Source organism: Lactuca serriola, chromosome 4, assembly GCF_051521515.1.
Source record: "Lactuca serriola cultivar US96UC23 chromosome 4, Lser_US96UC23_V15, whole genome shotgun sequence".
NCBI classification, from domain to species: domain Eukaryota; kingdom Viridiplantae; phylum Streptophyta; class Magnoliopsida; order Asterales; family Asteraceae; genus Lactuca; species Lactuca serriola.
This window is the reverse complement of record NC_136411.1, coordinates 50,332,770-50,401,631: the sequence shown is the minus strand read 5'-3', so window position 1 is coordinate 50,401,631 and position 68,862 is coordinate 50,332,770. Positions and strand designations below refer to the sequence as shown.

General features: G+C 36.6%; 2 protein-coding genes and 1 pseudogene across 2 annotated transcripts; 1 reads left to right on the top strand and 2 right to left on the bottom strand.

Moving 5' to 3' along the window:
• Window positions 1-26,054: 26,054 nt before the first annotated feature.
• Window positions 26,055-26,783, top strand: LOC145098350 (uncharacterized; annotated as a pseudogene).
• Window positions 26,784-27,244: 461 nt separating this feature from the next.
• Window positions 27,245-37,388, bottom strand: LOC145098349 (ent-kaurene synthase 1, chloroplastic-like). Its single transcript, XM_079035986.1, has 14 exons — window positions 37,274-37,388; window positions 37,047-37,084; window positions 36,646-36,931; window positions 36,390-36,570; window positions 29,854-30,065; window positions 29,657-29,777; window positions 29,376-29,473; window positions 29,080-29,279; window positions 28,887-28,999; window positions 28,702-28,800; window positions 28,404-28,619; window positions 28,178-28,319; window positions 27,812-28,057; window positions 27,245-27,556 (listed from the first exon to the last, which is right to left on the bottom strand). Exons 1-14 carry the CDS (start codon window positions 37,386-37,388, stop codon window positions 27,245-27,247), a joined length of 2,379 nt encoding a protein of 792 aa, XP_078892112.1.
• Window positions 37,389-39,066: 1,678 nt separating this feature from the next.
• LOC145101544 (ent-kaurene synthase 1, chloroplastic-like) lies at window positions 39,067-43,110 on the bottom strand. Its single transcript, XM_079038752.1, has 15 exons — window positions 42,952-43,110; window positions 42,696-42,839; window positions 42,427-42,464; window positions 42,059-42,344; window positions 41,789-41,969; window positions 41,506-41,714; window positions 41,301-41,421; window positions 41,112-41,209; window positions 40,835-41,028; window positions 40,643-40,755; window positions 40,451-40,549; window positions 40,121-40,336; window positions 39,898-40,039; window positions 39,576-39,821; window positions 39,067-39,499 (listed from the first exon to the last, which is right to left on the bottom strand). The coding sequence occupies exons 2-15, from the start codon at window positions 42,811-42,813 to the stop codon at window positions 39,194-39,196; spliced, it is 2,367 nt and encodes a 788-aa protein (XP_078894878.1). The 5' UTR covers window positions 42,814-42,839; window positions 42,952-43,110; the 3' UTR covers window positions 39,067-39,193.
• Window positions 43,111-68,862: the final 25,752 nt, after the last annotated feature.

The window sequence follows — 68,862 nt, the reverse complement described above, 5'->3', positions numbered from 1 at the left end:
GTCCTGACCTGTCCGACTCACCGAGTCTCCACTCGACTCACTGATTCGAGTCTCAACTCGAAGGGTTTGGGGTTTCGCGACCTGACTCGCCGAGTCCAAGAATCTAACTCGACGAGCTGTTCATCCCGCTCGTCGAGTTGCTCCTAATCTTCATGCTACTCGCCGAGTCCACTCAAAGGACTCGCCAAGTCCATTCAGATCCTCAAACATGTAGAGGGCTTTTGAGTCATGCATTGAATCCAAACTGTAGATCTGCCCTTCCCAAGCCTATTCCTCACGTAAAGTTGCAAACTTTACGTGTAGAGAAGGAGATCTAGGCTAAACACACCATAAACTAGGGTTTAAGGCAAGGAGGCTCTATAATCAACTCAAGGACAGTTACTTTATGCTTCACAAGGCCAAAATATGCTTAGATCTGAAGTAGAAACTTCAGATCTGGCTTCCAACTCAAATGGATAACTAATCATGGCTAAAAAAACCCAAAACTCCCAACTGGAATAGATCTACATGAAGGAGACAACCTAGTACCTTCAATAACTCAGAAAGGTTCCACAAACTCCAGATCTAAGGCCAATCCTTGAAGCTTCAATGATTCCCCTCTTCCTTCTTCCTTCAAAACACCCAAAAATGGCTTGGAAGCTTGAATGAGCAACAATGGGGCTTAGGGTTCGGTGTTCTGGGTGAAAGAGGCAGTAAAGGAACCCTAAGGGAGAGAATGAGACGTTTAAATAGGCTCCAAGTCCCGGATTTAGGGTTTTCCTCGTTCAGACCAGACTCGCCGAGTCTCCTTGGCCGACTCGCCGAGTCGGTCACTTACTCCTTGACCCGGATCCCGCTCGGACTCGCCGAGCTCCTCCTTGGACTCGACGAGTCGTCCCTTAAACTTAGGGTTTCCTTTCCTTTCTTGGCCTTCCTGACTTTGGGTGTTACAATATATATATATATATATATATATATATATATATATATATATATATATATATATATATAGAGAGAGAGAGAGAGAGAGAGTTAGGTTCAAATGTTTTCACTATCTATTGTGTGCATGTATGATTGATTCTGGACCAATCATTTTAGTTATTTTAAGAAAGTAATTAATGCATATTAAATGTTGAAGATATAATTAATATGTATTATATCTTTAATATGTAATATGCATTAATTACTTTCTTAAAATAACTAAAATGATTGGTCCAGAATCAATCATACATGCACACAATAGATAATGAAAACAAAATAACTTAACCCTATATATATATATATATATATATATATATATATATATATATATATATATATATATATATATATATGGGTGGGTGGGTGTAAATATGTATATGAAAAATACCCCACCATCTAAGATCTTTTTGCCACATGTCATATTCTCATTTATTTTTACCAAATGTAATTTTGTGGTTATTTTAAATTTATTTTTATTCCACATGTCATTTTATGGTTTTTTCATTTTATTAAATTCCATATAGTATTTAAATACAAGAATAAATGGATATTAATTTTATTAATGAACTTTTCTTTGAATTTAAAATTAAAGATTCATTAATTTTATTTATTTATTCATCTAAATTATTTGTTTAAATTTAAAATAAAAAAATATTTTGATTTTTATAATTCAATATTTTCTTATTTTTCTTATAAATTCAACTTTTCAAATGTTTAGAATTTTGTATTTAGTTTTTTCTTTTAAATAAATTCATGTAATACATGGGTCTCACACCTAGTGTGTGTGTGTATATATATATATATATATATATATATATATATATATATATATATAGGGTTAGGTTATTTTGTTTTTACTAACTATTATGTGCCAAAATGCACAGATTTGGACCACCGGATGGAATAGAATCAAAGGTCATGATCTGAGGGTCTATGATATTAAAATAGGATAACATGTACCATATAAGCATACAAATTTCAGCATAAGGGCATTTTAGTTAATTAACCTATATTAAAAAAAAGGAAATTTTCGGATTTTTAGGGATAATTAATTCCTTTATTTTTAAAAATCTGAATATTTTAAATTAATTCAAATTTAAAAATCTGATTTTATTCTGTCAGAATGATAGAATGCTGACCATAAACTAGTAAATATATTTTTCGATTTTATTCTGTCAGAATGATAGAATGCCAAGCATAAACTAGTAAATACATTATGAAAGAATACACAAAATCGATTCTTGAACTAATAATATACCTAATAATTACATTTTATGAATGTGATTCATTGAATAATAATAACATTCTGAAAGAATAACAAGTGTAATTCTTAAAAAAATAACAACATTCTTAAACAGTGAGTGTGATCATTGTTTAATTCATTCTTCAAGCCTTTCCCATCCGGTATTCAAGCCATTTCTATCACAAATTCGTTGCCAAATATTTTGTAGTGATACATTTGTAACAACTGCACATTAAATATATAAATAATTAACTACAATTCTATCAGAATACAACAATAATATTCTTACAGAATAAACTATTCTTGCAGAATGGTTTTGAATATTATTAAAGAATTTGTATTATCAAGAATATACCCAATGAACAAAAACATTTGAAATATAAATGCAAGAAAAGATCATGTTAACACAAAAGGTGACTAAGAAAAAAAACAATTAAAATATGTAAATGGAGAAGAGACCTCTATATATGATGCAGCAGCCTCAGAATGTTTCTCATTTGTCCTTGCGATAAATATATCCCAAAAGATAGACCACCATTCCAAAAGAAAACCACCAGGAGCATCAATAGCTGAAAACACAAATAGACTCAACTTCACATTGCATGCATCGTGTGTATAACATGTATATATGTGTTGGTGTGCTGTCATGCATAAGAATGATTTTTTAAAATCATTCTATGTTTTCATTACCCTTTGAAGCTCGAAACATCAATATAAGAAACAGAAATAAACCAATTAGTGAATTATCAAAATCCTTATCAAAATGTAAATCTATAAAAGATGCCCAGATTGTACACATGGGGACAACTCAACAACAAGCCTACAAGATATGTAGCCACCTTTCCTTCTGCAATTACATTACATTATGCTTATTATACCAAAAAATGAAAAATAACTTTGTTTATATTTCTTTTTTTTTGTGTATCACATATACAAAATCCAAAAATATAAACAGATATAATATGTTTTGCTTCTATCCGGCAGCAATAGGAAAGCCACATCAAAACACAAAAACATTGTTTTAAGCTAATTGGTGTAAAAATCAAATCAAAAAATTGAAAAAATATATATTCGTCAAACAACATATTCAAAGTCTAATTTTTTTTAGACTTATGTGTAGGATCAAAAATCAAATCAAAGAAATTAAAAGAAAAGTCAAATCAATAAAAGTGGAGATGCAATTCTTGATTTAACTCACCCTTGTTCTACGAGATGCAATTCTTGATTTAACTTCATCTTAGCATTCTGTTGTGGTAATTACTCTACCACTAATGAGTAAAGCTCTCTCCTGGCAAGGAAATCGTAGATCTAAAGAGAGAAAACCGGTGTTCTTAGAGTTAGGAGGGAGGCTATTGTTGGAGGAGTTGAAAGGGACTTCAAGGAGGCGAACGTTAGAGGTGGTGAAGGATACGATGGATTTTGATAAAGGGGTCGGTGGGTGGTTTTATAGGGTTTATAAATTGATTTTCCTTTTCATGATTTAAAGGTTATTAAAGATTCCAATCAATTACCATAATTAATCATAGCAAGATTACAAATATACCCTTATTTGTAACGCCCCGTTCTAAAGAGCTTTTATTTACGGATTCCCGAGACCAAGGGTAAGGGCATTTCGGACTTTTATGGGCATTGGGTTCATTCTAGAAGGTTTCAGACCGGGGGTGTTGCTGGAAGCGTAGGGCTTCTCGTCACCTTGTCGTGGATATAAAGTTCGTCGGAAATGGACTTAGGATGAAGGAGTTAGGTCACTTTGAAGATAGTGACAATAATGGTCCCTAAAGGAAATATTTGGAAAAAATGGTCCTAGGCATGCATGGAATGCATGCGTGTGCATAGCTGGGTACGCCCAGCATAAGCTGGGTTATGCCCAACGTAGATGGGTTAAATTAACGCGGGTGTTAGAGGTGTACGCCCAACGTACATCCAGTGTCTAGAAAACCCTATTTTTAAGGCCAACCACTATATAAGAAACATAATGGTTCCCACCCTAGGCTCCATATCCACCCTCTTACCCTCAAAAACCCTAAGTAGCCGTTCTTCCTCCATTGTTGTGGGTATTTGACCTTGGAGAGCTTGGTTTGGTATATGAGGGCTTGGAAGAAGAAAGAAGAAGTTGGCAAAGAAGGAGTTGGGTGGCTGGAGCTCGTAGATTTGAGATAGAATCACCTTTTGGAACCTTTTTAAGGTAAAAACCTCACAACTTTATCTATGGATGATTAGATCTTGTGTGTTGGGTTATGAAATAGTTTTTGGTCCAAGGTGGAAGCTTTATAGCCTAAATCCGATTTCCAGGCCAAGGGTTGCCACCCTTGGTGCTAAATGACCTCCTAGAACAGAAAGTTGATACCTTGACGGTCTTAATGGAGCCATGCAAGAGTTAGGACCATTTTCATGAAAGTAGATGATCATTTTAGAGTTTGAGTTGTTTGGGGCCAAGTAAAGTCACCAAGTCAGTGACTTTATGGAATAAGGCTTGAAAAAGGACCTGGATCTGAGTTTGGAGCCCCTGAAATGGAGTAATAAGCACTTAATGAAGGACTTAACAGGGGCATTACACTGAGCATACGTGCAGGTACGCCCAGCGTACTCATCATTTTTTCCGTACGCTTAGCGTACATGGGGGAACGCCCCGCGTACTCTGTCTGTATGGATCATGAGTTTTTGGGCCGTGGTTTGGGGCATGTTTGGGTACTTGGGCCATCAGAAATCATATTATATGGACCAAGGAATATATTTTGGGCTTAGGGTGAGGCCCATTAGGGGATTGGGCCCAATGTAGCAAATTGGGCCATTAGTGGGTCACTAGTGGGATTGAGAAGCTTACCTAGTGTTAGGCCTTTCATATTTTGGTTTTGGGCCTTAGTCATGGACCAGATTGGGTTAAGGTTAAATTGGTAAATTTACCCTTAGAAGGATATTGTATTTTGGACTAAGTATTATTGTGGCATTGATAGTTCGGGGAGCTAGAGGAGCAGCAGTGCGGGGATTTTCAGATAGCAGCCAGAAGGGTACCAACAGGGTTTCAACAGTTCAAGGTGAGTTATCCTCACTATACTAAGGGTCTAAGGCACCAAGGCCGACCCTTTGAATTTTTATTTGAGTAATTGCTGTTGTGATATGTTAGTATGATATTCTGCTAGAATGGATGATTATATGCTAGTATGGTTGGTTAGATTGGCATCCTGGTAGACTGGATGTGGTTATGCTTAGTGCCCTGTAGCTGGTCGGACTGTCTGCGTGCTGGTAAGAGATTACATGTGATATGAGTGCATGTTTGAATAGTTTTAGAGGGTATTCCATCCCGGTAGGATGATAGGGCCCTAGTATATTGTTTCAGTAGACTGTTATGTAATTATTTGATAAATGCACATGTTTGCTAGTATGTGGGCATTCCAACCCGATGGTTGTGGGCCAGGAGTATTCCATCCCGGTAGGATGATTGGACTTGTAGTATGATGGCATTCCAACCCGATGGTTGATGGCCTGGGGTATTCCATCCCGAGGGATGATTGGACCCATAGCAGTTATTGTATGTATAGGTGTGTGGGCATTCCAACCCGATGGTTGTGGGCCGAGAGTATTCCATCCCGAGGATGATTGGAGTCATAGTATGTTGGCATTCCAACCCGATGGTTGAGGGCCTGGGGTATTCCAACCCGGTGGTTGATTGAACCCATAGTATGTTGTTTATTGATGTTTGTATATGGTTATGTGTGTATGGGTGTTTTGCGGGAACTCACTAAGCTTTCGAGCTTACGGTTTCAGTTTATTGTTTCAGGTACTTCAGGTGATCGTGGCAAGGCAAAGGCGTGATCGTACCGCTCCTCATATTTCATGATTTTGTGATGTGGTTCTGGGGATGCTCTGATGTTTCAAACTGTTTTGAAACAAGTCGTATTAACTTAATGATTTTTGGAAAGTATTAAAATGTTTTAAATTGGTTGAAAATTTTTGGTCGTTACAAGTTGGTATCAGATCCTTGGTTTGAGTGAATTGGAGGAACATTCGTGTGAATCCAGTCCCAAATCAAGGAAGAATTTTAAAATGATTTTTTTTTTCTAAATGGTTTTCAAAATGAGTAAAGGAGGATGCAGAAGGTATGATCAGCCGGAGCCAGTAAGGAGACCCCAAAATACCGTACAAGTTATTTGATTATGTAATATGATTAGAACAGCATGCTAGTACTAGGCTAGGGATCTTCAGGAATTGCATGATAGAATTGCCTGATTACATGATGTCTGCTAGCCTAGGGTTTCCTTTGTATGAAATTGACATCATTGTTTTAGATATTTAGTGTATGCATTGCGGTTGTACATAATTAAGATGTTATAGCCTGAGAATGTTTGGTTCAACCTTTTTGTTATGTTCTTGTTTGATTGGGGGCTTAGGGTAGAGTCAGATATTCAAAAGTCTATAGGGTCCAACATTATGTATGGCCAGCATACACTAGTGCTGCAGGAGTTGGTAGAAGTTTCATGGATGGGTGGGTTGTGAGAGGCCGAGAGGCCAATTATGTGACCTTTAGCATTCCTCTAGGAGTGAGGATTGAGCACTTGTTATGTGTGTATATGTTTAGGGCGTTGTGGTGATACTTGAGACAAATATGGGTAGGTGTACAAGGTAGTATGGGCCCGTACTACTGAAAGCACAGGACCCATACGCGTATCAAGGAAGTCACAACCCCTGGGCTGTTGGTTAGAAGTTGGTTCCTAGGCTGTTATGAGGAGTATCTGACGATCTTTTGGTATATTGCAGTATGGTGATTACGAGACGCTTAGGGGCAAGATCCGGTTCAGGATCGGGATTAGGAGAGGGTGATCGGGATGGATCTGTACCAACCAAGGTCATTGTTCAGATGAGGACTGATGAGTTGGATGCTAGGATTCATGATATCTTGCATGATGAGGTTGCTACTATGTTCCAAGCTGAGTTGCCAGAGTTGTTTGGGTCGATCAAGACCTCCATGGTTGAGTACTTCGATGAGCGCTATGCAGCTCTTGCAGAGACGGTTTCCGCAACAGCCCTAGCGGCTGTAGCAGCGGCAGGAAGAGGAGCCGGTCGGGGATTTCAGTATCGGGACTTCGATAATATGAAGCCCCCTACCTTCGATGGGATTCAGGATCCGATTGTTGCTATGAGATGGTTGTCGGATGTGGAAGGATGTTTCTTCACGTGTTCATGCCCTGCTGATCAAAGGGTGAGGTGTGCTCTGAACTTGCTGAGGCTCAGGGAAAAGGATTGGTGGAGGTTGACTACGGGATCATATTCTAATGCGCAATGAGCTGCGGTTACTTGCGATCAGTTCTGAGAGATGTCCAGTACTCGTTATGTTCCGCGAGTGGAGCCAGAGAGATTGGCTCAGGAGTTTTTGGAATTGAAGCAGGATTCTGAGTCGGTGACGGAGATCACCAGGATGTTTACGGAGAGGGCGATGTTTTGCCCTGAGTTTGCTTCAAAGAAGGCTCAGATAACTCGGTATCTGAGCATGCTTAAGACAGATATTTGACAGTTTGTGTCTACGCAGAGATGTGATACCTTGTTGGAGTTGCAGGAGGCCACTAGGCGGTGCGAGTTAGAGATCGAGCTTTAGATGAGAGAGCAGAGGCAGGCCCCAGTGCAGTCGCAGCCTGCGCCGAAACGGATGATGGCCGCTGATTATCGACAGGTAGGTCAGAGGAGTCGCACTTGTGGAAAGTGCGGCAAGGTACATGAAGGAAGTTGTCATTCTTCTTCTGGGTGCCACAAGTGTGGCAAGGAGGGCCACATAGCCAGGGATTGCAGGCTGCAAGATCCACCTGCCGGAGTTTGACTTTGTTATCATTGCGATTAGGTTGGCCATATGAAGGCCCAGTGTCCTCTACTGGCTGACAGGCCAGTGCAGGACCCAACACCAGCCACTTTGAGACTTACCGACGGGGGTCAGGGTAGAGCAAAGCCTCCAAAGGCTCCAGGGCGTGCCTATCAGCTTGTGGCAGAAGAGATCGGGACAGCGCCAGAGGTGACAGCCAGTATGTCTTTTTCCTATCTTTTGTTGGCATTATGAGTTCTATTTATTTTCTTTCATGAGTTGTTAAGGCATAGGAGATGCTAGTGAGAATCGATTGTTAAGGGATCTTAGATGGATATAATCCGATGGTGCATTTGAGAGAAAGACCAGGATGAGTAGTCGTGATTCAAGGTTTTGGAGATCATCGGCAGGAACCTAGATTCTTTTGAGGTCTGCTACCTTGTATTGGGACGTTTGAGCCGCGTATCAGTTTTTCCACCGGTAGATAGTAGTTAGTGCTCTAAGTGGGGGAGAATTAGGAATTCTCAAATGAGGCGTTTGCTTTGGAAAAGCTTCCTCATGCAGTTGGATGATGATTTCTCGAGTGGAGCAATGAGACGGCCCAGTTAAGTTAAAGACTCTGTATGAGTGGTAGATCTATGAGCGAGTATGAAGTATGCTGCTATGCCAATAACAATCGGGGGGTCTGTCTCCAAGAGATGAACATGTCAAGGAAGTGTGATGAGGATCCTGTATAGGTTTATCAGGTGGGTGTTCAGATTCCGAGTATATGAGTTATGAAATGTCATTGTGATCTATCAGTGGATAGTGTAAGGAGGAGTGTTGATGCTGTGGCAATGGTTGATGCTGCAAGGTTGTGGGAGTAGAGATCGTGATAATTATGTTCCCTGCGGTAGCAAGTTTTAGATAGACGTATTGAGGAGATGTTGATGAGTGGTACTCGGTTGTGTCGAATCAGAGGAATTTAAAGGGGATGCGAGGGGAGATCCTTGGATTTTCTAGCAGGGGGTGTGACCCTGGGGTATGTGTGTAGTGGTATTCCAATCTAGGGTATTCCATCATGAGGATGACCGGACCCTATGATTGATTGGACCTATTGTGTTTGGTATTCCAACCCGAGGGTTGATTGGGCCAAACATGTGTAGGGATGCGAGGGTATTCCATCCTAGGGATGAGCGGACCCATCGTAGGCATGCCTGGTATTCCAACCCGAGGCTGATTGGGCCAGGTGTGAGTGATGGTTCTGTGAGGGGGGTTGTTGTATGTACATTTGGTTATGAGTTAAAAGAGAGCAAGTGCTGTCAGCAGCAGATTATGACCCGTGGTTATATTTTCGGGCTGGAACCTCGGGTTCCCAGGGTTGAGTAGTCCATTCGATAGTGATGGAAGAGAACAGGTAATGGTTAGTTTGGGCGGCCTGTCAGGGAGACAGATCCAATCTAACTTCCTAAGTAGAGGGTACTTCGGGGAAGTAGGCATTTGATGACGCATGAGAATGTGCGCGTATTTTCTTCGAGTTGGAGTTTAAAGTTAACTTAGCTCCTTGGAGATCGTCACACTTTAGGGTGGTGAATGTGCCTTTCGGGATTTTGGGTAATTGGTAGTTAGCGATTTCGAGGACGAAATCAGATTTAAGTGGGGGAGAATTGTAACACCCCATTCTAAAAAGCGTTTATTTACGGATTCCTGAGACCAAGGGTAAAGGAATTTCGGTCTTTTATGGGTATTGGGTTCATTGGAGAATGTTTCAGACTGGGGGTGTTGCTGGAAGCGTTGGACTTCTCGCCACCTTGTCGTGGATATAAAGTTCGTCGGAAATGGACTTAGGATGAAGGAGTTAGGTCACTTTAAAGATAGTGACAATAATGGTCCCTAAAGGAAATATTTGGAAAAAAGGGTCCTAGGCATGCATGGAATGCATGCGTGTGCATAGATGGGTACGCCCAACGTAAGCTAGTTTACGCCCAACATAGATGGGTTAAATGAACGCGGGTGTTAGAGGCGTACGCCCAACGTACAGGATGTACGCCCAGCATACATCCAGTGTCTAGAAAACCCTATTTTTAGGGCCAACCACTATATAAGGAACATAATGGTTCCCACCCTAGCCTCCATATCTGCCCTCTTACCCTCAGAAACCCTAAGTAGCCATTCTTCCTCCATTGTTGTGGGTATTTGACCTTGGAGAGCTTGGTTTGGTATAGGAGGGCTTGGAAGAAGAAAGAAGAAGTTGGCAAAGAAGGAGTTGGGTGGCTGGAGCTCGTAGATCTGAGATAGCATCACCTTTTGGAACCTTTTTGAGGTAAAAAGCTCACAACTTTATCTATAGATGATTAGATCTTGTGTGTTAGGTTATGAAATAGTTTTTGGTCCAAGGTGGAAGCTTTATAGCCTAAATCCGATTTCCAGGCCAAGGGTTGCCACCCTTGGTGCTAAATGACCACATAGAACAGAATGTTGATACCTTGACGGTCTTAATGGAGCCTGATGGGTTTTGAGCATTCTAACACCCTATGGTGTACATGCAACCCTAGAAACCTTGGATCTATGTTTTCTCTAATACACATGCAAATTTGATTTTTCCAAGGTTTAGTTCCTAACTAGCATGGCATGGGGAACATGTAATATAAAACTAGTAGAAGTACATAACTTTGTTGTTGCTTGGATTCCTTGAAGACTTTGTGAGCCTAGCACCCCAAATGTTGTGCCTCAAATGCTTTACACAACACCACAAGACTTGGAATAACTTGAGAGAATACACTTTCACTCAAAATTGGTTATGCCCTCTTAGAACTCACTAGTGGTCTGATTTTGCTAGCTATAGGGCTCCTTTTATAGTGTTGTCATAATTAGGGTTTACACATGAATGCCCTTAATTGTCATGACTCTTCATTTCTAATGATCCATGGGTTTGTAACTCCTATGAACTATCCATGGAGCTCCAAATGGTTATAACCCAAATCCATAAACCATGGATCATAAATCCACCATAAAAGATTAGATGATTGTCATAATCAACCCTATATATTTAATTAGTCTCATTTTGATCACCAAATTAATTCTAAATTAATATTTGATCGACACTAATTAAATAATACTATTATTAATATATTAGAACTTATAATATGTTAATAATCACAAGTGTCCTTTCTCTTATTTAGTTTATCCAAGTATTGCAATGCTATGCAACCCAAATGGACCATGCTGGGTCGGGTCAAGTACATACCAAATAAAGTTATGGACTTAGACACTATATCCAACAGTCTCCCACTTGGATAAGTCTAATAACTATATTTACAGATATGAATTCAGGATCTGACTAGCAATCGCAGCTCTTTCAAAGTCTCTTGAAACTGAGATGATAATGATACGCCATTTATGATAAGTGATCATATAATTCTCTGCTCTTAAGATATCAGTCGGACAAACACATGAAACATGGTCTTACTTATTGTCCAGCATTTGTTTCTTGATCTCTGAATTGTTTTGACATAAAACTAAATTGAACACATCAATTAGGTTTTGACCGGGCCCGGTACATAGGTCAAAACCAAATCATCGAGGGGCCCAAATATCGCTTCTATTTCTAGAAGGAACAGATAAACTTTGACTCATATGCTTGTACTGACTACTTGTTGAATTATGCACAAAAGCATGTTTTATAACATCGAGTTACCAATGCGTTTTCGTACAATCAATGGATAACTAACTCATAGTCAATAACTCATATCTCTAGGTTTGAAGATTTATATGATATTACCGTCTCACGATCACTCGAGATAAATTTCATGAAGTGATGCAAGTGAGCGTGGGTTGAATCCAATACTCAGGACTTATGAGCACTCATGAATGTTGTAGCAACCATTGCTATGTCTAATGCACCTTAGACAAATCTTACAAGCCAAATTCATGACAGTCTTGATTCATATCTACTTTCGACATATGACCGACTGTGGAGAGTTTGAATAAAATAATTATTCTGGAAGTCAAAACATGCAAAATTGAAACCATAGTAAATGATTAACATAACATAGTAACACTTTACTTATAAATAAATAACAACTTTTATTTAATCATCAAAATGTCATTTACATTTTACAAGTTTCAGAAATCTAATTATTGAAACTAATATCATCCTTCAGCCCGATGCGCCTCGCATGCTGTAAATGCTTAACCCTACTCAATCCCTCCGTGAGGAGATCTACTGGGTTCTCATCCGATGATACCCTCTTTGCCACGAGGAGTCCTTCTTCTATTCGATGTCTGATGAAATGGTATTTTCTGTCAACGTGCCTAGATCTCCCGTGATCTTTTGGTTCCTTAGCCAAAGCAACCGCACTTTCGCTGTCACAGAAAATTTCCATTGGCTCCTTTATAGCTGGTACAACTCCAAGGTCTCCGATGAAGTTCTTTAGCCATATCGCCTCTTTTGCTGATTCACTCATTGCTATGTACTCTGATTCACAAGTAGAATCAGCTACTGTCTCCTGCTTGGAACTTTTCCAAGTAATTACTCCTCCATTTAGGATAAAAACCCATCCTGACTGAGAGCGGAAATTATCCCTATCAGTCTGAAAGCTAGCATCACTATATCCTTCCACTATCAAGTCATCACTGCCACCGAGGGTAAGGACCCAGTCCTTAGTCCTCCGCAGATACTTGAGAATGTTCTTTACCACAGTCCAGTGAGCCTTGCCAGGGTTCCCTTGATATCTACTGACCATGCTCAAAGCAAAGGCCACATCAGGGCGAGTACAAGTCATATCATACATGATAGAGCCCACAACGAAGCATATGGTATATGACTCATCTCTGCTAGACTCTGAGTCTTACTCAGCTTGGCATTACTTTGGATAGGTAATTCCCCTTTCTTGGATTCTTCCATGCAGAAACTCTTCAACACCTTATCCAAGTAGGTACTATGACTAAGTCCAATTAGTCTCTTACTCTTGTCTCTCATTATCCTTATCCCTAGGATATAGGCAACTTCTCCAAGATCCTTCATAGAGAAACACTTCCCAAGCCAGGACTTAACCTACTGCAGGGTTGGGATTTCATTTCCTATGAGCAGTATGTCATCCACATACAACACCAGAAAGCTGACTATGCTCCCACTATCCCTAACATATACACAGGACTCATCTTCGCTCCTCGAAAAGCCAAACTCTTTGACTTTCTCATCGAAGCAAAGATTCCATCTACGAGATGCTTGTTTCAATCCATAAATGGATTTCTCAAGCTTACACACCCTATTAGGGTACTTTTCATCGACAAAACCCTCTGGATGAGCCATGTAAACATCCTCAGCCAACTTTCCATTAAGGAAAGCGGTTTTGACATCCATTTGCCATATTTCATAATCATGAAATGTAGCTATGGCCAGCAAAACTCTAATAGACTTAATCTTTGCTACAGGTGAGAATGTCTCATCATAGTCAACTCCTGGAGTTTGAGTAAAGCCCTTTGCCACCAGTCTTGCTTTGTAGGTGTGTACCTTCCCATCCATGTCGGTGTTCTTTTTGAATATCCATTTGCACCCAACTGTCTTACGACCTGGTACATTGTCAACCAAGTTCCACACTTGATTTTCATACATGGACTGAATCTCTCTGTCCATAGCCTCCTTCCATTTAGCAGACTTGAGGCCTGCCATGGCTTCCCTGTAATTATTAGGTTCATCTAAATCTATTAGTGTACCATCACTAATAAATGTATCACCTTCAGTGGTGATGTGATTACCATAATAAAATTCAAGTGTGTTCCTAACTCTAGTGGAACGCCTCAGAGGTACGGACTCATCTATCAGCTCAACAGGAGTTTCCTCCTCAGGTTTGTTGATAGTGTTTGAGGTTCCTTCACTACTTGAATCTTGAAGCTCTTGAAGGTCAATTTTCCTCCCACTGTCCCCTTGGCTTATAAATTCTCTCTCACGAAAGACTCTTATTCTTGCTACAAAGACCACATTATCATTGGGTCTGTAGAAGAGGTAACCAAAGGATCTTTGTGGATAGCCAATGAAAATACACCTCTCACTTCGAGGTTCAAGCTTGTCATGAGACTCGCGCCTCATAAAAGCTTCGCAACCCCAAATCTTGATGTGGTCTAGATTGGGAACTTTCCCAGTCCACATCTCGTGAGGTGTTTTGGCAACCTTTTTTAGTAGAGACTAGATTAAGGATATGAGCGACAGTCTCTAAGGCATACCCCTAGAATGAGACTGGTAACGAAGCTCGACTCATCATGGAACGAACCATGTCCAACAAGGTTCGATTACGCCTCTCAGACACACCATTCAACTGTGGTGTCCTGGGAGGTGTCAATTGTGAGATGATCCCACATTCCTTGAGATAGTCGAGGAACTCTGCACTAAGATACTCACCACCACGATCGGATCGAAGCATCTTAATGTTCCTGCCCAATTGATTCCCGACTTCCTGTTTAAAATCTTTAAACTTTTCAAAGATTTCTGACTTATGCTTGATTAAGTAGATATATTCATATCTGCTGTAATCATTAGTGAAAGTCACATAGTACCGATTAGCATCCCTTTTGGCTGATTTGAAGGGTCCACAAACATCTGTGTGTATGAGGTCCAACAAACCCTCACCCCTCTCACAAGAACCAATGAAGGGTGACTTTGTCATTTTTCCAAGTAAACAAGACTCGCAACTATCATCCGACTTTAGGTCAAATGATTCCAAAACTCCAGCCTTCTGGAGTTGGCCTATGCGTATCTTGTTAACATGTCCAAGCCGACAATGCCACAAGGATGCTTTATCTAAGCTCATCGAAGAATCAATATGATATACATTATTTCCTAAGTTGTCTACAATCGACACAGTTTCTTATACACCATCACAAGGTAATGCTTTAAAATAAAACACATCATTACAAAAAGCATCAATAGCACCAATTTTATTATCAAACAAAAAGGTGAAACCTTGTTTGTACAAACTATGAAGAGAAACAATATTTCTCGCCATTTCAGGCGAGTAACAACATTTATTCAAATCTAACATTAACCCATTATTAAGCAATAAAGAATAAACTCCTATCTTGGTGATAGGTGATGCTTTCCTGTTGCCCATGACTAAGTTTATTTTCCCGTGCTCCACTTGCTCACTTCTTCTTAGGCCCTGCAAATCAGTACAAATGTGAATACCACAACCTGTATCAAGCACCCAAGAATTAGCATTAGACGAGTTATTAGACAATATTGTATAAATACCTGCATGGGTGGGTTTAACTTTCCCATCCTTCACATCTTGCAGGTACTTGGGGCAGCTTCGCTTCTAGTGCCCCTTTTCGTGGCAGTAGAAGCATTAGGCTTCCTTTGGGTTTGAGGAAGGAGGAATGAGACCTTTCTTGGTCCTATTTGAAGAGGATCCATCAAGGGACTTTCCCTTGGTACCCTTCGAAGGGGTCTTCCTCTTCTTCCCCTTTCCCTGCCCAATTGCCAGAACAGGGGCTGCTGTAGGAGTAGGAGTAGAAGTAACAACCGACTTACCTTTAAAGCTACTTTCAGCAGTCCTTAAAAGTCCTTGAAGTTTGCTAAGTGTGACTTCCTCCTTGTTCATATGATAAGTCATACGAAACTGATCATAACTTGGAGGTAAGGAATGGAGAAGGATATCAATCGCCAAGTCCTCAGGGAAGTTCACATTCAGCTTCAGCAACCGGTCCACGAACCTTTGCATTTTCTGCAAGTGACCGGTGATGGGTTCACCATCCTTCATCCTGGCCGTTATCATGGAGGAGATGATTTCATACCTCTCTTGACGCGCACTCTGATGGTACCTATCCATCAGATCGAGGTGCATCTCATAGGGGTAGAAATCTTCATAGGATTTCTAGAGTTTGGGAGTCATGGTAGCCAACATGATGCAGGACACTTTGGTAGCATCCCTCTCATGTGCAGTGTACTTCGCAACCTCCTCAGGAGTAGCAATGGACTCATTGATGACCCTAAGCTCCTTATCAAGGACAAATTCCTTGTTCTCATAGCGGGTAGTCATCCTGATGTTTCTAATCCATTCATTGAAGTTAGACCCATCAAAAGTGACTTTCCCACACAAGTTCATGAGGGAAAAGGAGCCTGTAGGGTTTGAGCCAGTAGTAGTGTTGGAAGACATCTGAAAGAAAGAAGGATGAGTGTAATTAGATGAAGAGTCCTTAATAAGTCACCCAAATGAAATATTAAGGCTAGGACCCCACAAACTATTTCATAACTTGGAAGAGGGATGCCGTAATCTAAGCTATGAAACATTTGAAGGTAGGTAAATGACGATTTACCAATTTCCACCATTATAAATGAAATAAATTATTAAGTTTTAATTGGATTTGAAACTCCTAGATCTTTTGGGATACATTGAACTTTCAATGGCATGTTTGAATCTCAATTGTGCCCTCTCAAGTTTGTGACTGGGATGCCGAGGATCACAAACAAGGTGTGAATAACCATGCAAATTGACTTGGTACCCTTAATTTTAACATCTAATCGATGTGCCGGTTAACCACACGCGCTCCACCGATCTATGATAAAACTTAAGTCACCCTTTGCCACTCTTACTAGTCATCGTTAGTGTGTCGTTTAACCACACACGCTCCACTAACGACTTGGCAAGGTGCAAAGTGTAATTTCATGGGTTAGCACTTATTTCACATTTTCTTAAAGTAACTAAGATTGGGAATTAATAAAGGTTTAGTTACTTTATAATTTCATTATACTTTTAATGAGGATTAAGGTCCTATCCTACCCGTTCGGCTAACGACCCTCCACCAGTCAAGGAAGCAGTGGGTGAGAGTGGACACCCATTAAGCTGCCATTTTATAGGCAACAACCTTATCCCCCCTTATAGACCAGCTTCGTGAATGAGGCCTACTTGCGGTAAGACTGACTTATTCTTATACATATATATAATGATTAAACTTTTAATATTAAGAAGTATAAGGGTTGAATTTTAAACTATTATTATTCCAAGGATCTATTTTGGAATTAAATTATTAATGTGTGAGACTTTACAAATTCCAAACTTGAGGGCAAGATTTGAAACTATTTCAAGACTCTTCAACTTGTAACTTATTAGTTTAATGGTCCATAAAAATGAAGACTCTTCATTTTATGTAACCTCTTATTCATTAATGACACTTTTAAAGAAGTGACTTTTGGCTATCCATAACTTGAGGACAAGTTATAGATTCCATCATTAGCCATTAAGATCAAGAATTACACTACAAGAAAATAACACATAATTCCTATGATCTTCTAAAACTCATAAGAACATGAACATTCACATCAAAATTACAAGAATCATATTAACACATATAAATCATGGAATTTTGATATTAGACATTGTAAATGGATTAGCATAAACATTACACCATCTAAAATAAGTTTTAAAACACCAAAACAGTTTAGGGTAATGTTTCTAGTCCATTTCCAGCAGCAAAAGTCGAAAAGTTTCATTTTCGGGCTCCTACTCGTCGAGTGTAAGAACCTAATCGACGAGTAGGATGAGTTTGGTCATGGACTCGTCGATTCCTCCATGGACTCGACGAGTTAATGTGTCAGAGTGCATTCTAACACTCTTATGGTACCACTGATCGATTTTCTTTGATACCATTGATGGGTTTTGAGCATTCTAACACTCCTATGGTGTACATGCAACCCTAGAAACCTTGAATCTATGTTTTCTCTAATACACATGAAAATTTGATTTTTCCAAGGTTTACTTCCTAACTAGCATGACATGGGGAACATGTAATATAAAACTAGTAGAAGTACATACCTTTGTTATTGCTTGGATTCCTTGAAGACTTTGAATAACTTGAGAGAATACACTTGCAATCAAAATCGGTTATGCCCTCTTAGAAATCACTAGTGGTCTGATTTTGCTAGCTATAGGGCTCCTTTTATAGTGTTGTCACAATTAGGGTTTACACATGAATGCCCTTAATTGTCATGACTCTTCATTTGTAATGATCCATGGGTTTGTAACTCCCATGAACTATACATGGAGCTCCAAATGGTTATAACCCAACTCCATAAACCATGGATCATAAATCCACCATAAAAGATTAGATGATTGTCATAATCAACCCTATATATTTAATTAGTCTCATTTTGATCACCAAATTAATTCTAAATTAATACTTGATCGACACTAATTAAATAATACTATTATTAATATATTAGAACTTATAATATATTAATAATCACAAGTGTCCTTTCTCTCATTTAGTTTATCAAAGTATTGCAATGCCATGCAACTAAAATGGACCTTGTCGGGTCGGGTCAAGTACATACCAAATAAAGTTATGGACTTAGACACTATATCCAACAGAGCCATGCAAGTGATAGGAACATTTTCATGAAAGTAGATGATCATTTTTGGAGTTTGAGTTGTTTGGGGCCAAGTAAAGTCACCAAGTCAGTGACTTTATGGAATAAGGCATGAAAGAGGACCTGGATCTGAGTTTGGAGCCCCTGAAATGGAGTAATAAGCACTTAATGGAAAAAGGACTTAACAGGGGCATTATGCTGAGCGTACGTGCAGGTACGCCCAGCATACTCATCATTTTGCCCATACGCTTAGCGTACATCGGGGAACGCCTCGCGTACTCTGTCTGTATGGATCATGAGTTTTTGGGCCGTGGTTTGGGGCATGTTTGGGTACTTGGGCCTTAGTGGGCCATCAGAAATCATATCATATGGACCAAGGAATATATTTTGGGCTTAGGGTGAGGCCCATTAGGGGATTGGGCCCAATGTAGCAAATTGGGCCATTAGTGGGTCACTAGTGGGATTGAGAAGCTTACCTAGTGTTGGGCCTTTCATATTTTGGTTTTGGGCCTTAGTCATGGACCAGATTGGGTTAAGGGTAAATTGGTAAATTTACCCTTAGAAGGATATTGTATTTTGGGCTAAGTATTATTGTGGCATTGATAGTTCGGGGAGCTAGAGGAGCAGTAGTACGGGGATTTTTAGATACCACCAAGGGTCTAAGGCACCAAGGCCGGCCCTTTGAATTTTTATTTGAGTAATTGCGTTGTGATATGTTAGTATGGTATTCTGCTAAAATGGATGACTATATGCTAGTATGGTTGGTTAGATTGGCATCCTGGTAGACTGGATGTGGTTATGCTTAGTGCCCTGTAGCTGGTCGGACTGTCTGTGTGCTGGTAAGAGATTACATGTGATATGAGTGCATGTTTGAATAGTTGTAGAGGGTATTCCATCCCGGTAGGATGATAGGGCCCTAGTATATTGTTTCAGTAGACTGTTATGTAATTATTTGATAAATGCACATGTTTGCTAGTATGTGGGCATTCCAACCCGATGGTTATGGGCCTGGGGTATTCCATCCCGAGGGATGATTGGAACCATAGTAGTTATTGTATGTATAGGTGTGTGGGCATTCCAACCCGATGGTTGATGGCCTGGGGTATTCCAACCCGGTGGTTGATTGGACCCATAGTATGCTGTTTATTGATGTATGTGTATGGTTATGTGTGTATGGGTATTTTAGGGGAACTCACTAAGCTTTCAAGCTTACGGTTTTGGTTTATTGTTTTAGGTACTCTAGGTGATCGTGGCAAGGCAAAGGTGTGATCGTACCGCTCCTCATATTTCATGATTTTGTGATGTGGTTCTGGGGATACTCTGACGTTTAAAACTGTTTTGAAAACAAGTTGTATTAACTTAATGATTTTTGGAATGGATTAAAATGTTTTAAATTGGTTGGAAATTTTTGGTCGTTACGTTATTAATTTAATTATTCCCTAAATTCCTATCGGTGCATTCATGCACACAATAGTTGCTAGAAACATTTGAACATATATATATGGGAAAAGTGAATATACCCTTAAGGGTATATAAGCTTAGGTACCCAAACTCACTATACTACATCGTTTTGTATCATATATAGACATTGTAATTGTCTAATGTTCCTATAATTCAACTTCTAACTTGAATTACTTCAAAGATTTTTATAAATTTCATATTTATCTTCCTCTTACATAATTGTCATTTTCAACAATAATATATATAGCCTATTAAGTGTTCGACAAAAAGATGTGGTGTAAGAGGAAGATAGTAGTGAAAATTTAAAAATATTGAATATAAATCAAGTTAAGGATTGAAGTTTAACAATATTATAATGAATATATCAAACAAAACGACGTATTATTATGAGTTTGGGTACCTAAGCTTATATACCCTTAAGGGTATATTCACTTTTCCCTATATATATATATATATATATATATATATATATATATATATATATATATATATATATATATATATATATATATATAGTAACCCAATCAAATTCTAAAACATCTGATAAAATTTATCATCATCAATTTTGTAGATCTTTATCTTTACCCCAATCAAATTCTAAAACATCTGATAAAATGTGGTGGCAGGAATCCAATCAAAATCGATCATGTAGATCTTTATCTTTACCCCAATCAAATTCTCTCTCTCTCTCTCTCTCTATATATATATATATATATATATATATATATATATATATATATATATATAGAGTAACCCAATCAAATTCTAAAACATCTGATAAAATGTGGTGGCAGGAATCCAATCAAAATCGATCATGTAGATCTTTATCTTTACCCCAATCAAATTCTAAAACATCTGATAAAATTTATCATCATCAATTTTGTTATCAATCATCACATAGAGTAACCCATAAGTGATTTTGGATGAGTATTGGCAATGAAAGAAATGGACGGAGGCAATGTTTTGTTGTTGAATCATTTTATGGATCGATAGAGTTTGTGAACAGAGAGGTTAGGATTTTTGGGTTCAAGTCGACGAGGAGTATTATGGTTTTTGTGACATCTCATTTTTACGGCCAGGAAATACTGATTTGTTTATGTTTATTAAATCAGAGTATTCCTTTAGAAAAGATTGATTATGCGGAATTGGTCCCAAAATCATGATAATAATTTATTAAAACATTTTCGAAGAAATGTGTTTTATTTATAAAAACTTGGGATGTTATCGTCAATATAGAAACATAAGCATAAACGAGCCTTGAATTATCTTAGACTAACAGACTACATCTCCTTGAATCTCTCATCATGCATGCAACTTTATACTGCTACCTGTGATACAAAGAAGTTGAGTGGGTCGGGTTGAGTAACCTGGTGAGTCATTGGATTTTCAAACCACAATAATATAGTTAATGTGTTTAATCATCAAAAAAACAATTAACCCAATTACCCATCTTTGTTTTCTTATTTATTATTCTTTAACGGATTATCCTAAGGGTCATCACCTACATCATTTTACCTATCATTTCCTACATTACATTTCCTTATATGCTTATTGCTAAGGATTTTTCCTAAGGATCATCGCCTACATCGCATCGACAATACTATTTCGGAAAAACTCCCCCAATACGTGTCCAATAAGGGTTAGAGTATCATCACATGAATACGTATTTGCTACATCGCCTGAACTCGTAATTCATCACCTACAGAGCATGCCAGTGTTTCCACATTACTTGTTTAATTAGATTAGTCAACGGCCGTCATCTATACTCTGGTAGATGACTACATCGCAACATCGCAATTCAAGGTCGGTGCATCTCCAAGTCATCTCCTATTTATCATCACCTACTTATATTTACCTATCTACCATCACTTATCTATCATCTCCTATCTACCATCCCTTATCACTACCCAACACATATTTATAAGTATATAATACTTATATGATTAAATCAATTTAAATGTCATCTTATATTATTTTATCTAACACATAACATTTTCAGCACAAATAATAAGCACATAAAGCATGAAATTATCTTGATACTTCATATCTATGTGTAAGATGAAAGTAACTATGCACTCAGTAGATAACAATGATGCCTGGAGATTAGGGAAGCTCTTCGACTCAACACCTTTTCAAAAGACCTGGATGTACATAATGCTAAATCTTAGTCTATTTTCATGATCCTGGAGACTATAATAATTATACTCTAGATTTTGCAATAATCCCAATGTCTGCTGATCTATAGTTGATAAGGGATAACCAGGTAGGATCATATCGGAGGTAGGGTTTGTTTTGTATATAGACTATATTGTTTGGAAATCTCACTTTAAACACCTCATTAAATCTAGCCTAGAAATCATCCCTGTAAGTAGATCAATCAGTATAACAACATGGAATTACTGATAAATCTTATTTATAGGTTCATACTAACGAATTATGAATTTAAATATAAGTTGCATGTAAAGAGATAGAGTGTAGCTTAACTTACAAAGATTTTCCTAACAAAAGTTAGGAATGCATTGGCAGAGCTTCTACTTGTTAGCTACTACTATTTCACGAATCGCAGGGTTTTTCCAAAGGCTAAAACTAAGGGAAAATGGGTCAAAATCGAGAGAAACTCAAGAAGAATGAATGGAAGAGGTGTGAGGAATGAAATGGGTCATTACAACATATTTATAGACATTTTTGGGGTGCACGGCGTGCAAAAGGGGTGCACGTCGCACATTTTAAGGCTACGTCTCACAGCCACTTTGTGCTACGTGTCGGACTCTTTATGGTCTGCGTTTTTACCTTCTAGAAGTGCGAGTCGCGCACCCGGTGCGCACCTGGCGTGTTACGCGGGGCACAAATCGTAGATTTTGTAAATTCCATAACTTCTTCATACGGACTTCATTTTTTACGTTCTTTTTTTCCACATGTAGCTATCGATGAGATCTAGAACATTCCTTTAGACTCCATCAACTAATTCTGAATTTATTTTTCGTCCCTATTTTTATAAGTTTTAACGATTTTGCAAAAATCATAATTTTCTCGTACATACTCCGATTTTAGTGTTCATTTGACCAAAATTCATAACTTAAAGAGTACTACGACTTTCATTTTGGTGACTTTATCCAAAATTCAACCATTATCTTCGTACCTTTTAACATCATACATTCTTTGTATTTTTCCTTAATACGAAACTTGTATTATATAGTCTGCAGTGCACACGACTATAGATTATCCGAATCAAGGATTTAATTTTAATAATTATTACTTATTATATGTAGCCTAAATTTACGACATTATAGTTTTGGTCATTGGTGGTGTGAGCATCAGTGAGGAAATTAATGGAGGGAGGTAGTGGTTTAAGTGTGGTGTTGGTGGTAGAAGCGAATGAGGTCGATGGTGAATGAGAGAAAACATTACACGTAATGGAGGAGGTGGAGGTTACAGGTTGTGGGTGATGTCGACGAGATATGAAAGATATAATAGGGTTGATGTGAGTGGTGTGGGGTAGAGGTAAGGGATAAGGGTGGTTGGATCCACATTCTTTATTCTTTTTTGTTGTTAATAAACAAAAAAGTTTAAAAAAATGTATAAGAAAGGGCAAAGTAGTCTTTTTATATGGATAGTCTTTTTATAAGAAAGGGCAAAGTAGTCTTTTTATATGGATAAAAGGACATAAACTGTAATTTTTTAAAACAACATGGGTGCTGTAACACCCTGTTTCGAATCGTTTCATAATCTGGGGTCGTGATGCGAAGACCAGTTATCATAAGGCTTTGTGCCTTGGGGAAAAGAGATATTTAGACCACTTTGGATGTGGGTATGGTAGATTAGGTGACCCGAGAGTTCGTTTGGTGCTTTGGAGCCCAAGGGTATAATTGTTAAGTGATAGTTCGAGCCTTTTATGAATTTTGGATTTAAGTTCGGTAAGTTTTAAGGAAAATGAGAGTTGATAGGGTTGTAGAGCTTCTCAACACCTTTCCATGGATATAAAGATAATTGAAATCGTAGTTGAAACGAAGAAGTTATGACTGTTTGATGTTAGGGCGGTTTTGGGTTGAGCTGCGTACGTTGGGCGTACTAGCACATCCCTAGTATGTTGGGCGTAAATTGATTATGTTGGGCATATACGATCAGTACCCAAACCCTATTTTCTTGATTTGAGCCTTATTTAAACTCCTTAACTCCCTTATACCCATTTCATTCTTAGCCTCCACCTCTCCAACACCCTCTCTTGAAACCCTAACCTTAGTTTGAGCCTTGTGATTAAAAAGAAGGTGTTTTTAAGTGCTTTGGAGTGTTCTTGGTGCACCTTGGAATAGAAGGAACTCATTGTAGAAGTGTTGGTTGTATTGGAGCTTGTAGATCCAGACTTTGTCACCATGATTTTTCTTCTAGAGATTGAGAGAATTTGCGAGTCAGCAGCTCGAGTGTGATTTGATACCTTCAGTCTCAGGTGAGTTTCCTTCATTGTATCTATGGGTCGAAGACACCAATGTCGACCCACTAGTTTATGATGTACTATGATGATTATATTCGTGAGAATTGTCAGTTATGTTTGTATTTGTTTGATGACTCTGTGATTCTTTTATTATGATATTATGTGGTAGTGGTAGGGGTGAAATAGACCGGATATTGGTTGAAATAGACTGAAGGGGATTGCAAGTAGGGGTGTTCGTTTGGATGGATCGGTTTGATCTGATCCAATCAAGTGAATCCAAATTGATTTCGGTTTTCAAAACATGGATCCGAATAGTCCAAACTATATTCAAATCCGATCCGATCCGATCCGATTACAATTCGGTTGGATCAGTTTTTATGATTCGGTTTTCAAAACCAAAATATTTTAAAACGACATATAATTATAATATTATCCAACTTTACACAATAAACGAAAATAAATTATTTAGTTGTGATTTGAAATTTATAAACAACTACTAAAAAGATATATTATAGTTAAATATTTTATAGATAGAAAACTTTTGAAAGAAAATGCATATTAATGTTTTTTTTATCAGGTGAAACATTTTGAACCTATTTGAAAAAATAAATTACAAAATTAATAAATAACTATATATATATATATATATATATTATAAATAAATAAATAATAAATATTTATTCGGTTTTTTTGGACTATTCGGTTCTTATTTTATAAAGCAAAACCAATCCGAAATCCAAAATAATAATTTGATTTTGTTGAGAACCAATCCAAAAATCCGAATATCCGAACCAAATAGTCCAATCCAAATTGTCCAATTGGACAATTCAGTTTTATCCAATTAGTGAACAGCCCTAATTGCATGCACCTAGATATGACTGATTGTATACGGTTAAAATAGACCAAAGGGGATTGCAAGCACTCATATATGCTTGTTTGTTATGTATGTATGGTATGTGGTATTTTAGGGGAGCTCACTAAGTTTTGTGCTTACGGTTTTCAGTTTATGTTTCAGGTACTTCCAGTCCAAAAGGAGAGGCCCGACTTGATCGAACCGCATCTGCCCATGTTTTCCGCATTATGTGATTTTGGGATTTGTACTCTGATATTATTTCACTATGATACACTTTTGGTTGTTTTGATATGGTTACTGGATGCTTTAAAATGAATTAAAATTGAAATTTTTACCTTCTAGTTTTTGGGATGTTACATGTGCAACTTATCAACTTTTGAACTTAGAGACTAAAACTACAAATCTAACAAAATCATAAGGACTAATACTATAATAATAATAATAATAATAATAATAATAATAATAATAATAATAATATGAAGAAAAATAAAATAATTTGAAAACTAATTCCAACAAATTATCAAGAAAAATGTAATTTCTTTTTAAATTAATAGGTCAGTAATCTGTTGGTAAATTCTCTACGAATACTATTGGTGATTTGTCGATAACAATTTAGGGTTTTTTTATCAGAATTCTATTGATTAGTCATACATATTTTTTTACATAGGAAAATGTTACTGTAACACAATAAACTTTTGTTATTTGTCTGATTTGGTCACTAATTTTTGTTTTTGCACAATAGACCATTTAACTCATATAAAACATATCAAACGTATCAATAATTACACCACTTTGCTCGATTTCAATCGGTCAACATGTGAACTTGGTGACTTGGCACTATGATGAGTAGGGGAAGTTGGCCACGTCATCACCATGTCTACCCTTCCTAATAAATGAAACCCTACATGTCAGCCAAATCTAACTCCTATCACCACTAACATCGTCAGCCTCCCACCACTGTCATCCACCCATCTAGGGATGGTGTTCTTGGTACTTTTTCCCAATTCTCAATCTCAAGATAGCTCTAATTCATCAGATTTTTGTGATAGCAACCATAGCCACAAAATATGAAAAAGATTACAAATCACCTCATATTACCTTTACATACCACAATTTTGATGGAAAACAAGGTCAATCTCCTTATTCATTTCTTCCTCAGTTAATCATAATTCTCATGAAGTCAATTCAATTTCTCACCTGAATAAGGGTTTCCTAGAGATCTTAAACTAATCCTATTTACTCGTCGGAAAGTCAAACTTCGAGTAAAAATGGAAGCAAAATCCTTAAACAAAGCAATGCCAATGAATTTGGCCCAAAACACGAACTTGAATTTTGGAGACCACTACATTGACGATGCCTTCTCACAAAAAATAAAAATTTTGATATCTCATATCATGCCGACATTCAATGAACTCATCCCATTGAAAAAATTGTCTCCGTCAAAGGTACGCCCTACTATTTCCTCAAACCCTACACGACAAAAAGAAAAATCGGAGGACTTATGACATCAATTACGTGTTGGATGGAGAAAAGGGGAAGAAGATGAAATCCTCACCATCGTGTGGGATGAGAAGTCTAGTAGGTCGATGAAATTGATGACATATAAGTCGAGGGTGTAGTTTTATATTGGGAATTATATAGAAGATGTGAAGGGGAAAAAAGGGGGGTGTATATAAAGCACATGTCGGATTGTGTTTGGACAGATAGACTAAGTATAACCGATGAAACGTTTCAATATTTAAGAGAAAAGAGAAAAACCATGTTTTAATTTTTTATAAAAAAAAATAGAAAAGGCCACATAGACTAAGTATAACCGATGAAACTAGAATCAAATTGGATAATTCCCCTATTTACCAGATAAAATTATACTTTAGAGACCTTTTGTGCAAAAAAAAAACATTAGTAACCAAATCGTGCAAATAATAAAAGTTTACTGTGCTACAATGACATTTGCTCTGTTTTTGTTGGTAATATTTCATAGGTAATAACTAATAAGGCGTATTTCTTTCATAATTTTTAAAAACAACTCAACCATAAAAAAATAAGTTTTGTGCGAAACTCTTATGTGGAAGAAAATCGAGAAACAAAAAGAAATATATTCAAACGATTAAATAAGATGAAAAGAATCACAAAAGAAACACATGATACATTTTGTGTTATTTTTATTCTTAGAGCATTGACCGGTGGTGTACCGGATCGTAGATGATTTCCTTGACAACATCAAGGATTGCGTTTCCAGTGTACCCGTCATCTTTTGCATAAAAAAGATTCACCACATTGCACATGCTCCAAAATGCATCTTTGCAAGCTTTCGGAACAATACTTCCCTTTGTTTCCAACACTAATTTCATCATTTCTCTCCTATGATTCTCCATCAGCATCTTAATCTCCTCTACAGCTTCTTGTTCCTCAATCCCAGTATTCTTTCTATGACTCATGTACAATGGTACAGCATTCAGTTGCCCCGCCTTCGATTCTCTCTACATGCATTCCATTCATGCAACTTGTTAGTTCTAGTAGTAGTATTTTTCACATCTTTAGAGTTCTCATAGAGGAGACTAGCTAGATGGATAAAGCCTTCATGAGCTATATATTGTTAATAACGAAGATATCATAGACATAAAAGATTATAACAAGTCCATGACCCACCTTTATGTGTGGTACAAAAAGTTGCAACTTTTGTGCCACTATGAGTGCAATCAAATTTACAAGATGATGAAGTGGAAAACATCTACCTTAAAGGTATGTATATCATTTAGAAGACGACCATAAGTGCTCATTAGCTCAAATAACTTGTGATACTCAGAGCTTTGAACGATCTCCTCTGACAATTTTGGCCCCACAAAGTATATAGCCAGAGGCACAATTGGACCTAAAGCAAATGATAATAAACCATTTTCTATATACTCGGTCATTGTGGGCACTGAACCATCTCTAGCCCATATAGCTTCTCTCAACATACTCTTCACCACATCCACCCACTGTTTTATAAAACAAATAACTAAATTAATACCATCGTTTTGTAAATTTCAGTGGGAAAAACTGAGAAATTAAGTATATATACGAAATTCATGAGATGCCCATAAATGATTTCGTCGTACAATTTCAACAACATGACTTGTTATGTCTCTTTCTTGCCACTTAAAAGCTTTGTCTATATTCGAACTGGCCGTATCTTTAATTGCTAAAAATAGAATGCGAACTTCCTCTGAACAACAATCATTTTGGACATCTACATTCCATCTGTGGTTGAGCATTATATGTAAGTTATAACTATGGATCAAGATTATTTAAAAAACATATATTTAGGATGCTATATATACTTACTTCTCAACTGTCTGAACCAAGTTCACCAGTTCATCTATAGACCCCCCACCATCAAAGAAGTCATCCATCACTGTAGTGAGCATACAACTTTTGGCCCATGAAATTCTGGCGTCTGATAATTCAGGAGAGGGAAAAGTTGAAGCAGCAGAGAAGTAACAGTAGGCTGTCTTTTGCCTAGCAAACTTGAGCTTGTCCAGTCTAAACTCCACCACCCACCTACCCACACAAAATAACATCAAGATTTACAAACATATTGAAACATAAGAAAAGGATCAATGATAAGGCTTTAGATACCCACCTTTCAAGATCTTTTATTTCTTCACGATAAATAAATTGGCATGCATTAAAATCTTCCACTGCCAACCTTAGGTAATCTTCATTGCTAACGTTTAATGAACTGTCATTAGAGTACAATATTCAGGATTATGAAGTCAGATAAATATAAAATATGAATTTTTTTTAGGATTCCAAATAAGACCTCACCTATATGTGGTTTTCAATATTATTTTGTTGTCTACATTGTAATGCTCTATATTTCTTCTAGTGGACATGCGTTCTAGACTACCATTGAAGGGAAGCTTAAGTGCATCATCCACCTGATTTAATTATAAAGATTTCAGATATGTGAATATTATAATTAAAGGGAGATAAGTTGTCAAATGGAATATTAGAACACCTCTCTATGAATACAGTTAGAATCAATGGATATTTCCCTTTTAAGGAAACCAGTCGAATTTTGTTCTCCCAAACCAGCCAATTCCTCTTGATATATAATCTGTGATGCCTTAAACACTTCAAGAGCTGCGTATACATCTTTAAAACCATCTTTACATGAACTCATGTAATCCCCCTCTTTAGTAATTTTAGCTAATGAATCTACAACACAAGCCAAGTGATGATGAAACAAAAAAAAAAGACAAGTAGATTTAGTGTAAATTACTTGCCATAAGTTCCATTTTTTAAGAAATATACCTGATGAGACTTCATACCCATTTATCCTTAGTAACCGAAAGGCTAGAGCACAAGTGACAACATCCATGAATATTTGTATGTCCCCCTGCACCCAACATCTATTTTTGTGGCTAATATTATATTTCCAATTAAGAAATTTAGAGAACATTTCTAGTTAATGTATTAAAATGATGTATTGGTTTACCAAATGAGTTTTACATTACATATATAAGAAAGTTTCAGATTGTTTTAATTTAAAAAAGATGAACTCAGTTGGTTCAACAAGTATCTATGAACATTACCTGTAAGTTTCGTCTAAAACATTTTGGATTTCCATCTTAAAATGGCGTGTGATTCCCAGTCTACCAAGTGTGTCAACCATGTAAAGTCGAATGTATAAATCAAGAGGGTAAACTGTTGGAACTGAGATCACTTAAACATATTAGCAATATGTAAGCTTCATGCATAGGAAATGGATGACTATGAAAGGAATATATACCTGCATTCCCAAATTTGTTCAAGAGTGAACTTAAATAATCAAGACAACCAACATCGTTTTGATTATGAATAAGAGCAGCAGCTGTTGCTGAGGGTGAATTGAAGATAGAACCATTCTTCATCTGATACTTCATCACCATATTCCAGTCATGGAAATTTCCGAGTCCTTCTGACACGTATGCCAAGTACGCTTTCTTCTCATTTGAGTGACATCTAATAAATGACAACAAATGATGAAGAATTGTTAGTAAGGACTTTTATGCATTCTATTTTTCAAATAGTTTTCTTGAGATTTGTTATGATCATTATTTTCTTTTTAGTGAGAACTCAAATTACTTAAAAATAAGAAACTACATACAAATTCATGTACCCATAACACCTTAACACAAAATGTTTTATCACCTTAACATCACATCAACACCACTTCCCAACCATTTACCCTAGAAATACTATGGTTCTAAATAACATAAGGTGTGACATGGCGGTAATGTCAAGCCTCAAGCTTTTTTGAGTCGTGGTGAGCCACGTCGTTTGTAAAATGTAACTTAAGGCAACAATTTTGTATATAATGAATAAATTTATATATCTTTTCTACTAATATATATATATATATATATATATATATATATATATATATATATATATATGACTTAAAACAACATTTTGTTAAAGCAAGGTATATATTATCAAGATGGAAAACGCCGGCGATTCTCACCTTCGGATTGTGCCGAAGTGACCGGCGATTGGAGCGGCAAGACTGTATGACTGTGTCCAACGATTAGGGTTACTTAGGTTTTGATTTTTGGGATTTGTTTTCCTTGTTTCTAGTTTGTTTGATAAAAATTATTAAATAGATAATAGAGTTTGTGTTTTTCTTAGATTCAAATACTTTGCGGTTTTCTTTAATTTAGTAGATAAAACCCAACTGGATTAGGACTTGTGAAATTATTTTTTTCCCTTGGTTTTTTTATTAATGAAAATAATTCCATTCCCTCAGATATAGTTGCCATTTTCCTCGACGAATTCTCGTTTTATTAGGATTGGATTTAATTTGGGTATGCATGTAATTTTACAAGGATATGCAATCCATATATATATATATATATATATATATATATATATATATATATATATATATATATATATATATATATATATATATATATATATATTACAGCCCCACCTAAGCTTAGTTACTAAACCTCTAAAATATGTTGTTTTAACTTAGTAAATATACCCGGTTTGGTTTTCACTTGGTAAATATACCATTCTCGATAGCATTTTTTTCCTCTATTATTGTTTTACCATCTCTGTTTTCTTTCCTCCATTATCATTTATTACTTCACCCTAGGGAACATTACTTTTTTTCACTATCACGAAGGTCGAAGATAATCAATATTTTCGCTTCCTTATCAAAACTATTGTGTCGATCTTGAATCTATATCTTAAAGTGTTAATCGTGAATCCTAACCGCAATCTTTATATAGTAAAACGATGTATTTTCATGGGGTTTAGTACATAAGCTTAGGTGAGGTTGTAATGTATATTCATTATATATATATATATATATATATATATATATATATATATATATATATATTAGTTATTATGTTCTAATTATCTATTGTGTACATGAATGATTGATTCTGAACCAATCATTTTAGTTATTTTAAGAAAATAATTAATGAATATTACATGTTAAAGATATAATGAGAATTAATTAAAACTTCAGGATTTAATAGGTATTAATTACTTTCTTAAAATAACTAAAATAATTGGTCCAGAATTAATCCTACAAGCACACAATAGATAGTAGAAACATTTGAATATATATATATATATATATATATATATATATATATATATATATATATATATATAGGGAAATCTTCAGAAAAGTCTCAATATTTACGGAAAAGTTACACTTTAGTCCCAAGATTATTTTTTTTTGAACGAAAAGTCCTGAAAACCGGCAAAAATTTGCAGTTTTACCCTTTTTGACTGGTTGAAACCGGTACCAAATTAATTTGGGACTATTTCGTAAACTAATCCAAAATATTGGGACTTTTCTGTAAACAAAAAATATTATGACTTTTCTGTGAACAAAAATATTAGGACTTTTCTACAAACAGAACCTTTATTATTATTATTATTATTATTATTATTATTATTATTCTTAAAAATATAAATAAGAATACTTTTTTTGAACTTGTTATTAATAATATTGTTACTAATACATATAAATGCATTTAAATGAAAAAAATAATATTAATGACATTGTTTAAGGGTGGAGGTGGAGGAGATGTTGATGCTTTTAGCATTGAAATCATGAATGTTTGCCTGTATATTTTTACAACTTTTTTGGTTAATAAAATTTGAGTCTAATATTCTCCGAATAGAATATCAAAGTAAAAATATACAGACAAACATTCATGATTTCAATGCTAAAGACATCAACATCTCCTCCACCTCCACCCTTAAACAATGTCATTAATATTATTTTTTTTCATTTAAATATATTTATGTGTATTAGTTACAATATTATTAATAACAAGTTCAAAAAAAGTATTATTATTTATATTTTTAATAATAATAATAATAATAATAATAATAATAATAATAATAATAATAATAATAATAAGAGTTTTGTTTGTAGAAAAGTCATAATATTTTTGTTTACAGAAAAGTCATAATATTTTTTGTTTACAGAAAAGTCCCAATATTTTGGATTAGTTTACGAAATAGTCCCAAATTTATTTGGTACCGGTTTCAACCGGTCAAAAAGGGTCAAACTGCAAATTTTTGCCGGTTTTCGGGACTTTTTCATTCAAAAAAAATCTTGGGACTAAGGTGTAACTTTTCTGTAAATATTGGGACTTTTCTGAAGATTTCCATATATATATATATATATATATATATATATATATATATATATATATATATATATATATATATATATATATATAATATTTTTTTAGAATAAAATCGGTAGTTCTAGTAACTAATCAAGGCTATCCATTTGCATACCCTTCCAAAGTTGTACAGCACCACCGATGAACAATAATTTTAATATTTATTTTTTACTACAACAAAGTGAAATATGCTGCACAGTTGGAGAAAAAATGAAAAATGCTTTGGTTTGACCTAATATTTGAATATATGCATTGGGTTGACCCAATATCTGTTTTGGACCTTTGGTCACTCTTTTAGATTCTTATATTGGTTCTCAATGTTACATATTTAATATTTCAAAAAGGAAATGAATCTTTTTTGGTAATTGTATAATGTTCAATGTTTAGCAAATTAAATAGCATGAAGTGAAATCCAAGTGGAGACTTTTCACTTTCACTTAGATATAAGAAGTTAAATTTAATAAATACGAATTTGGCATTTAAAGTTAAAAGATAATAAGTAAAGAGAGCAATAATGATGAAGACAACAGATTATGTGCGTATTATAAGTAGATTATGTGCGTATTACAAGGATTGATTAAAAAACTTATATATCAAAATGTAAATATTTTGAAAGTTAAATAAAATTTCAGTAATTTATAGATTTAAAAAAAGAACTTTATTGTAAATTTGTCCAAAGATTTTGGTAATTTATACAAAGAAAATCGCGAATAACCATTATTTTTTGCAATAAACCAAGTCAATCTCCATGCCGGCGGCTGTTAGAAAAAATCTTCAAGTCGGCAGGAAGTCTCCAGGTCTTAGAACCCTCTCAACACAAAAGTATGGCCCACAATATTCTTTTTAATTTACACTTTATTGTTACTTGGTTCATTTAAGTTTATTATAAATATATGTAATAAAGAATCAATATTATTTTTCAATAGATGAAACTCTTACAGGGAGTAATTTGTACATTTAAAATAATTTTCATGCTGAATATATTTTGATAATTTTTTATTATAAATTATTCAAACTAAAAATCATTACTGAATATGTTTTCTTGAAAGCAATAGCGAAAAAAAAATGATAAAAATATTATATTTGCTTTTTTTTTTTAATACATGCTATTTTTGCCTCTTCAACCTCATTGCCAAATATTTTTTAATTAATAATTTTATCAAATTAATATCTTTTATTTTTCACATTCAATAAAGAAGATAAATTAGTAAAACAATATTAAATTTTTTGAATATAAAATATAATCAAGAGGACAATATATAAATATTTATAGAAATGAATATAAAAATATAATGTTATAATAGATACATAAATAGTTAAATAATAGTAGTTGATTATACAATGAGAAAATAGTTCACATAAACCAACCATTTAAGTAGTGAAAGATTCATAAAGGCTTAAAGGAGTGGTAACACTTCTAGCACACTACCACATCAATTTTTTTGCTGTCATGTCATCTTTTTTGCTGTCACCTCATTAGCAACTTTTCTTTAGCATTTCATAAGGAGTGATAGCATTCTTAACACCCATTGATTTTTTTTCTTTTTCAAACTTTAATAAAATATATTTTTTAAAATACATATTTCATATTAAATAAATTATATATTTTTTTTAAAACTCAAACTTAAATAAATTATGTTTGTTATTATTTAAGTGCTTCTAAAAGGTAATTAACAAACTAATGTATTGATAGTTCTTATTTAAATAAATATAATTTATTGGAACTCTTTATTCAAAACAAAATAAATATAATAATGTTTTTCACAAAGTGATGGCCATGCATTTCGTAAAGCAGGAGATTATTCCCCAAAAAAAAATCAGCCAATCACATTTAATCAAAAGCTCTCTTTCCTTACTCAATCTCTTTTCTTTTTCTCTCTATGCCCGCAGCGACTGTTTCTTGGAGTGCATCCTAACGAGAGGTAAGAGATGGTCTATAGCGAGGCAAACGAGTACTTGGCGAGAGGAGTGGCGAGGCCACTCCCTCCAACCTAATAAGTCACAAATTACATATGTACCACCAAAACAGATTGTATCGGTATAACAATGAAGATGTTACTAAGAAAGTACGGAACATTTTTCTCTACATACAAAAATTTATATTTTAAAATATTATATTATATAACTTTATAAAACATAAAATTTTATTTATGGGGGAAAAACTATTATATACAAATCATTTCTACCCACTATATAAAAAATCTATCATTTTAATTTGCTTATAAACCCCCTCTCGTCTTCAAGTATATACATTAAAATTTGTAACTCATAATTTATTTACTATGCTCATATTTCTGTATCAACTTAAAAAGTTATAAATTATACATATGTAATACATTAACATATCTAATAGTATATTCACTATCGGTATTAGTTTAAAGATATTAATAACCAAATAATTATGATATAATATTTTAAAATGAATTTAGTTATATAGTTCTAATAAAAACTAAGATGTTTGTATACATTAACTTATCTAATAGTATATTCATCTCGCAGCTGTTTGTTTTTCAGAAGTATTCGGATTAAAAAACTTTTGCGCGTGTTTTTCTTGGCGCAACACTCGTTTTGTCTTTTTCTACCTTTTTCAACATCTTTTTTTTCTTGTTAAAATATTGATTATATATTGTTGAAATCTTATTTCACATTTTTTTCGTTTTTTTGTTTATTCTTGTTGAATTTTTTTTTCTTTTTCTTTTATATTGAATAATAATAATTTGTTGATTAAATATCATTATTTTATGTTAAAATATCTTTATTTTTTTGTTAAAATATCATTATTTTTTGTGAAGTATCACAAATTATTGCCGAAATGTCATACATTATTAAATTTTTGGTATTAAAAAACTATTTTCGGATTATAAAATCATTTTATTTTAATTTTTTAATATATGTTGTATGCAGATGTTAAAAAAACAAACACGTTTCTTATTACAGTCTGCAACTGTTTGATCCACCACTTCTACTGCAGAGGGTTGCAGAGGTGGTCCGCAGACTTTATGGATTTTTGTTTTAAAAAAATAAACAACACCTAAGAACAGGATATATAAACAAAAAAAAAATTATATAAGTAAAAGGTTATGCATGAAAAATATTCAAAAGTTCAATTTGTGCATTATCAACTTGTTGTCTAATTAGGGTTATGTTTGGCGGACTAGCTGAAAAACTAGCTGTTAGCTGAAAAGCTAGCTGATTGCTGAAAAGCTAGCTGTTAAATAAAAAGTTAGCTGATAGCTGAAAAGCTAGCTGATAAAAAATAACGATTGGTAAAACTAGCTGAAAAGCTAGCTGAAATATATAAATTTACATAAAAGGACATGTAAGAATATGTATTTGTATAATTAATTAAGGGGTGTATTTGGAAATTTTTTAAAAAGCTCCTAAAAAGCTAGTCTAAGTAGCTTTTCAAAACGCTAGCTTATAAGCTACTTTTTGGCTTACCAAACACGACAACATAAAAAAGCTCGAAAAATAAGCTAGCTTATCAGCTAGCTGTGGCGCGCCAAACACAGCCTAGGAGGGTTTATATATTCCAATTAAAATCCTTTATGTTATAATGGACAAGTATATGTTATCATCATAATGGACAAGTATATGTTATCATCATAATAATCGGCATACGTACCTTCTAAGCTCCAGTTCTCTCTCATGTAACATCACACTCAAATCTGTTCGGTTTAAAGGGAGCTTTATGTTCAAGTCTTTCGCATACTCAAGCATACCAGGAAATATAATGTCAAATCCAAATGGAGATACTTGACTCTTGTCATTAGCTGAAGCAAAATTTGACTCGATATAATGTAGACCTGCAACAAGATTCGATTGTTTCATTATCTGGATTCTTGGAGTACATAAGAGAACATACACATGCAGCCACATACCTTTGTTAATTTGATCTTTCCCGACATTCCATCGTTTTAATGCAAGTACACATGCTAATGTTGAAGAGAGAGTATCTTTAATGAATGGGGAACGATGAGGAAGAAGACCCCATGAACCATCATCAAGCTGATTATCCATTAACCAGTTCAGACAATCAGGGAAACAAGGGGATTTGGGAGAGTTTGGAGAAGGAACCATGGCTACCCACGCTGTGTCGTATGAAGAAACAGAAACTTCCACATTGCTGAACAGCTTTCGGATTCGTTCTTTGGTCATATCGAGGTTCTGCATATATATAATTAATTTGTAGATATATAATACTCCAGTTTTTTATATTTCAAACAAATCAAAGAACATGCATGCATGGGAACTGAACGCAGTGAGTGATCATAATTCATACCATAACAGAAGGATTAGCTTGTTGAGAATGTGAAGTAACTGCAAATAATTAATAGATTATCAGATTCATTCAGCATGTCAAGAATCTCTATCTATTAAATTCAAAAAGATTTTTAGTTTAAGGATAAGGAAGTACAAGATTTCAAGATGTCGTCGGATTAGGAAACAAAATGTTTAAATTTTTACTCTCTACTCTATAGTCAATAAGTAATTGCTCAACTTACGTACCTTTACGAAGAGGCGATGAACTGTATTGCTGCATGCAACAACCAACCACCCATGGCCTACGTGATACGGGTGATGAAGAGACTACCATGACTGATGTCATCTGTGTGATATTCATTGATGTTTCCTTGAGAAACGATTCCCTAATTTTAATTAAGAAAGTCGATCATTTGCATGTTCCAGTTATAAGTATTTTATTTGTTCAAGTCGTAGAGAAGTTACCTGAAGATTATTGAGAGACGTTGAAAGATCAGAGAGGCATAGAAGAAGGTGATTATATTACAAACAAGTTGCAATTCCCATGCATGGTTTTTCATACATAATGAAGACTGATCAATATATAATAGGGTGAAAGAATACCTCCGATACGATCTAATTTAAATTAATTGGCCACATGGTCAGCTATATGCATATGCCACTCCATCTCATTATATTTACCAATTTGCCAACGGCATACTGGTGTCGTAATATACCTATCAACCGAATCCTTGGGAGCTAGGCCGGTTGAAACCAAGTGAGGCCGGGGCAAACACAAAAAAACGGGCCCTTCAAATTTCAAGATTTGATTTTTTTTTTCTTTTTTTGTCCCCTAGACATAATAATACAAATGTTATTATAATATTAGACAACATATTCTCCAAAATAACATTAACTGATAAATCGATATTAAGATCAATGTCAATGAATTGGTTAATTATAAACATAACAATTGAAGTGTATGATAATGAATTGAAAACCATGTTAGGTAACGAAATTACAATTAAGCTTCAAAATTGGGGGACAATGCACAATTGCACATAGAGCTAAGACTGAGTTTGTGCATTATGATTAATTATTATCAGGTTATTAGATTCTCTAACTAACATCGAAGAAAATAGGTTCCAATCCTATGATCCACATTACGAGTAGAATGTATTGTTTTTTTTTTCCCGTATTAATGCAGACGAGCAAAAGGTTATATGTGATATTCTATTCGGAGAATATTAGACTCTAATTTTATTAACCAAAAAAGTTGTAATTAAATTAGGACGGTCGGTATATTAGTTATATATTTTTTTAAGATTGGTTACCGTTCGGTTGAGTATTTAAATAATAAAAAAAAGAGTAAATTACACGAATGGTCCCTATGGTTTAGGGTAATTTGCGCGCTTGGTCCCTAACTTATTTTTTTAACTCGGAAGGTCCCTACTGTTTCTTTTTGTTACGTGTTTGGTCCCTATTTTACCTAAAAATACTATTTTTCCCTTGATTTTTTATTTTTTTTTAAATAAGCACACCCCCAACTCCACCCCCATCACTTTACCTTACCTATCCCACCATTTTTCTCTATTTAAATAATAGTCTTTTTAGGTAAGACAGGGACCAAGCATGTAACAAAAACAAACAATAGGGACCAAGCGCGTAACAAAAACAAACATTAGAGACCTTCCGAGTTAAAAAAATAAGTTAGGGACCAAACGCGCAAATTACCCCAAACCATAGGGATCATTCGTGTAATTTACTCTAAAAAAAATCAATGAGAGTGGGCCTAAATAAATTGTAGTATATGTTTGATTTAGGAGTTAGGATCTCACATTCGGTTTCAGCTGCGTATTAAAAAAAATCCAAAATTAGGTCTACAACCTACTATATAAAATAAGTTCCAAATGTTTGATTTTGTCATTTGGAGGCCATATTAAAGGCTAAAGTAAAATAATAGCTAACAAACTATATTTCAAAAAAAAGAATATGAGTAAAACAATAGCTAAATTCCAAATGTTTGATTTGGTCATTTGGGGGCATATTAAAGGCTAAAGTAAAACAAAAGCTAACAAACTATATTATAAAAAATAAATAAATAAACATGAGTAGATCTAGAATACTAGTATGCTTGTTTCATTTTTGAGAATGCTAATAATATAATACGAATTGGTATAACAATGATTATATCAACTCATGGGACACAGGTTCATATATAATTTCCTTGACAACATCAAGAATGGCATTTCCAGTGAACCCATCATCTGTCGCATAAAAAAGATTCAACACATTGCACATGTTCCAAAATACATCTTTGCATACTCTTGGAACAACACTTCCTTTTGTTTCCAAAACTAATTTCATCATCTCTTTCCTTTGACTTTTTGTCAAAATCTTCATCTCCTCTACAACCTCTTCTTCCACACTCCCACTCTTTCCATCACTCATGTACAATGCCACAGCATTCAATTTCCCCGCCTTCTTTTCCCTCTGCATTCACACAACTCATTACCAGTGTCAGTATCAGTATCAGTATCAATAACAGTAACAGTGTCAGTAACAGTACCTTGAAGCTATGGATGTCATTCATGAGACGACCCCGAGTGCTCATAACCTCATAAAGCTTGTGATACTCGGAGCTCTGAACAACTTCCTCTGACAATTTTACCCCTAAAAAGTAAAGAGTAGGGAGGACAATCGGGCCTAAAGCAAATGACACGTAACCATTTTCCATATATTCATTTATTGTTGGAATTGAACCATCTTTCGCCCATATAGCTTCTCTCAACATACTCTTCACCAAATCCAACCACTGTTCAAAGTTCAAACAAATAAATAAATACATTTTTTTTTTGTGAATTTTAAAGTTGGAAAGGATTTCATCTTACAATTTCAATAACATGGCTTGTTATATTGCGTTCTTGAATCTTAAAAGCTTTGTCTCCAATCCAACAGACTGCATCCTTAAGTGCTAAAAATAAAACGCCAACTTCCTCTGAACAGCAATCATTTTCAACGTTTACATTCCATCTGTGGTTTATAAAAAGTATATGATAAAAGATTATCTGGATATATAAAATATATATATAATTGGATGTGTTATGTATATACTTTTCAATGATGTGAACAAAGTTCACCAGTTCATCCATAGATCCTCCAACATCAAAAAAGTCATCAATTACTGTAGTGAGGATGCTACTTTTGGCCCATGAAATTCGGGCATCTGATAATTCAGGGGAAGAAAGAAATGAAGCAGCAGAAAAGTAACAGTAGGCTGTCTTCTGTCTAGCAAATTTGAGCTTGTCTAATCTGTTCTCCACCACCCACCTTTTAAATTCACATCAAGATTTATAAACTCGTTAAAAAGTTATGAGCTTTAACCATAAATTCCAAAAAAGAAAAAAGGGATCACTGATAAAGCTTTAGAATTTAGATACAGACCTTTCAAGATCTTTTAGTTCTTCACGATAGATAGATTGGCATTCATTGAAATCTTGCACAGCTAACTTTAGGTAATCTTTGTTGCTAATGTTTGATGAGCTGGAATTTGAGTACAAGATTTTAAGGATTATGCAGTTGTGAAATATAAAATCTGAATTGTTTAAGACTTGAAAATAAGAGTTAAGACATCACCTATATGTAGTTTTCAAGATTCTTGTATGGTTTAAATTGTAATGCTCTATGTTTCTTCTAGTGGACATGCGTTCTAGGCTGCCATTGAAGGGGAACTTAAGAGCATCATCCACCTGATTTAGTAAGAAATTCAGATATGTGGATTCTTTCCTTAAAAGGGAGATAATTTGTCAAAGTGGATAGTAGAACAACCTCTTTGAGAATATAATTAGAGAGCTTGTTACTTGAAGGGAGATAACTTGTGAAGTTTTGTTCTCCAAAATGTAACTCCTCTTGATATATGATCTGTGATGCCTTATAAACTTCAAGAGATGTGTATACGTCTTTGAAAGGCTTTTCAGGTGAATTCATGTAATCCCCCTCTTTGGTGATTTTTGCCAATGGATCTACACATAAGTAATGAAACAAAAAAGATGAGAAGATTTAGGGGAAATGAATTGTCATTTGTTTGTTTTTTTAAGAAATATACCCGAAGAGACTTCATACCCATTGCTTCTTAATACCCGAAAGGCTAAAGCACAAGTGACAACATCCATGAATATTTGCACATCCCCCTGCACCCAACATCTTTTTTTTTTGTGTGGATTTTATCATATTTCCATCTCATGAAATTCAAGAATTTTGTTTTTAGTTAACACATTATGAATATGAACATTACCTATATGTTTCATCTAAAACATTTTGGATTTCCACCATGAAATGTCGTTTGATTCCCAATCTTTCAAGTGTGTCAACCATGGAAAGCCTCACATATAAATCAATAGGGTAAACTGTTGGGACTGATATTTACCACACAAAACCACTTACACTTGTTAGCAAAATGTAAGATTTGAATGACTATATATGAAGTATGAAATGAATACCTGCATTTCCAAATTTGTCCAAGAGTGAAGTTAGATAATGAAGACAACCAGCATTTTGATGATGAATAAGAACAGAAGCTGTTGCTGAGGGTGAGTTGAAAAGAGAACCATTCTTCATTTGATATTTCATCACCATGTTCCAGTCATTCAATTTTCCAAGTCCTTCTGAGATATATGCCAAGTATGCTTCCCTCCCATTTGAATGACATCTAAGTGATGAATGATGATAACAAATTAAGAATTTTGAGAAGTATATGTTATATAGTGATAATAACCAGCATACCTTCTTAGCTCCAATTCTCTCTCATGTAACATCACACTCAAATGTGTTTGGTTTAAAGGGAGTTTTATATCCAGATCTTTTGCATACTCGAGCATACCAGGAAATATGATGTCAAAACCAAATGGAGATGCTTGATTTTTGTCAGTGACTGAAGCAAAATTTGACTCAATGTAATGTAAACCTGCAACAAGAATCGATTGTTTAATTATCAGGAGAATATCAACAGGTGATGACAAGGAAGAGAGAGAATTGGTCATATTACTCACATACCTTTGTTAATTTGTTCTTTCCCAACATTCCATCGTTTTAATGCAAGTACACATGCTAATGTTGAAGAGAGAGTATCTTTAATTAATGGGGACTGATGAGGAAGAAGACCCCATGAACCATCATCAAGCTGATTATCCAGTAACCAGTTCAGACAATCAGGGAAACAAGGGGATTTGGGAGAGTTTGGAGAAGGGACCATGGCTACCCAAGCTGTGTCATATGAAGAAACAGAAACTTCCACATTGTTGAACAGCTTTAGGATTCGTTCTTTGGTCACATCAAGGGTCTGCATACAGTTTGTAGATAATATCAGTTTATTATTTGAAGAAAACTAAGTAACTTGGGCAACTGAATGCAATCAGTAATACCATGACAGTAGGATTAACTTGTCCAGCTTGTGAAGAAGCTGCAAACAAAAAACCTGAATTAAGCCGGGAAATGAAGAGGCACAAAATGTGAATCCAGAGATGATCAACCCAACTATGGTATAATCGACTAATTAAACGCATAAGAAAAAAAATCGATAAGTTAACAGATTAAGAACGATTTTGCGGATTTTAAACAGAGGAACAGATTTTAAAATGTCGGATTAGAGTAGAATTTTCAAAATTTTCAAGTTCATATTTGCTTAACTTACCTGTACGAAGACCCGATGGGTTGTATTGCACCATACAGCAATTAACCACCCATGAGCGATGTGGTATGTGTGACGAAGGAACCAGCATGGCGGATGATGTGATCTGTGCGATATTCATTGATGTTTCGTCGAGAAATTGATCCCCTAAAACCAGAAGCATCAAAAACCCTTTTAAGAAGGTCATTCACATGATCCAATTCAAAGCATTCAATCGTGAATTTATTGTCCCCTTGAGTTCAAGTCGTGGAGAAGTTACCTGAGACTAAGAATGACAGATGTTGATGAAAGCGAACCCTTGAAAACAGGCGTTAATCCGCCATATCATCATTCAAAAGGATCTTTGTAGAAATAGAGGGGATCTTTGATATATGTCTCAACACTCAAACTAAATATATAAATTTCAAAATAAAATGTTCGATTGCCAATTAGAACGTGGCATTCATTCTCGTTTCCCACCGTTTAATACTTTATAATAACATTTTCAATGTGCTTTTTATTTAATTTAAGATACGCTTAAAGATAACGACAAAGCATAGGTATTAATTATTCCTTTTGTTTTTATTACACAAAAATCGTTGCATTAATTATTCCCTTACTCTATTTTTTGGCGTAAATGATCATATATTATTGTTTGACTTTTATCATGGTTATGATGATTCATTGATTTGGTATAGTTAGTTAGTAGTGATAAAGGGAGGGATCCGGCTTCCCAACACAGATGGTGTGTCCATTGAGAGGTTTCAACTATAGAAGCACCTACACCAATTACCTTTGATTTGTGAAGATTAAATCGTAAGCCAGACGATACTTGAAATGTGAATGGATTTTTCAGATTAGAGCAGGACCATTCATTAATGAATAATGCATCATCAGCATAGAACAAATTGAATAAAACATAGCCGTTTCCTGGGATTTTGATTCATTTGTCCACTACGGTCTTCATTGCAGAATTCAACCCTTACATCACTATTATGAACAAGGAGGAGAGTGAGTCTCCTTGTCTGACACATTTCGTGATGTTGTATTCCTCAGTAGGAGAACCATTGTGTAACATCTCAAAAATATTAGGTAAAACCGTAAAAGTTTTTGTTTTAAATCAACAAAACCATCAATCATACGTTGTATTCCTCAGTAGGAGAACCATTGTGTAACATCTCAAAAATATTATGTAAAAGTTTTTGTTTTAAATCAACAAAAACATCAATCATACATTTCAAAATTTGTCACACCTCCTACCCGCGACGTAAATCAATAATCACAGTTATTGAACATACATTGAACAGTACAATATAATCTTCTGTTATTACCGAAATAGAAATTACATTGAAAATGACTATTGTTAAACCGAGACACATGTCTAACAGTCCGACGTTTTCAAAGGTATAATAACCTGAGAATACATGCATTAAAATACGCCAACAAAATTGTTAGTGAGTTCGACAGGTTTTGACACAAAGTATTTTTATGCTAAAAAATATTTTATAAAATTTATCTGGTTGACCAGCTTTTATAAATACGTACTTTTCTATCAAAAGTATAAAAGAAATATCGTTTGCTCAAATCCAAAAATACACTATTTGTAAAATATATAAGTAAATCAACTTATAACAAATTTTCACGGTTCCCATGACCAAAATGTTTTTTATATAAAGGTTTGGAATACCAATTTATATAACATAAAGTCATATCACACTTTGTGAAAACATAGAATAGCCAAATCTACTCTTGAAACCTTGTACAAGCATTTGTATAGTTTATATATAAAATTCATAAGTTTCGAATTTATAAACTTTGTAAATTCGTGTCGTAGTATTAATTAAATATTATCTTACTTATTTTGAAACCGACACTTAACCAGTGGGCAAACTCCTCCCACATACATATTGTGTTTTCATATAAAAACAATGGGTTTATATAAATAACTTATTAATTGTAAGTTAATAAACTTTAACCAATCGTGTCATGTTATTAATTAAGTGCTATATAACTTAATTTATGGTATTGACACTTATCATTTTGAGTCACAAACTACCCCACTAGATACAGTCTTTTCCGACTAGTATAAGTGAACAAAGGCCTCGTATAAGCCTAATGCAAATTTTATACGGTAACAAAACAAATCTAGGATCTAAGATGATCTTTTAACAGAACCTATAAACGTTCATGCCCCGTCATAGCACAATACATTGGAGGTATCTGGATCATTACTAACGTTTTGAATAGTCATGTAGTAACAAAGAAAGAAACACTTGACGCGTGTTTAGTGTCGTCAGACGAAGTTGTAGCTAGCAACCACAGACGGGGAATATCGACCCGCATAAATCTTTACCATATATAATAGATCTACACCAAAGTTCTTTATTGTAAATCTATGTCGTATGCGCAGATTTACAGTATGAGACCCCTTTTGGATTAACGGTTATAACTCATAGGATTTTGATCCTAAGTAACGAAAAACACCCCAACACAAAACTCCCTTTTTCGCCCTTTTCAGGAATTTTCACACACACACACACACACGAGATCTAACCCCCAAACTCCATGAAATTTTTTTCACATGAAATCTAGCCCCTAAACTCCATAGCCTATAGCTTAGGAAATGATCCTAGCTCATATAGCTTTTAGAAACAAACATAGCTCACAAAGAGCGTCCCGTGGATGTGATGGAACCTAACAATATGTCTAGGAATTTTAATCCTAAACTCTCCAATATAAGACTTTAGAATACTTATAATTCTTTGGTGTTTAGGAATGATTTTGATTTAAGTCTTTTAGTATTTGAGATTCGTAAGACTTAATATGTTTTCAAATCTTATTGTTTGTCATGACAAAATTCGGGCAGCCTAACGGCTATTTTTATAACACTTTCCGGTTTTCAACTAAGGTGAAAACCAACGATTTTCATAATATTCAATAAGTTGCATAATTGATGTAACGTCCCGTTCCTAGTACGCATCAGTTTAATTAATATTAATTTTGTAAAAGTTACTCGATGAGTTGGTAGCCCTAACGCGTCGAGTAGATGCCAAATTGGACACGAGGATTTAAATGGTCTACCCAGCGAGTCGAAGTCTGGACTCGACGAGTAGGTCTGTCAGGAGGAAACCTTATTTTTGGGGTTTTGCACCCTATTTAAGTCACTTAACCCCTTTTGGGCCTCCCTTAATGTAACAAACCGTTATTTCAAACCTATGTAATAATGTAGGTCAATTTGTACTTCTTTTTAAATTAATAAAGAGAAATTTTGGTATACTGTGTATATTTACATAATTGACCCTCAAAAATAAATTATTAAATAATCTCAATTGGGATGAACCAAGTGATAGAGATTGTAACAAGGTTTCCAAAAATATAAAGAACACTAAAATCCGAGTTATAACGAAGAAGTTATGACCAATCGAAAATCCGCGACAAAACCGGCAAAACGTTGTTCAGTGTAAAAACTGAATTTTTAATAAAATGCTTTTTAGCCTTAACAATTTGAATGAAAGTTGTACTTTATGTTAAACCGAGAACTTTCATAAAAAGAACGCCAAAATCTGACTTCGTATGAGGAAGTTATGATTTTTCTAAGTTTCAGTATAACAGTGTACAACTAAAAACTCGAAATAAAGATCGAGTGGTTTTTAGCCGACACAAACTAAACGAGAATTGAAGGTCTCGTCATTAGTAGTACAACGGTAAAAAGACAGACAAAAACGGACGTCGGATGAAGAAGTTATGAATTTTTAACGGATTTCCTGTCCCGGTCTGTTTAAAATAATAATATTAAAAATAAAGTCAAAATTAGCCGACAAAGTCTAAATGAAAGTCGTAGAGTATAATTTTACCTACGCGTGCATATAAAGAACGTCAAAAATGGAGTTTGTATGCAAAAGTTATGAATTTTACAAGTTTTTGGCACAAAAATAAAGAAAAATAGAAAAACCGGGAAATTTCGCATGAACAGTAACTGCCACGTCACCCTCTCATGCGAGCCTCCACCTGGCATCTTCTGATTGGACCGCAGCCTCGCGTGTTACCTCCTGATTGGACCGCAGCCGAGGTCCACTTAGAACCGGACAACCTCGCATGAGACACACTGGAGACACCCCTCGCACGCTCCTTGGACACCCCCTTCGCATGTGTCTTCTTCCCATTGGACCGAGGTCTGGTCCAATCCGAGCCTACCACCTCCGAACCGAAGTTGCCTCCCTTCGCAAGCTGTCAGCCTCGCCTAGCCTCGCATAAGCCTCGGATCCAAGGCTTCGGCCTATATAAGGCATGCGAGGGTTCCGACTATTTTACACTTTTTCACCCTAAATTTCACCCTCTTTCATATTTTCCACTTCCATAAGCTCATATACAACCCTTAAAGCCCCGGTATCAAGACCCGAGCCCGAAGTAAGCCGCGAAGCCCCAAATTTCCCGAGAAGTAACCTCTCTCCTGTCAAAACTCTGCCCGATTTGAGCCAGTTTCTCGACAAATAAACTCCTTTTCTTGAAACGAAACTCTATCCGATTCACCATCTATCAAGTGAGTTCATACCCCCGTATTTTTATAATTTCTACTGTTTTATGGGGGGGGGGGGGGGGGGGGGAATACAAGTATAACACAATAACTTTGTGTTATAAATAAATGATTTCAAATCACGATAAAACGATTTTTAAAGCATCAAAAATACTCCAAATATTGAACTCTTTTATAAACTTATATTTTTCCCAAATATTCATATTTGCATATATATATATATATATATATATATATATATATATATATATATATATATATATATATATATATATATTATATAAATAAGATTTAAAAGGCTTAGGACTAATAACTCATTCTAGGTCCTTTTCCTTGTTTGGATGTGGACTTATAGTAGCGGTTATTTGTCCGAAAGTCGTTTAACTTTTACTTATATATAAAATTGTATATGTGTATAAATATAAAAGTTATTTCATTAATTTTAATTACCCTTTGTAACATGTTGAGCAAAGGATTACATCCAAAAATAGTTATTTACCAATTCATAAAGTACATATAAATTATAATAGGTATAATTTATGATACATAGAACAATAATTCATGATTTAAGTATACAAGAATACACTGTTTTACATAAAATAAGGGTTTTAATTCAAAACAAATCAAAGGTTTACACTTATCAAATACATGTTCGGAATACTAATTCAAGAACATACTGTCAATCATTTATTTCAGAATGATTGGGTTTTCATAACTGATATACATGTAATGTTTATATGTTTTTTATGAGACATTCAATTCAGGTTGTTCACAATTTTTATCAACACTTTAAACGCTCACAAGGCGTTTGTTTCAGGCGTTCATGTCTTAGTATGGTTATAATAACTCATTAAAAAGATATTAACAACACGTTAGTGTATAAACAACTAAACGTAAGTACATCTTCAAAGTACCAGTTTACAAAATACAAAGTACAATGGTATACTACAGTTTTCAATAACAACTGGTGAAGCCAGGCACACTCTCAGTTACAAGTTTTACAAATACATTGGTTTACAAATAGGACGGTTTTATGGGAATAAAACTACTTTTCACATACCACAAAAAATATGGGATTTTCTAGAACATTTTTCATATTCAAAATACAAAGACACCCATTCAAACATAAAGACTTATGTACTCACTTAACTTATTGTTGATACTCTCTTTTCAAATTATTTGTATTCTCAAGGAAATAATAAAAGGTACTCCCCAAGCTTTTTAGAAGATGGAGCCATTATGAGTCATATCTTCTTCTTTTGTATAACTATTTTGGTTTCAATATACATTGATTGAACACATGTAAATATTATACTTTTAAATACAACGGTTGTTTGTACTTTGATTACTATGATGCATGTGTTGTGATACTACAAATGAAGTCCTCCATCCCCAGACATTTCCGCCATCTGGTTTGGGGGTGTGACACTTACCAGCCTCCATGTCCTCCAAAACCCTAATTCGTTGTGAGCTTCATCTTTGAGAGATTATTAAGGTTTTGAGTTTGTTTTTGTGATATAGAAGAGAGTTGGAAGAGCTTGGAGCCATCAAGCTTGTGGAGAAGATCTAGATCGGGGATTTCATTCATATTTGGCAACCTTCTGAGGTAAAAAGCTCTTAGCTTGATAACCTATAGCTTATATCTCTTTTAGTGTTGATTTATGGGTCCTTGTGATCCCTTTGAGTAGGATAAGTTACTCTCCATGGGTTGTATGCCAAGAAATCCATTCTTCCTATGATATTTAGCTTCTAGAACCATAAAAGAGGTCTTTAACCCGTTTTTATCCAAGCAATGGTCATGTTCAGGGAAGTAGGTTGCTATAACTTGAGTTTGGGTCCATTTGAGGTGTGTAAAGCCATCAAGTCTCCAACTTTATAGAAATGGACCATGGAAACGATTTGGATCTGTATTTTTGAGCCTTAGAAGTGTGAAATCAGTTGTTTAGGATAGATCTGCAAGGGACTCGACAAGTTCATATGGGAACTCGGTGAGTCTGATCAAGCATCCTCGATGATGTTTACGAAACTCGCCGAGTTGTCAAGGAACTCGACGAGTTGGATCACCTTGTCCCTTTTCTGACTATGCTAGGACTCGTCGAGTCTGAAGATGACTCGACGAGTTAGTTCGTCCAATCGCGATGATGGGTAGCCTGGGAACTCGACGAGCCATAGGGTGACTCGGCGAGCCAAGTCGCGATTTTAGGGCTTCTGAGTTCTAGAAATCAACGATTCAATAGGCTGACTCGGCGAGTTAGGTCAACCTGGAAGGTTGACTTTGACCAGGATGGTGACTTTGACCAGGGGTAAAATGGTCATTTTACCCTAAGAAGGATTATCAGATTTTGATTAAGTGTTGTTATGGAATTGATAGTCAAAGAGTCACCTGAGCAGCATACATGGATTCCTCACTCAAGTGTTCAGCAATCAGTCTTGCAAGGTGAGTTTCCTTCGGTTGGAACGGGTCTAAGGCACCAAGTTCGGCCCGTAGCATGATATGTTAATAGCGGAGTGTGGGCGAGGCCTGTATCTCATAGTAGGCGAGTGTGGGCGGGTCCCGTATCTCACAACTTAGTTTTATTATGATATATGTCTGATTGATAGATTTAGTTATACTTGTTGTCTGTGTGATACTTGTATGTTTGTTTAGTAGCTAAGTGTGGGCGAGGCTCGTATCTCATAGCAGCTGAGTGTGGGCGGGGACCATATCTCCCAGCTAGCGGAGTGTGGGTGGGGCCCGTATCTCCATGAGTGTGGGCGGGCACGTATCTCTTAGTTGCATGTTATATGTGTATGGTATGTGGTAGTTTAGGGAGACTCACTAAGCTTCGTGCTTACAATTGTCAGTTTGGTTTCAGGTACTTCCACTAGCAAGGGGAAGGGCTCGGGATGATCGCATGGCACACACCATAGTTTCACCCTGAGATTTTTGTAGACTCTGATATTTTTATCATATGGTTTAGTTACAATATTTGATATGATGTTTTGAGATACATGATACATTGTTTTCTTTATGATTATGGATGATTTATGGTTTTACATTAAGTTTCAAAATGAAATTTTTGGATCGTATTTTAGGATGTTTTAAGTTGGTATCAGAGCCTTGGTTTGAGGAATTCGGGCACAGTTTTGGGTGTGTCTGAACTCAGACTAAGGGATTGGTATAGAAATTTTCAAAAGAAAAATCATTTTTATAAAAGAATTTTTGAGAAAGGAAAAGAATTTTAGAAAAGTAAAAGGAAAGAATTTTGTAAGAGAAAAAGGGTGTGATGCATGCAATCAGCCAAGCTCAAGTAAGTACTTCCAAATTACCCATACAAGTTTATGTTATGATATGTTATCAGCTTATGAGAACAACATGCTAGATTAAGACTAAGGATCTAGGGAGGATGCCTTATGTGCCTGTTATATGTGTATCAGCTTTATGAGAAATGCATACTAGTACAAACCAGTTAGTATGATAACCAGAGTAGTATATGCTTGATTATGTGTACTCAATGCTCGAATAATGCTTGCTTTGTGCTTTTAGGAGTTCTAGCTATCTTTTACTAACTAGTAAATGAATATGTTAAGTTACATATTGCAAGGACTAAATAATTTCAGAAGGTTAGGTTTAGCCTTATTTCGCAACTCTTGTTTGAGTCTAACCGTTGTAGGGTAGAAACTCTCATTCGAAGAATTATCTAGTCTTAATGATATTTAATAGTATTCGCGAGCTAGTTAGGGGAATATATCATGGACTTCTTATGCATCTGATAGCGGAGAGTGGGATGATGATTACCCTAGGGTAAGCCTAGGATGAGAGTAGCGCGTGGAGGAGTAGTAGTAGAAGGGACTTGGTGGAGTCAAGACAGTTCTTGAGGAAAGTAAGGATAGATGTGGAAGGTAGTATGGGACAGTACTACTGAAAGCATAGGATCCATACTCGAATCAAGGAATGCCGAGATGAATCCAGGTGTAGTGGTGTTGATTATGATGGCATGTGCGGAATTAGAAAGATCTAGTGATTCATCATACAAATTCAAGAACACAAGGAGTAAATAATTCTTTGTAAGCTCTTATTAGATCTAGAAAGATTATACAAATGGGTTTGTATACAATTTCTCTCTCTAGTCTAACACTCCAAATGATTCCTTACATAATGGGAGTCACTCACTTCCTATTTATAGGAAGAGACTCAACCCATTTACACATACAAAGAGGAAAGCCTAAAACATTACATCCAAACATGACTTTGCACCCTAAAATTCTCCCCCTCAAAGTTAGGATTGGATGTTCGGCTTTAATCTCCAAAGAGCTAGCGCGATCAAGACCAAACTCCCCCTCGAAGTAACACCGGTCTTCAAATCCGCAAATGAATATTCGACAAACCCGAGAAGCTTCGAATACCCATCATTCTCCCCCTTTTTATAATCAAAAAATGATTATAAAACCCACTAAGGATGAGAAGCGCCCGAGGAATAGTCTTCACGATACTCCCCCTTGATGTGTACCAAAAATGAATCACCAAAAATCTTGCACGGAAAAACAATCACGAAAAAGCCACAAAAAATTTTCAATTTATGAAAAATTTTGACTTTTTGGGTGAAAGTTGCAAGATTTTTCAAAATCTGGGTAGAAATTGTCATTTTCTGAAACTTGCAGGGACCCGTTGCGCCCAAAACAGCAAAATATGCAAAACTCTCCCCCTTTTTCAAAGCTGGGTAGAAAGCGTCAATTTGCACAAACTGTAGAGACCAGAAATGAACATTCTTCAATTTCTCAGAAAATTTTCCCAATTTCGAAGTTGGGTATTTTCTGCCAATATTTTGAAACTGCAGGGGCTAATAGAGAAATTCTGTCATTCTTCACAACTTTTGTCACCATTTCGAAATTGGACCATTTGTGCCATGTCTTCGAAACTTCAGGGGTGATATTCGAAACTTTTGATTTTCTTCTTCAATTTGTTACCCAGTAACCAGGTAACAAACATACGAAGACTTGAACACGTACGAAGACTTTTTCTTTCTCCCCTTCGAAAATAAAAACCCAGTAACCATTCGTTCAAATGCCAAACACCTTTGTACCCTTCGAATCTGGACTCCAAACTCTTCGTTTTTCAATTCATCCATATACCCTTCGAATTTTAATCCAAAACTTCCCAGTCTTCGTAAATCAACATCACTAAAAATCGATTCCCAAATCTTCGTTTTTCAGTCAACAACACAAATCAAAAGATCGTTTCCTCAAAATCAATCCATAACCCAAACTTTCGAAATAGACAAACACCAAATCATCAATTTCTCAAAATCGGCACCAAATACGATTGATTTTCATCCAAAACAGTCGACGACTCCAAAAGCGAATTCCAATATATAAACAAACATCGATTTCTAGCTACTCGTTAGCGAATTCAAGCAAATCATCCCGTTATCAAGCATCGAATAACAACTGAAGTCATCCCATTCTTCATCCTATCTTCATCTGTTCTTCAGTTCACTTTTTCACGAATCGAGATCCATTTTCAACGAACGAATCAAATTTGGAAGATCTTGGTTCTTTTGTCGGAATGAGAAAATCTCCAAATCGAACATTGTACCACCCACCATGCGAGATGTACAACTCGTTCTTCGTGTTCTTCAACGATCCAAGACCATCTTCAAAAGAACCACCAACACATTTGGGTCTTGACTTCAAATTCAATGCAACATTTGGAGATTGTTGCTTTGGAACCCAAATTTGTTTCACGGATTTCGACTTCACATCATATGACGATTTTTGTGAGTAAACCCGCTTGTTCTTCCGATTCATCTTCTTCTTTTTCTTTCTCATCTTTTTGCATCTTGAAGACTTGACTCCATGAACAAACCCACTTTCAACAACATGAACATTTTGAGTTTGAATCAAATCTTTTGGAGTTTGATATTTATGATTTTCTTGAACCACCGGCTTCCGATAAGGAATCATTCCTTCAAACGAATCACAAGAACACAAAATATCATCGGTTTGAACTCCAATCGAGCAAAAAACTTTTTCATCTTGAAAATCAACTTGAACTCCTTTTTCTTGAACATCAAGAACATCAAGAACATCTTCAACAAACTTAAGAGCAAGAAGATCATTCGGGTTTTCAATAAGAGAAATGAAATACTTATCAAACACTTCCTTTTCATTTCCTTTCTTCATATCTCTCTCAATCATCAAGTTATTGTAAGCTTTAGTCAAGCATTCAATCTTTGAAAGCGGTTGAAAAATTAATCCTCCATGATCATTCTTCAAACCTCCATAAGAAATCAAAGTATCCCATGAAATCATCCCGCTTTTGAATATTAATCCAATAAATTGTTGTAAGTTGACCTTGTATTTGACATCTTTAATGATCACAATCCAAGAATCATACTCCAAGTACACCATTTCCATCATGATTACAAGAACTTGAAAATTTCTAGAGAGAGAAAGTGATTATGAATGGGTTTTCTAGAGAGATAAAGTGATACAAACAAGTATTCTAGAGAGAGAAAGTCGAATTATGGATCAAATCAAAGAAAAATTCGACTTCTAGAACACAAAAACACTCTCTAAACACGGAATTATGAACAATAAGAATCACCAAATCAAAATAGCCATCAAGGATCAATTCTTGATGAGAATCAAGAACACCCGCTCTGATACCAATTGTAGTGGTGTTGATTATGATGGCATGTGCGAAATTAGAAAGATCTAGTGATTCATCATACAAATTCAAGAACACAAGGAGTAAATAATTCTTTGTAAGCTCTTATTAGATCTAGAAAGATTATACAAATGGGTTTGTATACAATTTCTCTCTCTAGTCTAACACTCCAAATGATTCCTTACATAATGGGAGTCACTCACTTCCTATTTATAGGAAAAGACTCAACCCATTTACACATACAAAGAGGAAAGCCTAAAACATTACATCCAAACATGACTTTGCACCCTAACACCAGGAAACTTGTAGCGTATGAGATCCCTCGAGTTATGTTTAGCATTCTAATGTTTTTTATAATGTGTTTTTCAGAATGGTAATGTTAGATGCTATGACCTGGAGCGATTTCTCGGCCAGGTTCAGGGACGTGTTTGCACCCGTGATTGAGGTGCAACAGCTAACGAGGAGCTCCAGGATCTTGAGCAGACTCTTGAGATTGTGGCGGAGATCACCGCCAAGTTCAGGAAGAGGGCCCTTCTTGTTCCGCAGTACGTGGCGGACGAGGAGATGAAGAAGGTCTGATATCATGAGATGTTGCGGAGTGATATCCGCTAGTTTGTGAGCCGCTCCAGCTGCAAGACGCTGGAGGACATGATTGCTAGGGCTCGTGAGAGGGAGATTGATTTAGAGATGGAGAGGAAGAGGAAGCCAGAGTCGGTATCTAGCGTGGAGGGATCAGGAAAGAAGCCCAAGATAGATTCCCGAGGGAAGGGCCAGTAGGGCTGAGGCCGTTGCGACAAGTGTGGTAGGTCGCACGAGGGGACGTGCAGGGCGAGGAGTTCGGGTTGTTTCAAATGTGGCCGAACTGGACATGTGAGCAGGGATTGTACTGTTGCTTCTACCACTATTACCACCGCATTATCTGATCTGATTTGCTTTCAGTGCAATCAGAGGGGCCACAAGAGGTCCTAGTGTCCGAGTTTAGCAGCATCAGGGAAGGTGATGGCACCCGCCCCTGCTACGTTGAGGATTATAGACGGTCGTCAGGGTCAGACAAAGGCGCCAGTGGCGAAGAGCAAAGCCTTCCAATTGACAGCAAGGGAGGGGCGAGCAACTCCTGATGTCGTTACGGTTATGTATCTTCTTCTTATCTCTTCATTTACCTTGATTATTGCTTATGTTTATGTGTTTTTTTATAGGATCGTTCTTAATGAACGACATATCAGCTTTGGTACTGTTTGATTCGGGTGCCACTCGATCTTTTGTGTCGCTCGCACTTAGCAAGCGATTTAGTAGAGCTCCAGGGGAGCTAGATTGCCCACTTGATGTTGAGATAGCAGATGGCAGGACCGTAAGGGTCACGAGGGTTCATAGAGGATGTACGCTACGGTTATTCGATGAGTAGTTTTTAGTGGATTTGGTTCCTATTCCCCTATAAGTGAAACACCCATAAAATTCGAGCCAAATTAAAACATTTTATCTCATTCAAAAACCATTAAGTTCATACATCTTGTTTTCAAAATAGTTTAAACATTAGAGTATCTCCCAGAACCATATCACATAAATCATAAAACATGAGGAGCGGTACGATCTCGCCTTCGCCTTGCCACGATCTCCAGAAGCACCTGAAACAATACACTGAACTGTAAGCCCGAAAGCTTAGTGAGTTACCCCCAAAATACCAACCACACATAAACATACTCATAACATATCACAAATAGAACAATCATGCATATCGGGTCTACTGTGTGACTGGTCCGCCCACACCGGGCCTTCAGTCCACCTGGTCCACCCTCCAAGTCTAGCCATGTACATCGAGTCTACAATGTGATTGGTCCTCCCGCACGGGGTCTTGAATCCACCTGGTCCACTCTTTGAGTCTACAATATGACTGGTCTGCCCACATCGGGCCTTCAGTCGGCCTGGTCCACTCTCCGAGCCTCGGCACGTCTGGTCTGCCCTCTTGGGGCCTTCATCCTATCCGGACCGCTCGTTGGGCCTTCGAAATATCCGGTCCGTCCTGGGTATGTTGGCCTACAGCACAAAGCAGGACCCGTCTCAACCCAACCCCCGTCAAACAACCATGTGCACATAAAACAATTAATCACATAACAAATCCTTAACCAGACAAACAGTCTAACAGATCACATAGCATATCAACATCCTAACCAGGATTCTGACCTAACCGATCATTAGCATAACATCACCCTATATACCGGGTACCGACCTTAACCAGGTCAATAACATAACATTACCCTAAATACCGGGTACCGACCTTAACCAGGTCACTAACATAACACCATTCTAAATATCAGGATGCAGATCTAGCAAAGCAATAACATAACAAACAATACCCGGATTTCCATCCGATAAAGGGTCGGCCTTGGTACCATAGACCCTGTCGATATAGTGAGGATAACTCACCTGCAATTGCCGACTGAAGAGATAAGACCAAGCTGCTCCGACCACCGACACGAACTTCACCACAGAACACTACCAAATAACCAATTCCATAAATACCAAAATAACCAAAATACCAATGGAAGTCAAACTGGTCAACTCTTGGTCAAAGTCAAAGTCCTTAGTCAAAGTCAACCTTCCTGATTGATTCTACTCACCTAGTCAACCCGTCGACTCGCCGAGTTCCCATTCCCAGAAAACTCTCATAGCACAACTTAACTCGCCGAGTCCAACGATCTCTGAGTCCCATCCTGCCCGACTCACTGAGTCGCCGACCGACTCACTTAATCCAAGGCTTTAACCAAAAGAGGTTGGGTTCTGCGACCAAACTCGCCGAGTCCAAGGCAATCTTCAACAGACTCGCTGAGTTGTTCTTCCAACTCGCCGAGTCCATGCACATGTTCATACAACTCGTCGAGTACACCCATGTGACTCGCCGAGTCTCTCCAGTTCTCAATCCATTCAGAGGCTTTTTGAGCCATGCAGGGGCTCCAATCCATAGATCCACCCTTCTACAATCTAACCCTCACATAAAGTTGCAAACTTTACGTGAAACCAAGGAGATATAGGCCCAAAACACACTAGGGCTTGGGTTTATGACAAAGGGGATTCACCAACAACTCTTAGACAGAAGCTTTATGACATTTTTGACCATCACAAGTCTAGATCTGAAGTAGCAACCTCAGATCTAAGCCTCTAACTCAAAATAACTCTCAATCATACCAAAAATGCCCCAAATCTCAAATGATAATAGATCTAGATGCAAAAGAGGGAAGGTGACAACTTATTACCTTCAAGATGTGCCCAAACTGAAATAGATCCCAGATCTACATGAGCCCCTTGATGCTAGCCTCTAAGTTCTCAAGCTCCTTCCACCAAATTCCTCTTCCAAGCTCCAATCTCCTCAACAATGGAGTCTCACACAAAAATTAGGGTTTCTGGAACTGTCAGCGGGATTAGGAGGCTGGGAGAAGGACATAAAGTCCTTTAAAGAGGGTGCAACCCTTGGGATTAGGGTTTTTTCTCTTCAGCACCAACTCGGCGAGTTGACCACTTAAACCGCGATAGAATCCCGCTCCGACTTAGCGAGTAAGCAGACCTACTCGTCGAGTCCCTTTCCTAAATTTACACTTTAAGTCCTTTAACTTCTTGCCTCCGAACTTGGGATGTTACAATAAGGTTATAGTGGGTATGGATTGGTTAAGTCCCAATGGGGTAGTAATTGACTGCGAGCAGCAGCTAGTGAGAGTTCGTACTCCTAGTGGGGGAGAGCTACTTATTAAGGGGGAGAGGCCACAGCGAGGACCGATTCTCTATTCAACAGCAAGGGCGAGGCGCCACTTTCAGTAGGGTTGCGCAAGATACGTCGCATATGTCATGGATACCCGGGATAAGGGTAAGGCGACAGTTGATGATATACTGGTAGTGCGAGAGACACAGACATATTCCCTGAGGATTTACCTGGGGTACCTCTGGAGAGGCTGGTTGAGTTTAGGATTGACCTAGTTCCTGGTGCGACTCTGATAGCCAAGGCACCATATCGGCTGACTCTTCCCGAGATGTAGGAGTTGTCTACATGGCTAGACAAGGGTTTTATCAGGCTGAGCAGTTTGCCATAGGGAGCGACGATCCTGTTTGTGAAGAAGAAGGACGGGTCACATCGCATGTGCATAGACTACCAGGAGCTGAACAAGGTAATGGTGAAGAACCGTTACCACTTCCGAGGATAGAAGATTTGTTTGATCATCCAAGATCACAAAGCCACTCGCTACCTTGACCCAGAAAGGAGTGACCTTTAAATTGGAGGATACATAAGAAACTGCCTTCCAAACGCTAAAACAAGCCCTATGTAGTGCTCTGATCTTGTCTCTTCCATAAGGGACGGAAGACTTTGTGGTCTACTGCGATGCGTCTAAGTAAGGTCTAGGTTGTGTGCTCATGCAACGAGGAAAGGTTATTGCTTATGCCTCGAGAAAACTTAAGACTCACGAAGTCAACTACACCACACATGACCTCAAATTGGGAGCAGTAGTGTTTCCCCTAAAGATCTGGTGTAACATCCCAAAATTCAAGGCCAAAAATTTCATTTTAATTAATTTAATATAAAAACCGATAGTATAAAAACATCCATAGTGTCATCCCATATCAAAACCAATATTTCAATAATCAAAACATGTCATAATGAAACATCATGATAGTATAATCCCATAGATCTCATGTGCGGAAAACATAATGTGATGCGTTGCGATCATGCCGACTCCTTTCCTTTTGAAGAAGAAGTACCTGAAACCAAAACTGAAAACCGTAAGCACGAAGTTTAGTGAGTTCCCCCCATCATACCACATACCATACAATAAACATACTGCCAGACATATCTGGGTGCCCGACCTACCCTGCTGAGCATATATGGGTGCTCAACCTACCCATGTTAAGCATACTGGGATGCCCGACCTACCCCTGTTAGAAATATCTGGGTGCCCGACCTACCCTGTCAAGCATATCTGGGTGCTCGACCTATCCTGCTAGGCATATCTGGGTGCCCGACCTACCCTCCGGATTATTTGAACCGGTTACGGGGACTATTTCACTCATACCACTATCACAGAATAACATAACATAACTTACTATCAAACATATCTGGGTGCCCGACCTACCCTTTGGTTTTGCTCAACCAGTTACGGGGTCTAATCCACCCCTCCTACCACCATCACATAATATCATAGCATACTAACACATAAAGCATAACAGATAGTGGCATACCAGGCAATTATCACAAAGACAATCATCTCTACTATAATCAGCTACTAGTGGTCCGTCATTGGTGCCTTCGACTCACTTCTATGGGAAGGTAACTCACCTCGCACTACTGAAGTCTCGCGGATAAAACCCAAGTTGTTAGATGACAGATTCCCGAACTATCAACATCAAAACGACACCCAATTAATAATTGGGTTCCAATAAATAGTCGTAAGTCCATGCTTGGGGTAAAAAGTCTACTTTACCCCCAACCTTGCTTGATCCAAGCCTAAGGCCCAAACACACTCTGAAGGCCCAAAAACCAATCAATGAATCAAGGCCCAACATATGGCCCAATTTTCCAAATTGGGCCCAAACCCCTCGCATGGTCTTACCTTAAGGCCCAACCATTTATTCTAGTCGAAACACTTCACATTCCAACGATCCAATATCTCATAATCATCAAGGCCCAATTATGGCCCACCTATGGCCCAATTTTCCAAATTGGGCCCAAACCCCTCACATGGGCCTTACTGTAAAGCCCATCCAAATATTCTAGTCCATATACTTGTTCTTGGAAGGCCCGTCAATAGCCCAATCACCAAAACCCAACAGAAAGACCCAACTCAAGGCCCAAAAAAAATTAGGGTTTCACATAAAATGACGATTAGGGTTAAGTGTTCTTACTTAACCCTTTAAGGACCTAATCCATTAAGTCCATCACTCTACTAGGTCAAACATACAATGTGGTCGGGACTAATTCATAATTCCAATCCAATGGTCCAAACATGCGGGTCCCGACAATTCCAAATTAACATATTCAAAATTAGGGTTTTCTAAACCCTAATTAGGGTTTCCAACCCAATTGCATTCCAATTAGTCAAACGATTAGGCTTTTAGGTTAATTAGGGATTCATTAGGTCAATTAGGGTTTCATTAGGTTGAGTACTACCCACTGTCACCTCGGGTAATGGTGGTCAACGGCGGCAACCATCACCTCATGGTGGTGGTTATGATTCTAGTACAATCATGTCTAAGCATCCTAGAAGCAATCCAATCACACACAAACACACACCGCAACCCAACATGGCGGCAGCCACCACCTCACGGTGGTGGTGGGTTTTTCCTTGATTAATCCAGCCAAAGCAATACATACAACATTACACTCATAAAATACACTCACACACACACACATAACAAGACACGCACACAGCCACCACCACAAGGCGGATGGTGGTGGCAGAACAGAAAAAGGTGGCGGCAGCCACTATGGTTAGCAACCATGGTGGTTTTCCATGGTTTCCGGCCAATGAGCACAACCACACTCGTACAACAACACCAAAACACGCACATACACACACACGAGTGAGAACACACACCGAGCTGTTGCATTTAATTCATGGAGGTGGGCGACGGTAGAGTGATGACAAATGGGCGGCAGAACTTCACCACGACAATGTTGGTGCCAACGGACGACACCAACGACTTCAGGGTTATCGATCGGCGATGTCGGTGGTGTGGCAGACGGTGAGTTGGAAGGAGAAGGCATTGCACGACCGAGAAAAACAGCAGCGGCAGTCGGGACGTTTCCTCGGTGTCTATCTTCCTCGGCAGCTTGGAGAAACAACGACGCTGGATGTTCCGGTGTTTTTTCGGTGGTTTGCGACCTCAACAGCGGTGGTGGCGGCATTGTAGAAGTGAGGGTGGCGGCTGGAAAAGATTCTTAGGGTTAGGGTTTCTCGATGACACATCTTCAAACAGGAAGGGAAGGCACGGGTTTAAGTCTCGTGTTTTCCTATCAAACTTTAAATCATATTTTACACTTCTGGTCCCTCCTGCACAAATATTTTTCAACTTAAGTCCAGAATTCACCCTTTAGCCCCTGCCTCCAAAAAATCTGTGACGCCCGGGTTTTAGGGCTAAGCATTTTTGTCAATGTAATAGTCTAGGTCAACTCTTTTAACTCTTTTTGAAGTATTAAAGATGAAATATTTGAGTATTATGTGAATTATGTGTGTTTATGTGTTTATTATTTAATTATAAATGTATAATTAATAAAGAATAAAAATAAGCGTCAAAATTAAAGTGTGAGATAAGCCCAATATCTCTACATAAAGTTGTAGGATATGTCTCAAGGTTTTCGTGCATACAAGGAACGCCGAAATCCGAGTTATAACGAGGAAGTTATGACCCGTCGAAGTTTCGCAACAGAACCGGTACGATACCGGAAAGCGTAAATAGTGAATTTACGATAGAGCAAGATTTAGCCTTAGCAATCTAAAAGAAAGTCGTAGAATATGTTAAACTAAGAACATCGATAAAAAGAACGCCCAAATCTGACTTTGTATGAAGAAGTTATGATTTTTCGAAGTTTCGAGTTAGCAGTGTACAACCTGAAATTCGAATATTAGATCAAGCGGTTTTTAGCCGACACGACCTAAACGAGAACCGAAGATCTCGTTGAGAGTAGCGCAACGAGAAAAAGATGGGCGAAAACGGATGTCGGATGAAGAAGTTATGAGGATTTAACGGACCAATCGTGTCCCGGCCCGTTAATAATATAAAATTTAAAATCGAGCCAAAATTAGCCGACGGAGCCTAAACGAAAGTTGTAGAGTACGTACCCACCTTCGCGTGGATATAAAGAACGTCGAAAACGGAGGTCGTACGCGAAAGTTACGAATTTTTAAAGTTGAAGTATGAAAATGCAAAACCTGGTGCGAGACTGATGACGTGGCGCGTTGTGGGCCGTCCGATGATGGTCTCAGATCTCGCTTTGGATCATGCCACAAAGCCTCGCCCTACGCCCCGCGTACGAGATCTGGAACGCCCCGCGTAATCTCGGTCTTATCCCTTCCGAATGCGAGACAGCTGGATTCGATCTGGCAGCCTTATCCGAGCCCTTACGCCCATCGTAGGTCCGAGGTACGCCCAGCGTACCGAGGCCTTGCAGGCTAGAAAAGGCAGCGAAGGCAGCCCTCATTTTCACACCTTTTTCACTTCTCTCTCTAACTTCTTTCTCTCTCTACAACCCCAAACCACCCCTAAGCCCTAGATAAAACCCCTAGCACCTTAGGGAAGCCCCGAGGCTCCCGGAGTCCCGAGAAAAAGGAGTTTTTCGGTTTCGAAACGCTGCTCCAATTAAGTCCCGATTTTCGATAAAATTCGTTGTAAGTGTGCTACGCTTACGCAATTTTTAATATAGCTTTCAAATAATTATAGGAATGTTATTAGGTCCTTAAAATAATTATTTGGGCTATTATTATGAGTTATATTGAGTGTTATTAACGCTTATATAATAATAATAATAGTCAGACAATTAATTTGTCGCGGTTATCGTTAGACTAAACCCTAGTGGTATCGATACTAGGTTTTATCGAAGGAATATCGTTTTAAGAGTATCGAAGCGTTGTCCGAGTGCTGAGTCACCACCTAATCAGGTGAGTGCATAGTTACTTTCAGCTTACACATAGATACAAAGTAATTTATATAAATTACGTGCTATGTGTGCATATTATCTGAATACTTGCTATCTATGCTGGATGAACGTTTTTATACATGTTTTCAATGATTTAAACTGTATATGTATTTTATATCTACGAAAATGTTGGGGTAAAACATGGGTAGATGTAATAGGTGATGTGTGATAAAATGATGAGAGGCCTCGATGTTGATGTTGTTGATTCTGTCATCTAGCGGAGTATGGATGACGACCACGGACTCTTCTAGACAGTCTAGTGGAACACTAGCAGGCTTGCAACCTGTAAGTGTTTGTGAACGATGTGTTCACCGGTGTACTCCCTCCCCCACATGGTTGCCTTTAGGACATTTATTGCTGAGGAATCCCCTTAGCAGTAGTGTCCGTCCCGATGATGATCCTTAGGCTAGGTCCCTTATGATAGGTGTTTAGGGACGTAAAGTGAGGATAACGGGAACGGGTAATCGGGTTATTGTTGATCGATGAAAGTAATAAACTTATTTATTGTGGGTTGAAAACCCTATGTGCTCACCAGGCTCCCAAGCCTGACCCACTCAGTTTCTTGTATTACAGGTAGTGGTGCATGAGCATAGATGTGATGTTTTGGACGAGGGATTACGGATATAGGCCTGTAGATATGAAATAATGTAGTAAGGCTTATATTTTACTATTTATGCTTTTGATCTATACGAACATGACATCCCGAGTCTTTTAATGAAATACATTTCTATGGAAATGCTTGTGATAAATCTTTATCATATTTTGTTTTGGGAAAAATTCCGCAAGACTTTCATTTAAAATGTAACTCTGATTTTTAAACAAAGCATAAACAAACCGGTCTTTTATGGCCGTGATTTTGGGGATGTCACAAAATCCTTTCATAATAAGTCCAAGAAAATTACCAATCATACCCTGACTTCTGAAATCCTTTTCAAATTAAATCTGTACTTTACCAAACAGCCCTCAACCTTCAAAATTCTTTAAAAACTAGTCCGGAAATTACGCTCTTAACCCCTATAGTCCAAATTATATCATTTAACCCCCAAAACCAACGCCTTGCTAAATTATTCCAAATTTAGGGCTACTATTAATTTATTAATTTTATCCATTTATTTATTTAATAAACGGGATGTACATCTGGAGGCACTACCTCTATGGTACGAAGTGTACAATCTACACTGACCATAAGAGCCTCCAACACATTCTTAAACAAAAGGAGCTCAACATGAGACAACGACGATGGGTAGCCGAGTAAAATCCTTAATCATGACCATCCATTCACACCTGTACACGCAAATCAAGGAGGTGCAACTTGAGGCTTTGAAACCTGAGAATGTTGCAAGTGAAGCCTTGCGAGGAATGGATAAAAACCTCGAGGTCAAGGGTGACGGGGCTTATTATCTCATGAATCGAATATGGACACCGAAATTTGGTGGGTACAGAGATGTTATCATAAACGAGGCTCACAAGACCAATTACTCCATTCACCCCGGGTCTGATAAGATCTATCTAGACCTCAAGAAACTCTATTGGTGGCCAAATATGAAAGCAGAAATTGCTACTTATGAGGGCAAGTGCTTGACTTGCGCCAAGGTCAAAGTAGAATACCAAAATCCCTCGGGTTGACTACAAAAACCACATATACTCGACTGGAAGTGGGAGCGGGTAACCATGGACTTCATAACTAAATTGCCCAAGACATCTGGTTGACTCGACACCATATGGGTGATTGTCGATAGGTTAACCAAATCCACGCACTTCCTACCAATAAAAGAGACAAACAAGATGGAAAAACTAACGAGGACGTACATCAAGGAGATTGTACGACTGTATGGTGTGTCGATATCCATTATCTATGACAGGGATAGCAGGTTTACCTCATGGTTTTGGCAAACACTACAAAAGTCTTTGGGAACTAGGCTTGACACGAGCACAACCTATCACCCTCAAACCGATTGGCAAAGCGAGAGAACCATTCAAACACTGGAAGACATGTTGAGAGCGTGTGTGATAGATTTCGGCAAAGCCTGGGATACCCATTTACCGCTCATTGAATTTTTCATATAATAATAGTTATCACACTAGCATTAAGGTCGCTCCATTTGAAGCCCTCTACGGGCGCAAGTGCAGCTCAGCTATGTGTTTGGCTAAGGTGGGTGACACTCAGCTAGCGAGAAGGCAAGTACCTAACAACATTATCACCGGTCCAGAGATCATACGAGAGACAATAGAGAAGATCATTCAAATTCATGAACGACAAAAAGCATCTCGGGACCGACAAAAGAGTTATCCGGATAAACGACGAAAGCCCTTGGAATTCCAGGTTAGTGACCGCGTACTGTTGAAGGTCTCACCCTAGAAGGGAATGATACATTTTGGAAAATGTAGGAAACTGAATCCAAGTTATATCGGGCCATTCGAGATCCTTGCCAGGATTGGCCCAGTGGCTTATAGGCTTCAACTACCGTAGGAACTCAGTAACGTACACCTTCCATGTGTCCAACTTGAAGAAGTGCCTGTCCGACGAGACTCTCGTCATTCCACCTGACAAAATTGAAGTAAACGAGAATCTCCATTTCGTCGAGGAACCTGTGGAAATCATGGACAAGGAGGTCAAAAGAACGAAACAAAGCTGTATACCAATAGTAAAGGTTCGTTGGAATGCCAAGCGAGGACCCGAATTCACTTGGGTACGCGGGGACCAAATGAAACAAAAATACCTACATCTTTTCCCCAACCCTTAAGGACCTAATCAAAATGCTAATTTCGGGACGAAATTCCTTCTAACGGGGGGATGATGTGATAACTACCAATTTTGGGTCAAACAAAGTCAACAAGTCAACCAAGCCAACTTGACAAGTATTAGGATTTTAGGATAAGCACTAAGTTTCCTAATGTTCCTAATGTACAATTAACAATTATAATACAAAGTACCTATCTTTTTACCAATTATCAAATATACACCCTAATTAGGGTTAGTAACATAACAACTCGATAATTCAACTATATATTATTTGGGAATAAATAATATCTGTAACACAATGTAGTAGAGTTCATAAACCTTGCAATATGTGGCAAATTCATAACAATGGCTACAAACACAACTTTTTGGTGTATTCATCACCAAATACGACAAAGTCCATACCCGGCTAAACACCAATATTTAACGAAACAAACTTAACAATTCAACCTAACTTCTTGCAACATATTATTATTTTGATAATAATGTTGTTATAATAATTTGAATTTTTATAATTCAAATTAAATATTTTATACATCCTTTATACCCTATTTTCTTTATAAAAACCCCACCATTTTTATAAAAATGTTAACATTTATAAAGGTTTGACTTTTTATTTTTATAAAAAGTCACTAGTGACATGAAGTACATCTCCCATAAAGAAGCTATTACACTAACCCTAAGTAGCACCACCTTTAGTCTAATCCTTGTCCCCCCACACCACCCCCCATAAACCATCCTACCCACCCTACCCCTTCTCTCCCTCTCTCTTAATTGCGACCGAGAGGCCTCATCTCTCCATCATCTTCATCATTTTTTCATCTTCTCTCCAAAGAAAGCTCTCATCCTCCATAAAAATTTCTTCCAAGTTGTTTCTTGAGCTTTTAGTAAGTACTCCCTTCATCTTCTAGTGATTCTACACACATTCATACTAGTTTCAATCCATTTACACACATTATCATGTGTTACTATTTATAGGATCTTCAAATCTTCAAAGGGTTCTTCAAGTGTTTTTTACTTGAAACTTTCCATCTACAACCTTTCATTCATCAAGAAAACACACCAAAGGTGCATTCATACCCCTTCATTTTTGAGATTTCTAAGTTTTTGGGGGAGAATACAAGTAAACTTGTATAAATATACATGTTGTTATGCATGCTTGCTTACATGTTGTGTAAAAGTGATAAATACATGGAATAATGTTATTACCAAGCTTTGTGAACATTTGGATGTAAATGTATGTTTAAAATACAAACTATGAAAAACAAGTATAAACATGCTTTATGTTCTTGTGAAAAAGTTATAAACACAGAACTATAAAAACTAGGGTTTTTATGAGCATAATATGATTATTCTAGCAAAAATGGTTATAACCAAGTTATTACACCATTTTTGTGGAACACAAACCAAAAATATGTTGTTTAAAACATATAAAGTTAACTTGATACAAAAATCACAAAAAGGTAAAAATAAGTTTTACATAACTATATTTCACTATTTGCCATTTGTGACGTTAAAAGTCAAAAAATAGAAAAATTGACATTTTCATACTAAGGACTTACTTATTCGTGCTAGATGTAAAATACTTGTTATTTATTAATATCTAAGCATGCTAGCCTCTCTCTATCTATCTATCTATATATATATATATATATATATATATATATATATATATATATATATAGGTACAAAAATCAAATATTATAATAAACTATATAAGTATATAGTTTATGGATCATTAACACTATTGTAACATGTTGAGCAAAGTGGATAATTGTATAAAGTTATATATATATATATATATATTATACTATTTATTATCATGAAAAGTGATAATTACACACACAAAGGTTTTCATTACAACAAAACATAAACTCGTTGAATCAAATTTTGTGAGTCAAAGTCTTCATCGTACCTATCAGTATACCTACTAAAGTCTTGTATTATAACCAAAATCTCCCATAAGAGAGCGTGATAGTTGTGTATAGATCTATACGGGACTGACAATCCCGCACGTAAGCTCTTTAAAACAGCTAGACCGGCAGGTCTGGGTGACAAATGTTTAACATTCTGACACCTGAAGAACGTCGTAACAGGAACATCTATGTCTTTAGCACTGTTATAATAACTCACATGGGGAAACAACAAAACATTTAGTTTACCAGGAAACATACATTCAAATGGTTTATGTGAATTAGAACTGCATATTACTATTTTAAGTATGCAAATACTTGTACATTTCGATCTTATGGTTTCTAAGACAACAACTCATTTTAAGGAAAATATTGAATTTTTCTAGAAACGAACACTATCATTTTACAAGGAAAGGCTTACAATTCTTCATACAAACTCTTATGAACTCACCAACTTAATTGTTGACACTTTTCAAAATTATTTGTATTCTCATGAAATCACTAAAACAGGTAACTACAAGCTTTTGAGGATGGGACGCTAAGGCGTCAATCAAATCTTTTTATCATCATATTGTAATTGATGTTGAAACATGCAACTCTTACAAAAATGTAACTTTTTCAATTATATTTATGATGGTTGTGTTTTCTTTGATCACTATTATTCATTATTTTATGATACAATACATGAAATTCATCCACCCCCGGACATTTCTCCCATCCTGGTTTGGGGGTGTGACATAACATACCCTATACAACTCATCCTAACAGATAACTAATCTGATATTAGCATGCAAATTTAAAAGCTCATACATGTAGGAACATAAAAGACATCTCTCCTAGCATTCTATCATGTAATACTGAGAAGATCCTTAGCCCCTAATCTAGCATGTAGTTATTGTTGGATTAGTGTCTAAGCCCGTAACTATATTTGGTATGTACTTGACCCGGTTGTGTATGGTCCTTTTGGGTTGCCTTCACCAAAACAACTTGACAGGATGATTTATGGAGAGAGAGAGAGAGAGGTTATTATGAGCTATTAATATATTATATGAATAGTATATTAAAAGAGAAATCATATAGTTTAATTAATATTGTTCAAGAATTAGTTAAGAATTAATTCTGTGGCTAAAAGAGATTAATTAAATAAGGGGGACTGGAACCGTCAATTATAAGATAGTTGATTTTGGGTTGTGGATCCTCATGGACATAAGGGGGGTGAAATTAGGAGTGGAAGGCCACTCTAATTTCGTCCAAGGATGCCTTATTCCAGAAGGTTCTTAAGTTGCTTAGGGCCTAAGTCATCCAATTTGGGTTTTGACTGAAACCCTAGCAGCTCAGCTATATAAGGAACCCCAGGGCTTCAGTTTCGGCTACACCAAGAAACCCTAGAGTTACTATAGCCAAAAGTGTGTTTCTCATTCTCTCTTCTAGATCATATTCTTGCTTGAGGTGTTTGTGAGCCATTAGAGGTGTTACACTTGTGACACTAAGCTTCTTGAAGATCAAAGATTCTTGCAACTATTGAAAGGTATCATCTGAACTAGTTTTATTGTAGATATCGTTTTTAATAGTATGCTAGATTAGGGTTTCAAGCTTTGGATAAATTTGCATGTACAATAGAGAAACCTAGATCCAAAGTTTTAGGGTTTTTCATGTGCACGTACGATGTTCTTTTAATCAAAAC

Coding starts and splice junctions, on each gene's coding strand:
- LOC145098349 (XM_079035986.1), bottom strand. CDS start 37,388: ATGAATATCACACAGATGACATCAGTCATGGTAGTCTCTTCATCACCC. Junction 37,085..37,273: donor TTCATCGCCTCTTCGTAAAG/GTACGTAAGTTG, acceptor AATTATTTGCAG/TTACTTCACATTCTCAACAA. Junction 29,778..29,853: donor GAACAAATTTGGGAATGCAG/GTATATATTCCT, acceptor AAGTGATCTCAG/TTCCAACAGTTTACCCTCTT.
- LOC145101544 (XM_079038752.1), bottom strand. CDS start 42,813: ATGAATATCGCACAGATCACATCATCCGCCATGCTGGTTCCTTCGTCA. Junction 41,422..41,505: donor GGACAAATTTGGAAATGCAG/GTATTCATTTCA, acceptor GGTAAATATCAG/TCCCAACAGTTTACCCTATT. Junction 40,337..40,450: donor GAACTAAAAGATCTTGAAAG/GTCTGTATCTAA, acceptor TGAATTTAAAAG/GTGGGTGGTGGAGAACAGAT.